Genomic DNA, 72,089 nt, shown 5'->3' on the forward strand with positions numbered 1-72,089 from the left:
AATGTCCAAGTTTCTGGAAAAATGTACAAGACAGAACGCTTGTAACTTTCAAATTCAAGAGGCGGAAGTTATTTTATAAAGAAATGTTTTGGAATGAACGCTTTGATAAGGTGGCATCCGCATGCCCTCCTGACCTAATTTAGCTTGAAGTTGGGTTTGGTCCTGACTCCTACCTCCTACCGTGGGATTGTGGCTGGACGTTCACCTTTTTGAGTCTGAGTGTCAGTTCTAACGTTTGAGCCTCATAAATCTAGGCTCTGATAGTCCAACAGTGTCATTATTAAGCTCCTGGAAGATAAGACATTCAACCCACATTTCTAATAGGTTTACTGTCTTTGGCATGGGGTTGCTGTCTGGGGGTGGTGTTCTGTTTCTATGACTTCTTTGGCTTCATTCAGATTGCTGTTGTGTAAAGGATCCTGGCTGTCCAGAGTATACTTAGCTCATTCGGCAGCAATACTTTCTTAACAGTATAGAGATAACCAATTATATAGTTTATATTGGAATTGAGGATTTTGCCTCCCTCAAGAATATTTTAATCTTAACTACTGTTTGAGGCTCCATTGCTTTTAGATAAATACAAAAATGTGTTTTCTCTTCCCTTATTCCAGTGAGCGGTTTTTCAAATGGACTGTAACCGAGGCTTTTTCTGTTTGCATTGGGAGCCATCTCAGGTTTATTTAAAAAACCTAATAAAAATGTGAGCTGCAAACAACTGGACCAAAGCAGAGGAATGAAAAGAAGTTGTCTGATGAGGATTTTGCAGAACAGAGGGACAAGGCTGTTGCTCACAGAAGGACTTAGTTTTTTTCTCAGGAGGGGAAGTTTACATCTGTCCACCCCAGCTAGTCACTCCAGAAGGTTCACAATACCCTTCGCCCTTCATACAGAGCGATCCCGCACATCTGAGGCAGAGACTCCTTCCACGTGACCTCCGTTAGATTGGGGTCCCTTTCTAGTAAGTTATTTTCTGACTCTGTGCGTTATAAAGCCATTTGAAGTTATTTTAAGCCAAAACAAGCAAAAATTTCATAAGATGATGTCTCCCTGAGCTTACCTGGTGATGTTTATTCTGCCAATTTCTAGACAGAAAAGCATCCCACCTATGTTAATTATTATGGTTGGTGTTCAGTCACTAAGTCACGTCTGACTCTTTGCCACCCCATGGACTGCAGTGCATCAGGCTTCACTGTCCTTCACTGTCTCCTGGAGTTTTCTCAAACTTATGTCCATTGAGTCAGTGTTAACTATATATTTTGGCAAAAGTCAAAAGGACCGTTTTCCCCCCTAAGGTTTATCCATGGCTTTTATTTACTTCAGTTAATATCGTCAGTTGAATAAATAAACTTTGGCTAGCAGCTGGGCTGGTGTTTTGCTTCTGTTTCTTGCGAGGGTTGAGAATCGTGGTCTTTTAACTTGCATTCACATCACCCGTGATTCCCTGGTACCCGAGCAGAAGGTATGCTCACCACAGTTGATCCGAGGAGTCTCTTCCTGACCATGCTTTCAGTGACATCATGTCAGGGCCTGAAACTAGCCTCGAGGGAGCATTTACACTCCAGAAATTGGCAAGCCCTACAAATCATGGCAGGCTTCCCTGGTGGCTCAGGGGTAAAGAATTCACCTGCAAAGCAGGAGACCTGGGTTCAATCCCTGGGCCAGGAAGATCCCCTGGAGAAGGGAATGGCAACCCACTCCAGTATTCTTGCCTGGAAAATCCCATGGACAGAGGAGCCTGATGGGTTACAGTTCATGGCGTTGCAAAGAGTCAGATATGACTTAGCAACTAAACAACAGCAACAAATCATGGCCTCCCCACCGCTCCCTGAGAGTCTGTTAAATATTTACAGCTGCCCCGTGCCTGCAGCCGTCACATCTCAGTGACTCAAGCCCTAGAAGACATGTTACAAGCGTTGGACAAAGAGTGATCATCTAGGAACGTGGTCTGGGGCTTCACCAACAGAGGAGAATGCTAGATGGTCCCACACCCGCTGCCTCTTCCATCAGTCAACCAGAAGGTGTATATGTGTGTGTGTGCACCTCTGTATGCATTCATGCATGTACCTGTGCGTGTGCACGTGTAAACACTCAAGGGAGCCTTTGTGTGTGACCGAGGGTCCAGGCAGCTCCTCCCTCCTGCATGGTTTCTCTTTCCTCCTCACCCTTCCTTTCCTACCTGCCTGTCAGGCCCGGCGGGGCATTCACTAGCCAGGCAAACAGGCAAACGGCTGCTCAGAGCTGACCACACTTTGGGGGAGTGAAGAGTGACCCCAGGGCAACATGAAGCTGGGGCCATGCCAATCACGTCCTTCCCCTTATCTCCTCCACCACTCCTGCCTGCCACCTAAACTTAACATTCTGGGCCCTTTAAACGGGAGAAGATGCCTTGGCTGGGGCATTAGTGGGGAATGATGGGGGAGGGGAAGCTGATGTGACCTATTTGCCAGGCAGTTGGGGTGGGAGTGGGGCAAGAGTCTGGACTGGCCATGGTGTCAGAGCCTTCTGGCTTCTCCAGAATCTTCCAGCTGGGCCTCGTCCTCCTCATCACTGAAAATTCAGACTGACCTGAGGATACTGAACCTTTGTGAGCCCTTGGCTCTTGCCTGACCTCTGCAGATACTGCTTAGGCTCTTCGGGGTAGAGGCCTGAGTCATCACCCAGAGTGAGAGCTGTGAGCAGGAGCCCCAGCCTCCACTTTGTGCCCTGAGGCTAGACTTCTCGATCCTTTCAAAGGCTTACTATTTGCCTGCATTGCTCTACAATCTTTATGTATCATAGAAGCCTTAAACCTCACAGGGATCCACCAGGGTCAGTCAATCAGTTCAGTCACTTAATCATGTCCGACTCTTTGTGACCCCATGGACTGCAGCACGCCAGGCTTCCTGTCCATCACCAGCTCCCAGAGTTCACTCAAACTCATGTCCCTTGAGTTGGTGATGCCATCCAACCATCTCACCCTCTGTCATCCCCTTCTCCTCCTGCCTTCAATCTTTCCCAGCATCAGGGTGTTTTGCAGTGAGTCAGTTCTTTGCATCCATCAGGCCAGCTCATATTCCCATTTCCCTGGTGGTAGGTAGCTCATATTCCCATTTCCCTGGTGGGTAAACAGATTTCAGGACGTGAAGTAACTTGTCCAAAATCTCACAGCCAGAAAGTGGGAGAAGCAGAACTGCAGGCCAGAGTGCCAGCCCTTCATCACCATTCAGTCTCTCAGGGGCCAGGGGCAGGTGTTCAGTTCAGTTGTGAGTTTCTTTGACTCTCTCCCCCACCGATGTAGAATCTCACATGTAACCGTAGGAGCACTGGCTTCCTGGGGCCAGGAGAGGAATCCATGACTTCAGGGGCCTTTAACTCTCCCTGCATTACCTGTGTGACTGCGCTGCAGTGGGGAGACCACCCCTTTCAGACTCTGCAGGCAGGACCCAAGGAGCGGGCTGGGGGTGAGGTGGTGGTCCATCCCCAAAGCTGCCCCTTGCTCTGCTCTGGGGGAAACCACAGCCCAGCGAGTAGAGATTGTGGACGGCTTGTGGACTTCACTCTCTGCCAGGCCAGCTGCAGCCCTTTGGAAGTACTTCCCTGTCCAAGAGGGCACCCCCAGGGCTCTGCTGGGCGTGGGGGTGCGTGCATGAGAACCTTGAAAGGCAGCGGGAGATCACCGCCATTGTCCCCCAGGAGTTGCTGCAGAAGGACAGGGCCCATCTGAGAAGAGATGCAGAAATGTCCCAGGTGCCTGGTGGGCGGGGCCGCATGAGGCCCCGGACAGGTGTCCTCGGTGGGCACCGTGTGGGCATCGGTGAAATGAACCAAAATCCCATGGCTGCCGGAGGCCGGGCGTTTGGTCCCTCCGCCCCCACCGTCCCCTCCCAGACCTCCCAGAACCATCGCAGGGCTAGAGGGAGACATTCTCCTAAAATGAAAGTGAAAGTCGCTCAGTCGTGTCCGACTCTTTGCTTGTAACTCCATGGACTATACAGTTCATGGAATTCTCTAGGCCAGAATACTGGACTGGGTAGCCTCTCCCTTCTCCAGGGGATCTTCCCAACCCAGGGATTGAACCCAGGTCTCCCGCATTGCAGGCGAATTCTTTACCAGCTGAGCCACCAGGGAAGCCCAAGAATACTGGAGTGGGTAGCCTATCCCTTCCCCAGCGGATCTTCCGAACCCAGGAATCCAGGTGCTTAAAACCTCCATCGATTGATGAACAGAGCAAGCAGGGATAAACAGCCCTGATGGTGGTGGGGGAGCACCTGCATGACTGGCTTCGACGGTCTCTTTTCCAATCTTGCCTCTTCTAACGAGTCTAACCTCAGCCCTGATCAAATAACGCCTTGGTTGTACTCCTTTCCTTAACTAGAATCACTTGTTCTGTTTGAGCATGCTTGTCATTTTGCTCCCTGCCTGTGAAAAGGAATATGCTCAAATTTTACAAGTTCATGAATTTCATATATTTTTGATTTTCAGCAGGCTCTCCAGGCTGATTCCACATCTCCCTCCTGGCGACAGTTGTTCCAAAGACAGCAGTTCTTATTTATTTATTTTTTAAATAAAACTCTTTATGATAGAACAAGGGCACTGACATGTCAGGGTTCATGAAGAGGTATGTTTTTGTCCCAACCTGTTTACTGTTAGCAGGTGTTAGATCAAGTCTGATCTTCAGCAGGCCATAAAACATTTGACTGTTGGTATTTTTTGTTGTTGCTTAGTTTGCTAAGTCACCTCCAACTCTTTTATGACCCCGGGGACTGTAACCCGTCAGGTTCCTCTGTCCATGAGATTCTCCACGCAAGAATGCTGGAGTGGGTTGCTATTTCCTTCTCCGGGGATCTTCCCGACCCAGGAATCAAACTGGGGTCTCCTGCATTGCAGGCAGATTCTTTACCACTGAGCCACCAGAAAAACTCCTATTGGTATTTAGATAATTACAAAAACATCCATTACAGATGCTGTATTTTCCTAACAGTTCACTTTCATCCCGGATAGAAGACTGTCAAGCTTTAAAATATTCTATAGCCTGGGTGACCTGGGTGAAAACAGGGAGGTTTCTTTTGTGTTACACAAAGTGTAGAAGACTCTTTTTCCCTTCACTTCCGAGGAAGAGGTTTTCTTGTACAGTAGAGCTCAGCCAAACCTGACATCTGCTCTCTGCCTCCGAGTTCTCAAAGGTGTGCTGAATAAATCTCAGCAACAAATCTCAGAATGGTCTTTACTTCTAGGTGTTGTGCGGATGACCCACAACAGTGTGTATAATGCCCTCTTCACACGTGAGCATGAGCCACATCCAGATGTGTGAGCCTTTCAAAGTCCCCAAGGGACACTTCCCAGGAGGAAGTGACAAGGTCAAGGTCAAAGTTACAGCCCTGACCTTGACCAAAGCCACCTCTTGGTCTGCTCTTTCATCTTTTAGATGTAGGAACTGCTACCCTCTCTCATGAGAAAATATCCCCTTGACCTTGTAATCAAAGATGCCTCAGCTGATGCTTTACTAAGTAATCCTACCTAGCCTGCATGAATCAGTCTTAAGATTGACTTGAAATTATCTCCACATAGAAAGACTAAGATAATCTTGTGCACCGGTTTCACTCAGCCCTCCAAATTCAGCCCATGGAATGGGCCTCCATTCTTCACTCCTCCCTCTTTCCTAGCCTTTTATCAGGTGACTTTGCATCTCTGCTTATCAAGAGGTAATGTGTATTTCCCTACCTCTGCACATGACCTAGTCTTATGTCTTGCAGTGACTCAACAAATGCAGCAGATGAGACCGTGGGGACAGGCATGACCCTGGGCCTCCAGAGACCCTGTGCACTTCTGTTTTCTCTCACGCGTCTCTAGGAGAACATGGCCAGGCTAGCCTGTCTGAGGATGAAAGATCATTTGAAGTAGACTCAAGATGTCCCAGCCCAAGACCATCACAGACCTGCCCGTCCCCAGCCACACTCCCCACCTATTGCAGGTGCGTGAGCATGGCAGCCAGTGACACCCAAGACCATTCGGCTGATTCAGAAATGACATTAATACATGGCTGTGGTTTTAAGGCATACAATTTGGGGGGCTTTTTGTTACTCATCAGTAACTAACTGATACACCTGGAGCACAACAAGTGTTTGCAAAAATAGATAATATTTTTAGATTTTTATTCAGCTCATCAAATAAGCCTGGCTCCATCACTGTGAGTCCCCATCACCTGGGTCTCCCGACTCTGGTCCCCATTTACTTCTGCTCCCTGTGCTAAGTACATGCATCGGTCGGCTTCATAAACGCTAGACATCATCCACTCTTCACATTTCAGTTTCCTATACAGAGTCCAAGAAAAGAAAAAGGAAAAACCAATCAAAGTGCTCCTTCCTAGTGGGAGAAAGAGGAGAGTATATTAAGTTCCTGGAAACACATTATGTCGACACAAAAGTACAAGATGAGTGGCGACTCGATTCCAGGCACTGCAATTTGGCATCAATTTGACCTCCCTCTATCTCTTTTAAGCAGGAACATCAGTCCTCATTCTCACAGTTGTCTCAGGCGAGCCCCTAAATGCTGAACACAGAGGAAAACACGGTAAATACATGGGGAACAGAATTGAATTAGATGGAGAGAAACTGTCTAATTTTGGGTTTGATTTCTACTAGTGCCGGGTATCTGCCGTTTGACCTTGGCCCAACAAATCATCCTCTGTAAATGTGTTTCTTCTTCCCCCAAATAGGAATAATTCTGTCTGCTCTAGCTATCTCATGCACCATTGCAAGAATGACATTAGATGGCACGTTGGAAAATGCTTTGCAAACTATCGAGAACTCCATAATATAATGGAGTATAGTGAGGCATTGTTGTGGTTGTTACTATTTCAGGTCCAGCAGGGGAGACTGGATCTGGGAAAAATGGCAGACAGCCCAGGGTGGCTGGGCGGGGAGGAGGACTTGTTTCTTTATCAGCAGATAAACGTAGGCAAAGCACTGTGACTCAGATCAGAGAAGAAACCTGGCAACAGACACAAAGAAAATAGTCTGGGGAAAGCTGATGAGCCCACAGTTGGAATTCTGCACTGGGGTTTAGAAACACCAGCACCAGGATGCTGAAAACGTTGGAAGGAGTCCAGGGAAAAGCCATGTGGGTCACTGCAGAATGGAAGATCCAAATTGGGAGGGAGTCGGCGTGTGAACTTTGGCTCCTAGAAAATAGCACTTGTCTTCCCAGCTTCCACCGGGATGTGTGCCTTTGTCTGAAGTGGGGGGAGATGGCGTACAGAGCCTTGCAAAGGGGTGTCCAAACTCCACCCTTAGTCTGGGCAGAGAAGACAGAGATGCTCCAGAGGAAGAGGAGTTGAACAAACTTTTCCATGTGGACCATACAGAGTTATACTAATTAGGGTGCTTTGGGCTGCAAATAACAGACAGCTAGCAAGGCTAAGGTCATTCATTACCCTTTAAAAAGGAGCCCCGAGATGAGCCAGTGCCAGGACTGATTACACCAGCAGCTCAGCAGAATCATCTAGGACTCAATTTACTCCCCCTTCTGTCTCTGTTGCCCCCAGTGCCTTGAAAGCGTGTTAGTCGCTCAGTCGTCTGTGATTCTTTGTGAGCCCCATGGACTGTAGCCTGCCAGGTTCCTCTGTCCATGGAATTGTCCAGGCAAGGACACTGGAGTGGGTTGCTATTCCCTTCTCCAGGGGATCTTCCCAACCCAGGGATCAAACCCATGTCCCCTGCAGTGCAGGCAGATTCTTCATGGTCTAAGCTACCAGGTGGCTTGGTTTGTCCTTTTAAACCAGCTTCCCATGTAGTCCAACGATTGTTGCTATGATTCCCATCATATCACACGGATGACAACATCTCTACTCCTTTGTAAGAGCAGGAAACAATTTCCCTGATATTTCCCAGCAGATTCCTCCCCTCCGTTGCCGTTGACCATGACTCCATCCCTTTGCTAAACCTATATCAGTCATCCACAAGGGGAGTAACATGGCATGACTGGCTTGGACCAATCAAGATTGTCCCAGGACCTAGAGTGAGCCTCGTCCACGGAAGCACAGGGACTTCTAATCCCAGAACACAGTTGGGATTCTGATGGCAGGCAAGGAGGGAAACTGCAAGAAAAGAGCTGGCTGGGTATCAACCAGGAACCACTGCATCTCTCTGGTCCTTGTGCTTCAAAGGTGATGTTCTTCAAAATGGCACACATCAGAGATAGGATGTTGTTGGCACCATGGTGACAGTGACATGATGACATATTGGGCAGTTACTCTGTACCACGTGGGGTGCTTAGCACTTTATAGGTGTCATCTCATTCACCATCTCAACAGCTGGAATGAAATCTCCCTCTAATGAAATTTTTGGAGGAAGAGGGGTGTACCTTGAGTAACTGAAACTCCTAGGAAGAGTCCAAGGTTAATTCTTCTTATATCAAATTACTCTCTCTAGATAAGAGTTTGTTGTGGTTCTGGTGAGTTTCTTCTGCTCTTTCTAGCAGCTGGCCTCACCTCTGACCTCAGTGATGTCTTCCCTGGACTGTTGTATTGGATGATGTTCTCAGTATACATGACCAGGGACCTAGGAGAGAGTCCAGTGATATAAAAAAACAGGCCAGAAGGGAAAACCCTTTGAAGTTCCATAATTTTGTTTTTGACTTTTGTTTTTGATTTTTTGAACCGAAGCAAATTTTTTTTAAAGCCACAACACAAAATTACTGTTAACAGTATGTTTGGTAAAAAACAGTGTCCTACTTTACAGCACAGGGAACTGTATTCAGTATCCCATGATAAACCATAATGCAAAAGAATATGAAAAAGAATGTATTTATATATGTATAACTGAATCACTTTGCTGTATGGTAGAAATTAACACAGCATTGTAAATCAACTATATTACAATAAAATAAATGCAAAAAATAAATTACAGAAAGTAAAAAAAAAAAAAAGCAAATTTGCCTCCCACACTAGACCCTGCCCCAGTCTTCCCCCCTCATTATTCCATTTCTTCTTTCCAATTTACTGGTGAATTATACTTTCTGGTGGCTCAGATGGTAAAGAATCCTGTAATGCAGAGGACCCAGGTTCAATCCCTGGGTCTGGAAGATCCCCTGGAATAGGGAATGGCAACTCACTCCAGTATTCTTGCCTGGAGAATTCCATGGACGGGGAGCCTGGAAGGCTATAGTCCATGGTGTCTAAAGAATCAGACTTGACTGAGTGACTAACACTATTATACGTCCATTGCATGCTGGCCCATGGAAATTCATGAAGTTTTCTTTGGTTTCTTCCCTCTCAGCATTTCCAGCATCCATCAGTGCCAATCCCTAAGCACCCGTTTTCACAGTATCTCCTCATTCCTGTCCATTCATTGCTTCTCCCTGGACCCATGATGCCAGCCTCCAGCGGCCTTCCTCACTCCACTGCCTTCTTGCTCTTCATCTCCATCCTCTTTAAAGGTATATTTTGCACAGATTACAACATGGACTGAGTTGTACCCCAAACCCATTCATTCATATGTTGAAGTCCTGACCCCCAGTACCTCTGAACGTGACTATATTTGGAGACAAGGCCTTTAAAGAAATGATTAAGTTAAAATGAGGTCATTGAGGTGGACCCTAATCCAGTATGACTGGTGTCCTTACAGGAAAAGGGGGTTTGGGTGTGGAGGTGTGCACCCAGGGGAGACCATGTGAAGAAACCTGAGAGAAGATGGCCCTCTGGGGTCAGAGAAGGACCCGGGGAGAAGCCACAGAAGAAACCAGCCCTGCTGCCAGGTTGATCTTGGACTTCCAGCCTCCAGAACTCCAGGTAAATTTCAGTTGTTCATGGCAAACAGATGGGGAAACAATGAAAACAGAGAGAAACTATTTTCTTGAGTTCCAAAAATCACTGCTGATGGTGACTGCAGCCATGAAGTTAAAAGACACTTGCTCCTTGGAAAAAAAGCTATGATCAACCTAGACAGCATATTAAAAAGCAGAGACATTACTTTGCCAACAAAGGTCCATCTAGTCAAAGCTATGGTTTTTCCAGTGGTCATGTATGGATGTGAGAACTGGACCATAAGAAAAGCTGAGCTCTGAAGAATTGATGCTTTTGAACTGTGGTGTTGGAGAAGACTCTTGAGAGTCCCTTGGACTGCAAGGAGATCCAACCTGTTCATCCTAAAGGAAATCAGTCCTGAATATTCATTGGAAGAACTGATGCTGAAGCCGAAACTCCAATCCTTTGGCCACCTGATGTGAAGAACTGACTCATTGGAAAAGACCGACCCTGATGCTGGGAAAGATTGAAGGCAGGAGGAGAAGAGGACGGCAAAGGATAAGATGGTTGGATGGCATTATTGACTCGATGGACATGAGTTTGAGCAAGCTCCTGGAGTTGATGATGGACAGGGAAACCTGGCGTGCTGCGGTCCATGGGATCACAAAGAGTCAGACACAACTGAGCAACTGAACTGAACTGAAATCACACATTCCGTCTTATGGTACTTTGCTGCAGAAGCTCTAGAAAACAAATACAGACAGCTCTGATCAAGTCAGTCATTTGTTCAAAACTTTTTGACAGTTTCTAGTTTCTTTGCATTAAGCAGACTTCCTTCCTGAGGCCTTTCTGGGACCTTAGGGTCTGAAATTGACCTGCCTTTACTGTCTTCACTGCTTATGCATTCACCTTCTTTGCTTCAGCTCAGAGTCAGCCCAGAACTCTGGGCTGATTTTCATGCAGTGAACATGTCCCGAGATCTCCTGCCTCTGTGGTCTGGCACACACGCTTGTTGTTCCCTTTATGGAAAACACGTTTGCATTCCCACGCTGTGCCCCTTCCATCTCTAAGTGCTGAAACCACGTCTATTACTCAAGTCTGACCTGAATACCGCCTTCTTTATAAAGTCATTTGCTCTCCCAAAGCCACAATTTGGTGGGACCATTCTTTCCCTTGCCTGCACTGCTTTGTAAAATCCTCATGACAGCCATCACATTCTGCCCCGTGTTCTACTTCTGTGTATTTTGGATCACCTTAATATGTGACTGTGAAATTCTTAAGCACAGCTTCTGCATGTTGCTCAGCCTTCCCTCTTCGCTCAAGGATAGGTAGACAAATAGCATATGTTCCTAAAGATGAGTGGGATAAGATAACATTGTTTATAATTTTTTTTGTTTTATTTATTTATTTTTTAAAATTATTCATTTATTTATGGCGTCCAGGATTCGCCATGGCACACAGGATAATCCGTTGCAGTGCACAGGCGCGTGGTTCTGCGGTGTGTGGGATCTTAGTTCCCCAATCAGGGATTGAATCTGTGTGCCCTGCCTTGCAAAGCAGGTTGTCAACCACTGCACTACCAGGGAAGTCCAGTTTTGCTCCATTTTGAAATGCTATTTATTACTGTTTTTAAAAAATCAGTTTGTTTATTTTAATTGGAGGCTAATTACTTTATAATATTGGAGTGATTTTTGCCATACATTGACATGAATCAGCCACAGGGGCACGTATGTTCCCCATCCTGAACCCCCTCCCACCTCCCCTCCCCTTCTCATCCCTCAGGGTCATCCCAGTGCACCAGCCCTGAGCGCCCTGCCTCATGCATCGAACCTGGACTGGCGATCTGTTTCACATATGGTAATATACATGTTTCAATGCTATTCTCTATTTTTTAAAAAAATATTTATTTAGTTGACTGCCCCAAGTCTTAGTGTGTGTGTGTTTGTTTTTCGGTTGTGACCCACAGGGTCTTTAGTTGTGGCATGAGAACTCTTAATTTGCAGCTTGTGGGAGCCAGTTCTCTGACTGGGGATCAAGCTCTGGCTCCCTGCACTGGGAGTGCAGAGTCTTAGCCCCTGGACCATCAAGGAGGTCCCTTGATTCTATTTTGTAATTAGGAGCCAAAATTTTAAAATAATCTCATTAGAAAAGCAAGAAACAGGAAAGATGAATTTGAATTGTGTCCCTTCTGGAATGACCCAGAGGAAGATGTGAAACTCTGGATGGAGAAACCCTGAATACACAATTTAACTACCTCACCTGCTATTGCAGCCATGTAGTAAAATACAGGCTACTTAGCACAGTGTTCTGCCTGAGTTTCCTGGAATGTTTTCTGCGAGAAAAACATTTGATCTCTGGAGACCATCTTACAGAGGCTTTGCCTCGGAAAGGTGGCTGGATGGGGGTGAGATTCTGTCTTTTTCCTCTGGAATTAACTTGCCTTTGAGATGCTTCGCAGCGTGTGAGAGCAACAGTATTCAGCAGGGAGCAGGCTGCTGAGTGCAAAGCACTTAAAACCTTCTGCTCTGCACACACATAGGAGCCATTAATAAATTGTACATGTGGGTTGGCCTGGACTCGCTGAAACGTGATCAGAGGAGAGTGATTTACACCAGCTCTCCCTTCCTATTAGCTTTCTGGGCTGTCATTAGAGTGAAGAACCCAATTAGAGGTTAAACAAAAAAAAAGTAAGAAAGAAAAGAGAAACAAAAATATCACTTCTCGTCCAAAATGCCTGCAAAATGAGGGGAAAAATGGTTTCTCTTCACTATTGCAAGAGAAAACCGAGAGATGAAACCCTTAAGGACGTGGAATCTAATGGGAAAATGGATGGATATTTTTTTTCCCTTAGTGAATCTCAAAAGAATACCATTGCCACCCTCCCCTTTTATTTCCCTTCCTTTCTCCCCTCGTCTGTCCCATTAGCGAGGCCTGCTGGCAGGCCCTGAGTAGGACCTGTGATGACCCGCAGGCCTCCCCGGAACGGTGGCACTCACACGCCCTGAACAGCCGGGCTCGAGGGGAAGGAGCTGTGCAGTAGTTTTTCTCCCTCACTGGGGAGTAACCTGTGCTGCTGGCCCTGGGGCCCCGAGACATGGCTCGGTGGAGGGGAGGAGGACTTCCGGCCCCTGAGACTCCCTGATGGAGCTGGCTTTCCAGGGTGCCCTTGAGTCCCAGCTGTCAGAGCCATGAGGTTTCAGGGAGGAGGGATGGCAAGCTGGAGACGAGGACGTGCCTCTGTGCTGAGAAGGGCTGGGGGAGGCTGGAAGGACCTCCGGCCACCCAGACACTCTTGACTCAGACGCTGAGTGTCTTATATCAGATAGCCCAGAGGCAGAGCCTGAGACAGGACGTCATTCAAGGGGTTCGTTGAGGTAGTGCTCTTGGTACAAGGGCAAGAGGGGTCAGGAGAGAGGAATTTGAGAGTGGGGATAGGGGAGCCAGGTGAGAATGTGGGCCCCACTGGAGACCAGCTTCAGCCTGATCCCACAGGGAACTCTGGAGCAGGCCTTGTACCACATGGTTGGTCCTTCTAGAGGCAAGAAGGCTGGCCCTGTATATCATGTTTGGTCATGGGGTAGGAGTGGGGCAGCTTCTACTGGGCAAGGGGAATGCTCAGGAGATGAGGCCAGTGGTGCATTATCAGCTGTGTTAGTCCATCCAGGCAGCTGGGACAAAACGCGTTGGTGCCTTAGTCCACGCAGGCTGCCAGACGAAGGACCAACATTTGAATGGGAACAGCAAAGTCTCTGATTAGGAGAGGCAGTGTCATTGTGGAAACGGAGCAGTGGGAAATGTAGGCTCAGCATTAGAAGTGGAAACAGGGTTGGCCAAAATGTTCATTCAAGTCATCTGTAACCTGTTACAGAAAAAGGATGAATTTTTTTGGCCAACCCAATATGACTGCAGAGGCGTCTGGATCACAAAGCCCCTACTTCTCCATGTCACCGGGGGAGGGGACAGGATGGGGGTACCCCCCTGAACTCTCCCCACTGCTGTGGCCTCCCTGCTTCCCTCTCAGTCCACACGTCCTGTATCCAGTCATCTCAGACCCCAAGGGCGGGACTGAAGCTGTTTGCAGAGCTCCTTTCTACCCATGCTTAAAGACCAACACACTTTCTGGAAGGCTCTGCACAGAGGAAAGTTTGTAAGAATCTGACCTCCTAGACTGCAGCCATTTCCGAGGTTCTGAAGGAGGTTCTTGGGAGGCAAGTGGGTTTTCCCATCCTCCTTGTGTGATGCTGGAGAAGGAGATGGCAACCCACTCCAGTACTCTTGCCTAGAAAATCCCACGGACAGTGCCGGGAGCCGGCACATGAGATCCCACCCATGACAAGGCCATGAGGGAGAAAACCTGACAGGCAAGGCGGATCAGGTTTCCAGGGGTTTCGAAAAGGCCAGCTCACGAGATCCCACCCATGACAAGGTCATGAGGGAGAAAACCTGATGGGCAAGGCGGATCAGGTTTTCAGGGATTCCAAAAAGCTGCCCCCCGGCGCTCACCTTAAAGATGATATCTGTCTTTCTGATGCTTGCTTCAATAGACTACTCCCTAATTTCTGTGACACAAGCAGAAGACCTTCCCTGATCTCTTTCCAAATAAGAATCAATTTAGAACTTTAATCAATAAGTTTCCCTGGTGGTGGTATTTTATGAGATTATCCAGGGTGAAAGGAGTGTTTTAATTTAAACTCCTTTGCTGATATTTTAGTTTGTTTGGCAAATGCATTTATGCCCTTGGTACTAATATGCATGATTGCTCATAATACCCTAATCATAAAACAGCATAAAGAACCTGATCATATAAAGGCCCTAATAGACATAGAGCCTTTTTGGGGGATGAAGGAGTACTATTAGAAAACATAAGAAGAATTATTCTTATATAATTTGAATAATTTAAATAATTATATAATTATTGGGTTAACATTTGCTTGCTGTGTTTTTACTCTTAATGTGCTAAGGTTGTGCAGTGGAAACCATTGTTAATATAGTTATAGATCTAGAAAAATAAGAGCTTAGCCCTAGTGTGGTAACAATGAGATGGTTGCTAATTGTCAGCCAGGAGTGCTAGGCAGAGGCTGCCTCACCAAAGCCGCAGAGTCAGTGTGGGGTAAACTTCTTAGATAAACTCAACTGACAACTTCTGCAGGATTCATTTTTGTGTTAACAAGGTTATACTTCTACTCTGTACTGTTGCCCTATGAGACTGCTACCTTTCAGTTAAGGTCACCATAGAAACAGAAAATAGATTTACATTCACCTGACTTGCATAAAATGTTAATAGGCCCCAAGGCCAGAAGATAATGTACAAGACCTTCATAAGCAAAGAAGTATGCAGAAAACACCCTGGTTTTGTGAAGGACAAGCTGTGTAATGTTAAACTATCTTCCTCTTAGAGATGCACTAACTTAGGGTATAAAAGCTATGGTAAAAAATAAAGCATTGCCAGACTCTGCTGCAGCCCCCGTCTGGTCACTCTCTCTCTTTCTCTCTCTCTCTCTCCCTCGCAGACTTGGCCCTATCAAGGCTGGTCTCACGTGTCTTCTCTCACCGATGCCATTCATCCCGAGGGTACCCCCTGGATCCTGCCGAGGCTGGACCCGGCAGGACAGAGGAACCTGGTATGTTACAGTCCATGGGGTTGCAAAGAGGCGAACACGACTGAGCGACTTCACTTTCATGTTGTGTGATGTTGAGGAGGGAGAAACTGCTTTCCTCTTTGGAGAATAAAAAGAAGCAGTGTTTCTTTCTGATTGAAGGCACTTTAGCCTTGAGGGGGTGGGGGTTGGTCGGTTCTCAAAGAGTAGAGACACTCGTGGGAGCACCTTCGTCTCTTCCTGTTTTGTGAAAAGGAGGCTGCAGAGGATTCGAGGAGCATGGGCTCCGGTGCTGGAAGGCAAGTTAGAGATGACTTTTAGATGGTATACAGGGTTGATTGCTCTATAAGCTGCTTTTAGGGCAACTTTATTTAAAAGAGATCAAGTATATGTGTGTTATGCGTTATGTATCATAACATCCCAACAAAAGTAACAAGAATGTCTTCATATCATTAAACACCCAGCAGGGCTGCTTTTTCCTGATTGGCTTGTTCATTTCTGTGGCTTTCCTCCATCTGTTTGTTAGAATCAGGATGCAAACACAGTCCTGGCAGGGTATTGGGTGACATCTCTCTTACATCTGCCTTCATTCACAGGTTTTTCCTGCACTTGCTGGCAGACATGTCTGGGTCTTTATCTTGAGGGTCTCCAGCAGCCTGGATTTAGCTGATTTTTTCTCCCTTGTGATATTTATCCTGTCCCTCTGTCCACTGTTTTTCCTATGAAGTGGTAGGCAGATGAATGATCAGATTTGAATTTGGTTTATTTGGCAAAGCTGCTCCTGGGGTGCTGGAGTGAGCTTCCTTCCAACTGTACTTAAGTTGCTCAGTTGTATGCAACTCTTTGCGACCCCATGGACTGTAGCCCACCAGGCTCTTCTGTCTATGGGGATTCTACAGGCAAGAATACTGGAGTGGGTGGCTATGCACTCCTCCAGGGGATCTTCCCAACCCAGGGATGGAACCCAGGTCTCCTGCATTTCAGGCAGATTCTTTACTGTCTGAGCCACCAGGTAAGTCCAAGAATACTGGAGTGAGTTGCCATGCCTGTCTCCAGAAGATCTTCCCAACCCAGGAATCAAACCAAGGTCTCCTGCATTGCAGGTGGATTCTTTACCAGCTGAGCTACGAGAGAAGCCCCACTTTCTTCCAATAGAGGTACACAGAGATCACCTGGCTCTCTCCGTGGTGCTGAGCACTGTGAATGAGCATGTCCTCCTTTGTTTTGTTTTAGAACTCCTTAAAAATATAAAAATCACTCTGAGCTGGTGGGCTGTGTGAACAATCCCTAACTGACCAAATATATTAATTCGTTAGAGATTACAAAATTGTGATGATCTCTCTTTAGTCTTCTTTTATTACTTGAATTATTTCTATAAAGAAAATTTCCCTCATCACCTATTTAATTATCTTCAGAGACAGTTCGTTTAGGAAAGGCCAGGATAAAGCCTTGTATTTTTTCTTTTTACTTCCTGATTTTAATATTAATATTAATGAGCTGCTTCCCAGACATTTCTCAAAGATAATCAAGTTTTTTTTCTTTTTAATATTATTATGATTTAAGGACTTGACCATTTTGACATATTTCAAACCAATGCATTTACATTTCTTATTGAGGATTGAATGTGCTATCTTTGACCATGCAGGTCCCTGAAATTTTGTTAATCAGTTTTATATATATATATATATAATTCTCATACCATAAAATCCACCCATTTGAAGGATAGAATTAAATGGTTTTTAGTATATTCACAGTTGCACAACCATCCTCTCAATCAAATTTAGAATATGTTCATCTTCCCCCAAAGATACCATGTACACATTAGGCATCACTCCCAATTTCCACCAACTTACCTCCTTCCTCTCCATACCGCACCCCCCACTCCCAAATCTAGGCAACCACTAATAAACTTTCTGCCTCCTATTAATCTTATTCTGGATAATCCATATATGTAGAATCCATATGGTATGTGGTCTTTTGTGCCTGGTTTCTCTCATTTAGCAAAATGTTTTCAAAGGTCATCCATGTTACAGCAGATACCAGTACTGAATTTCTTGGTCTTACTACTGAATAACACTCCATTTTGTGGGTGTACCTCAGATAGGCAGATGACACCATCCTTATGGCAGAAAGCCTCTTGATGAAGGTGAAAGAGGAGAGTGAAAAATCTGGCTTACAACTCAACATTCAAAAAACTAAGATCATGGCATCTGATCCCATCACTTAATGGCAAATAGATGGGGAAACAATGGAGACAGTGACACACTTTATTTTCTTGGGCTCCAAAATCACTGCAGATGGTGACTGCAGCCATGAAATTAAAAGACACTTGCTCCTTGGAAGAAAAACTATGACAAACCTAGAAAGCATATTAGAAAGCAGAGTCATTACTTTGCCAGCAAAGATCCATCTAGTCAAAGCTATGGTTTTTCCAGTGGTCATGTATAGATGTGTGAGCTGGACCATAAAGAAAGCTGAGCACCAAAGAATTGATGATTTTGAACTGTGGTGTTGGAGAAGACTCTTGAGGGTCCCCTGGACTGCAAGGAGATTAAACCAGTCCATCCTAAAGGAAAACAGTCCTGAATATTCATTGGAGGGACTACTGCTGACGCTGAAGCTCCAGTACTTTGGCCACCTGATGTGAAGAGCTGGCTCATTGGAAAAGACCTTAATGCTGGTAAAGATTGAAGTCAGGAGGAGAAGAGGACAACAGAAGATGAGATGGCTAGATGGCGTCACCGACTCAGTGGACATGAGTTTGAGCAAGCTCTGAGAGGTGGTGAAGGACAGGTGAGCCTAGGTGCTGCAGCCCACGGGGTGGCAAAGAGTCAGACACGACCAGTGACTGAACAACAACATGGGTGTACCACAGTTCAGTTTTCTGTCCACCGGGTGATGGACATTTGGGTTGTTTTCACTTGGATCCTAAGCTATTTTGGTAGATCCTAGCTTACCTTTGATAGTGTGGCTTTCCAGATAGGAAAAAATATTCAAACTCAGTTCATGTATTTCTGCTCTAGACATGCAAAAGCCTATTTTCCAAGAAATGTGTGTGTGTGTGTGTGTGTGTGTGTGTGTGTGTGTGTGTGTGTGCACGCGTGCGCGCGCACGCACGCATGCTCAGTCATGTCCAACTCTTTGCCACCCCATGGACTGTAGCGTGCCAGGCTCCTCTGTCCATTCAGTATCTATTCTTTGGAAAGACTGGTGCTGAAGCTGAAGATCCAATACTTGGGCCACCTGATTCAAAGAGCTGACTCCTTGGAAAAGACCCTGATGCTGAGAATGATTGAGGGCAAAAGGAGAAGAGGGTGGCAGAAGATGAGAAGGTTAGATAGCATCACTGACTCACTGGACATGAATTTGAGCAAACTTCAGGAGATAGCCAAGGACAAGGAAACCTGGCGTGCTGCAGTCCATGGGGGTGCAAAAAATCAGACAAGACTTGGCAACTGAACAACAACAAACATGTTTGTTTATTCAAGCACATATGCAACACTTTTTAAATTATAGAAGCTTTATAGTATATTTTAATATCTGATAAGTCCACCTTGCTTTCTCGCTCATTCCTGTGATTTTTTGAGGGTGTTATGCTTACTTGTTTGTTATCACAGATGATCTCTATAATCAACCCCTCTGATCCAGAGGGGGGAAAACATAATACATTTTAAAATTCAGATCACGTTAAATTCACACATGGGCTTGTTGAGAACTCATACTTTTTTGATACTAAATCTTCCAGCCCAAGAATGTAGAGTGCCTTCCCATTTGTTTTTCTATTTTTGTGTCTTTTCAGGAGTGTTTTACTCTTTTCCTCATTTGTGTTTCAGATACTTCTTCCTAAGATTTATGCCTGAAAGATATATGTCTTCTCTTTTCCACTATCTTTAAGTGTGATCTTTTATATCTTCGTAGTTTTTTGATTATTTTACATACTGGGTATTTATTTATTTACTTTTGTTAAAAAAAAATCACCACCTGACTAAATCTTTTATTATCATGGTAGCTTTCCTTTTGATTCATTTGGGTTTTCCAGATGTGCAATCGTGAAGTTATTTTTTTATATTAGCAAGTCTAAAAAGATGTTTGCTGTCTGCATGTCTGAGAAAGCATGCCTCTTTGGAACCACTGGATGGAATCAATGCAATTGCCATGCTGGCAATGGGCTGAGGAAAGTATCTGCAGGGGAAGACAGCAGAGCTTTTAACATGCTCAAACTGGCATCTCAAAGTTTTAAAGTTGCAGATGGCATTGCAAAAACGTGTAATTAACGGTCCCTGTCTCTCTCTGCTCTCTCTGAAGCTCTTCCTTCTCTGCCTCCTTGGCTCCATTTTCTTGTATATCAGCTCTTCCCAGTGCATATCCTGACACCTTCCTACCTTTTAAGGTTCTTCTTGGAGCTACTCTTTATTCTGTGGTTTGTGTCTCCTTCTCATTTTATCAGTTTTTTTGGTCTTAAAAATATTATATAAAAACATTTCACAGACTTCCCTGGTGGCACAGTGGATAGGAATCCGCCTGCCAATGCAGGGGACACAGGTTCGATCCCTGGTCTGGGAAGATTCCACATGCTGCGGAGCAACTAGTCCATGTGTCACAACTATTGAGCCCACAGGTTGCAACTCCTGGAATCCAAATGCCTAGAGCCTGTGCTCTGCAACAAGAGATGCCACCGCAATGAGAAGCCTGCCCACCACAACTAGAGAGTAGCTCCCACTCACCGCAACTAGAGAAATCGCAAGCACAGCAACGAAGACCCAGGGCAACCAAAAGTAAAGAAAGAAGATGCTAATTAAAAAAAAAAATCTCACTGTAAATGTTTACGATTTTGTTCTTCGAAGACTGAGTTTTGTGTCTAATGTGAAGCACACAGTACCTAGCCTAGTTCCTCCTGAGAGCCTAGATGATAAGGACACAGTAGTTCCTCAGTATGCACGGTGGGTGGTGAGGGGGATAGGAGAGGTGGTTTCAGGAGCCCCGAGGACACCGGCATTCCCTGATGCTCTAGTGCCTTGTGTAAAGTGGTCCAGCACCAAGAAGGCAGTTGGCTCTCCGTGTGCTTGGGTTTCGCATCTGCAGATTCAATGATGGGCTAAGGCCGACTCATGGTGAACATGTCCAGTTAGCAGGCTGCTCATAAGTGCTGGACGCTCCCTCATTCATTCAACAAATAGTTACTGAGTCCCAGGCACCATTCAAAATGTTGCGGATAAAGTCCATGACCTCTCAGTCCCCATCGAGCTTACTTTCTAGGACAAAAACAGAAAATAACGGAAAGAAATCAACAAGATGTATAGGATCTGTCTTAGCCTTTCTCCCTCAGAAAGTCAAGGGTGAGGGCAGAGTGGGCAGACTGCTCCTGTCAGGACTCTGGCTTTTACCTGGCACGCAACGGGAAGTCATTGGAGGGAGCTCTTGGGGCAGAGAAATGATATAATCTGACTTATGTCTTCACCAGATCATGACAGCCCTGCAAAGTCTGCCATTTAGACTCAAGAAGTGGGATAATTTCTACATGTAAAACTGAATCACTTTGCTGTACACCTGAATCATTGCAAATCAACTATATTTTGATTTTTTTTAAAAAAAGCAAAAAATAAAAAAGTTTTTTAAAAAAGAAATGGAGCTATTTCCCAATGATCACAGAGAGAAGGTGATGGGGCAGGATTTGCTCAGGCACTCTTATGTTGAAGTCTTCGCTTTATTTACTAGAGGTATTTCCTTCCGAATATACTAGTTGCAAAGCTTTTATTCTGTGTGTCTTTTTTAGGCCTACATTTCTGTTTAATGGAGAGTTGAGCTATGCTGGGTTTGTCTTCTGTCACTCATTCCAAAAATATCTATTCACTCCTTGCCGTGTTTGTGGCACCATAAATTGTACTATGGGAACTAAAAGATATGGAAGACAAGGTCCCCACTCTCAAGTTTATAGGGAGGCTATAAAAAGAAGAGAGAATTTGTATTTAGATTATTTAAATTGAATGATTTTTACCTTTTTTTCAGGAAGGGGAGGACTTCCTTGTTTTATATGCTCACCTAAAAGAGCATTGCTACTTGTCTTGAAAGAACAGCCTCATCTAAGAACTGGAAGCCAGCAAAAAATGGGATTCTCTCTTCAATTTTAGAGATCTTGACTTCCAGCCTGACTGTTCAGTTAGTGCATTAAAAGACGACTGTCTCTCTCCCCAACCCTAAGCCTGGCAAACCCAACCTGTGATCCGAAGATCCCGCTGTGCCTTTGCTATTTCTCGCCTCATTGCCAGGAATAAAGATTCAGCAGCAATTCCTGCTCAGCTGACAACCCCGCCAGTGGCACCTGAGGCAAAGTAAAGCCCAGCTCGGCAGTTCCGCCGCTGCTGAGCCTTGGGGCTTCCAGGTAGTCAGAGCCGCGGTTCCTGGGCTGCCTCCTCCTCCCACCCTCGCTGGGGATAGGGTGGGCTCTGTGCTGGTTGGCGGAACTTTCAGCATCAGACTCTGCCCTCTCGCTTTGATTCAGGCACGTGACAAGGCTAAATGACAAGGGTTGAGTCAAGGGACTGTCCTGTTTCACTTTGGCCACCAAATCAGTTATTTTCTGATATCAGTTATTTTCAGTTATTTGCTTCCCTGGTGGCTCAGATGGAAAAGCGTCTGCCTGTAACATGGGAGACCGGGGTTTGATCCCTGGGTTGGGAAGATCCCCTGGAGAAGGAAATGGCAACCCACTCTAGTACCCTTGCCTGGAAAATCCCATGGATGGAGGAGCCTGGTAGGCTACAGTCCATGGGGTCATAAAGAGTCGTACACTACTGAGCAACTTCACTTTCCTTTCCTTTCCTCAGTTATTTTCAGAACTCGAATCCATCAGTCAAACCCTTGGCCTTCTTGCTAGAGACTCAGGAAAGCATTATGTTTTAGGAGAACCAGCTCTGGGCACAGACTGAGAACTCCAGGATTTGGCAGCCACCTCTGTTGCAATCCATCTGTGGACTGGAGGAGAAAGAATTCATAAAGTCATCTAATTTTCTAAATGATCCGTATGAACTTTATTTGGGTCTTGCAGAGTCCTTCCCTGGTAGCTCAGCTGGGAAAGACTCCACCTGCAATCCAGGAGACCCTGGTTCGATTCCCGGATTGGAAAGATCCCCTGGAGAAGGGCGTGGCAACCCACTCTGCAAGCCACTCCAGTATTCTTGCCTGGAGAATCCCCATGGACAGAGGAGCCTGGTGGGCTACAGTCCATGGAGTTGCAAAGAGTCGGCCGTGACTGAGAGACCAAGTGTCGAGTCCACGATGGGAAGCCAGCAGAGCTGTAATGACTACAGCTGGGTAGTGAAGCTCTTAAAATATCCCGGTTTAGAAAGCCTGTCTGTGTTCAGGGAGGCCTGGTGTGCTGCAGTCCATGGAGTCGCAGAGTCGGACAGGACTGAGCGACTCAACAGCACCCACTTTCTGCTGGAGTTGCCTTCCCACTCTGTGTGAATATGAACAATCTTTCTAGCTCTGCAGATTAGAATAAATCCATGACTCATTCTGGAAATAAAGAACAACCTCCACCTTAACTAACTTGATCTCAGATAATGCTAACTTGACATTCTGTTAAGCCAGTGGATCCCCTTACCAGGTTCTTATAGCTATTCTTTAATGCTCTATAGCTCTGGAACTGTTATCTTTTGCTTATTATAGTTTCGTCTTACCTGGCGATGCCAACCATCCATCCACCCATTCATTCAAAAAATAAATGTTTATTTATTAAAAGCCTGTTAGATACCAGGTGCTATGAAACCCAGCATCAATCCTTCCCTTTTGGGAGGCTGATAGTTCATGGGCTTCACATTTTGCCTTTTGTTTTTCTCTTTGAGTGCTTTTGCTGTGAAAAATTTACAAAAGGGAACACTTCCAGAAAACTATGATTACTTTGGGTTCAATCCCTGGGTTGGGAAGATCCTCTGGAGAAGGAAAGGCAACCCACTCCAGTAATCTTGCCAGGGAAATCCTGTAGACAGAGGAGCCTGGAAGGCTGCAGTCCATGGGGTCAAAAAGAGTTGCATACAACTTAGCAACTAAACCACCACCACCATGGTTACTGCGCTGAACAAGTTTCCATATACTAGAAGGTCTTCAAGATTCATCATTAGAAATCATGATGATTAGGAAATCTTGATCTATTTGTATGGAAAAATTCACTTAGTAATGGAATGCGCCCCCCACCTCCCACACAAAGAATTGAAAAGTTAGAAACGATTTGAAGAAAAATTACTGTTCATTTCTTTCTTTAAAAATAAGCTGTTTGGGCAAGTTCCTTTGGGCTACAAAAATACACAATATTGGTGTCAGTTTCTGAAAGAAGACTCAGGGTATGCCTGTTATATAAGTTAGCTGCAAATTTCTCCCAAGAATAAAGTATTTGAAACAGGCAAAATTTAACCTGCCAAGTAGTTTTGCACTAATTATGAAAAAATTTTAAATCCTTTAAAAATCAGCAGTAATTGAATTTAAATATGGATCTACCAAAGAGTATACAAGCATAAAAATCTAGTTTCCCCTCCCAATTTATCACTTTACTTTGTCACTAAAAATGTATTTTTACTGGACTTCCCTGATGGTCCAGTGGTTAAGAATCTGCCTGTGAATGCAGGGGACACGGGTTGGATCCCTGGCCTAGGGAGATCCTGCATGCTACGGGGCAGCTAAGCCCATGTGCCACAAAGCCCATGTACCAAAGCCTGAGTTCCCTAGGGTCTGTGCTCCACAATAAGAGAAGCCACCATAGTGAGAAGCCCGCACACTGCAGCTAGAGAGTAGCCCCCACGCCCCACAGCTGGAGAAAGCCCGTGTGCCCAGCAAAGACCCAGTTCAGTCAGTCAGTTCAGTCGCTCAGTTGTGTCCGACTCTTTGCAACCCCATGAATCGCAGCACGACAGGCCTCCCTGTCCATCACCAACTCCCGGAGTTTACTCAAACTCATGCCCATCAAGTCAGTGATGTCATCCAGCCATCTCATCCTCTGTCCTCCCCTTCTCCTCCTGCCCCCAATCCCTCCCAGCATCAGGGTCTTTTCCAATGAGTCAACTCTTCGCATGAGGTGGCCAAAGTACTGGAGTTTCAGCTTCAGTATCAGTCCTTCCAATGAACACCCAGGACCGATCTCCTTGCAGTCCGAGGGACTCTCAAGAGTCTTCTCCAACACCATAGTTTAAAAGCATCAATTTTTTGGTGCTCAGCTTTCTTCACAGTCCAACTCTCTCATCCATACATGACCACTGGAAAAACCATAGCCTTGACCAGACGGACCTTTGTTGGCAAAGTAATGTCTCTGCTTTTTAATATGCTATCTAAGGTGGTCATCACTTTCCTTCCAAGGAGCAAGTGTCTTTTAATTTCATGGCTGCAGTCACCATCTGCAGTGATTTTGGAGCCTGAAAAAATAGTCTGACACTGTTTCCACAGTCTCCCCACCTATTTCCCATGAGGTGATGGGACCAGATGCGATGATCTTAGTTTTCTGAATGTTAAGCTTTAAACCAACTTTGTCACTCTCCAGTGCCCCCTAAATAAGCAAATAAATAAAGTTTTAAAATGTATTTTTACTGTTAATTCCCATTTTGGTTAAATTTTTGTGTGTGTGCAAAATGTGTAATAAAATGAAAGTGATATCGTATTAATAGATCATGGTATTAGAAGGACACTGAGGCTCAAAATAGAGTTCAGTGGTTCGTCTATTTACTACATCTGTTCCAATGAGAAGAGCCCTGGTTCTACCCTAAACTGTCAGGCACTTTCAGATTTCTTTGCTCCTATGTGTGCGATAGAAGAAAGAACAGAGTAGAATTACATGCAGGGAGAGGTAAAAATATCATATTTCACATCATACCATCTCTGAAATCAAGATGTTTCTGACATTTGACATGTCTTAGATTTGATGAAATGCAGTTACCAACGGACTGCGATGTAAGAGTCTTTTATTTTGCTTTTATTTTTTACCAAAATCATTTTGTACTGGGTGTAGCTGATTAACAATGCTGTGATGGTTTCGGGTGAACACCAAAGGGACTCAGCCACACATATACATGCAGCCAGGAGTCTTTATGTTGCTCCGTTGGCCTACTGTGGACACATTTGTTTCAATTTGCAAAATCCACTGTCCCTAGTGGAATGTGTGACACACACATAGCGGACAATCAGATATTTATTACTGAAGATGTATATTGAAGAAATAGAGCTGAAGAATACTGAAAGACCAGTAACTTTATGAAATAGCGCCAGCTAATTTAATCAGGGAAGATGAAGTGCCCCTTTCAAGATTAGATTATCTCATCCAGATATTTTTTATCCACGATTGCCTCTGCATTGAACAGTGAGTCAAAGGTATCCATGAAAATGTTTCCAAGCTCTTTTAACTCTGAACGTCTTGGAGCTACTGCTGTTGAGCTTTCAGAGGATTCCCAGGGGTGACAACTCCTGAGAAGCTCACTGATTCCGTGGATCACCGACAGTGAGAACATGCCTTGGATTCTCCCAAATCCAAGGGTGGAGATGAATCCCAGGGTTCTTCAGGTTGCTGCCCCCGACAAATATTCTTTGAGTGCCTTCCATGTGTACGGGGGACACAGTGGCAGGCAAGGCAGATGAAGTCTCTGGTCTGATGGAATAGACATTCTAGGCAATTGGCATACTGTACATAAAAGCCTAAGTGCAATGCCCAGAATTCAGTAGGTATGCCCATGAGTGTCAGTCTCCTTTCCTTCCAGGGAGAGTTCACCAGCAGACATAGCAGTGAGGCCCCGCATCTTCCCATCCAGACCCTCACTGGCTCTTCAATCCCCTGGTGTTGTTTTCTTGCAGCAAAACTTTTGCCTCGGTGCACTAGGAAAAACATGTGGTTGCTAAGAACGGGAGCATGGCTGGAAGGAGCTGCGGCAGACACCCGTGCATATTAGAGTCTAAGAAAGTGTTCCCAATCCTTTAAGAAAACCATTACTTGGCTCACTGCAAGCTAATTGCATTTGTTCAGTCATTGTGAAAATGGATGCAGCTGGGATGTGGAAGCTGAGAGATACCCCACTGTTAAATCAGAAATTAAGCCACAAGCTCAAGAGAGACTATGGCCTGGGATAAGGTTTTCACCAGGAAGTGGGAAATTGCTCAGTAAATTTCTCTTTTCTGCTTAAGTAACTCTTTTAATTAATTTTTACTGACCTATTCCTCCTTTAACACAAAAGGTGTGAGCATAGAAACTCAAGGGCTTGCTGACAGCACCTTCCAGAATCACGAAACTCTGGAAGCTTTGTCCTGTCTTTTGAAAGTCTGGAACAAAGTTTGGCTGCTTTGGGACCTGCAACTTTGATGGTGAGCTGCAATGGAGATGATTTTGTCTCATTATCTTCTTATTTCTATGTTGGTGTGAACTTACTTTTTAAATAAAATGCCGTGATGGGGCTTGTAACCCTAAATGAGAATCATATTGCAATGGGAAGAAGTATACAGCCTTATGACAAAACTATGTCTGAACTATTTAAAGATGAAAATTTAACACTCCCTCACATTTCTTCTATCACTTAAAGCTGTTCTTTCTACTGATTTGATTAAATGATCTCTTTAACTAGTAATTAAACACAGAGTGCAGTGTCATCTAATACCTGGCTTCCATGTGGCTGTTGTTATCATTGTTTATAGTCACTGAGTTGTCTCCAACTCTTCTGGGACCCCAGCCTGCAAGACTCCACTGTACATGGGATTTTCCAGGCAAGATACTGAAGTGGGTAGCCATCTCCTTCTCCAGGGGATCTTCCCGAGCCAGGGACTGAACCCGAGTCTCCTGCATTGGCAGGTGGACTCTTTACCACTGAGCTACCAGGGAAACACTTCCATGTGCTAGAAATTCCAATTGGTTTCACAATTTGGGGAGAAATGTTAATCATGATAGTGAGGGGAGTAAAATCTTCTGGAAAACTGTTATCCCCTAACCTTATCATCCATGTGGAAACTTATGGGTAGTCTGATGAAACATGTCCAATAGAAGATCTATATTATTAGCTGAAGTTGCCCAGTCTCTGGAGCACACAAGCATGTGGAGCTCCTTAGAGCTGGACAGGGTTCTTAGCATGTAGCTGGGAAGATGTAACAGTGAGAGTCAGACGTCTGGGAAGAGAACCCCCAGCCCAACGCGCCAGCTGGCTGGTCAACACGTTGGTTAGTCAACCATGGAGGTGAAGCAATTTACTCAAGCTTACACAGTTAGTCAGAACAGCACCAGATTGAAAACCTACGTCTCCCAAACTGGCCAAGTCTGCTACCACCTTTTTGAAGGAACGTTATAGTCACTCCTCTTAAATATCCTGCAAAACTAGTGATGAAAGAACCCTTGGAACTCTTATGAAACTCCTAGGTTTGTTTGCAGGACAGCTTTTGGGAATTGCACATTCCATCTCCAATGATTTGGTTTTCGGCTCCAAAGGGAAACCAAGGCAGATGCCAAGATTCTGATGTTAGGATTGGGGATAAATGGGTTCTCCCAGCTTCCTTACGGTGCCAGGGCCTTCCATCAAGAAAAAAATCTCTTTTCTATGATCACATCCAATGATAAACATGGGAGTGCAGAGACTTCAATATGATGTTTTCACTTCCTTTGTATATATACCCAGAAGAGGGATTGCTGGATCATATGGCAGTTCTAGTTTAAATTTTGAGAGCAATATGGATGGTCCTAGAGGGTATTATGCTGGGTGAAATAAACCAGACAGAGACAGACAACTACTGTATGATTTCACTTATGTGTGGAATATAAAATGCTGAACTCATGAAAACAGAATTGAATGGTGGCTACTAGAGGCTGGGGGATGAGAGAAATGGAGAGATATTGGTCCAAAAGTGCAAATTTCTGCTTAGAAGATGAATAAGCTCTGGGGATCTCATGTACCGCCTTGTGCTTATGGATGGCAATACTGTATCACATGCTTGAAAGTTACTGAGACAGTAGATCTTAAAAGTTCTCATCATAGGAAAAAAGAAATGGCAATTATGTGACATGATGGAGGTATTAGCTGATGCCATGGTAATGATCACATTGCAGTATCAGTGTGATACTGCATCACATTGTGTCAAATCAACACATTACACACCTGAAAATTACACAATGTTTTACATCAATTACATTTCAATAAAGTTGGGGAAATAGAAGGAAAAAAGGCTCTGTAACAACGCATAGTAGCATCTGAAAGTACTAAGACAGAGGCTGCTGTGTCTGGGGTAACTAACTGTCTTGGTTTGCCTAAGATTGAGGAGTTTCTCAGGAAACTGGCTCTTCCCAGTGCTAAAACTGGGAAGAGCCTGGAAGGAGATGCCTGGAAGGCAGATGCCCAGCGTGTCTGTGACAGAAAGGAAATGTATACCCTTCCTTGCTGGTATACACACATGCACACACACACACAGAATTCATAGATCTGAACTTGAAATATTAGCCATTTTATTAGCATCCTGGATACTCGATCAGAAAAAAAGATAAAAAGCCATGCCAGCAGTGCTTCCTCAAACCCAGTGAACATTCCTAAAACCTGTCAGACTTTCTGTAAGAAGTGTGGCAAGCCCAGTGCCACAGAGAGGCAGGGCAAGGCTTCTCTGTGCGCCCAGGGAAAGCGGTGTTACGACACGAGGTGGAGTATCTATGGCCGACAGACTAAGGCAGTTTTCCAGACTAGGGCTACAATTACCAAGAAGATTGTTCTGAGATTTGAATGCTTTGAGCCCAGCTGCAGCTCTCGGAGAATGCTGGCTATTGAGAGAGGCAAGCGTTTTGAACTGGGAAGAGATGAGAAGGATGGGATCAAGTGATCCAGTTCTCAGCTTCGCATCTTGTTTCCTCCCCAAGACAACAAAATCTTGAGATTATGCTTTTTATAAAAAAGATAAAAGGATGGTAAAGATATTTTCGCTGAAATCATATTCAAAGTTTGCAAATATATAACTGTCTGTTCTCTGTATTGTCAAGTGAAAATGATGATGGTTTTTGACTGCATATAACATACAGCACCAAAGTTTCTGAAAGTGAAAGTGAGTCACACATTCATGTCTGACTCTTTGAGATCCCATGGACTGTAGCCCATCAGGCTCCATTGTCCACGGAATTCTCCAGGCAAGACTGCTGGAGAGGGTTGCCATTTCCTTTTCCAGGGGATCTTCCAGACCCAGGGATCGAACCCCAGTCTTCTGCATTGCAGGCAGATTCTTTACCAACTGAGCTACTAGGGAAGCCCTACAGTTTCTGAAGTGAAATGGAAATCATATCATTATTTCTGCTTTTCAGAGTTTTAATGATTCAGTAAAGGGCAATGACAGATTCTCCAAGTCTCAGCACATTGAAAAATCCTTTCTTCCTGAGTAGCAAAGCCCATCTGTTTTTAAACTGTGAGGGAGCTGCTGACACTTTATTAAGCTGCTGTTTTGCTTAAATTGCAGTTATTTAAAGTGACACTTCCCTCCACTCCTGCTTCCCAAAGTGCAGTAACCATAACTACTTCTTATTTGGGAAATTGCATGTGGCTGTTCCTCCTTGATTAATACACAGAGTCAATATTTTTGCTTTATTTTAAAGCATCACAGCATGTGGTTGTTTTCTTGGATATTCAGTTTTTTTTTCTTTCTTTATTTTCCCCCTTCTCTCCTGCTATAAGAGTAGCAGTTCTTATACCGACTATTCTATTTCTAGCCAGAAGAAACCCCATGGGGTTTTTGTTTAAATATTTATTTATTTGGTTGCGTCGGCTCCTAATTCTGGCAGGTGGGATCTTGTTTGTATCATGTGGGATCTTTCATTGTGGCACATGGACCATGGCGTGTGGATCTTACAGGGATCGAACCCACAAACTTTGCTTTACAAGGCGAATTCTTAACCACTGGACCACCAGTTCCTAGTCGTGGCTCAGTCCTGTCTGACTCCTTGAAGCCCGACAGACTGTAGCCCGCCAGGCTCCTCTGTCCATGGGATTTTCCCAGGCAAGAATATTGGAGTGGGTTGCCATTTCCTCCATTAGGGGATCTTCTTGACCCAGGGATCAAAACCTCATCTCCTGAGTCTCCTGCATTGACGGGCAGACTCTTTACCACTGAGCCACCTAAAGTCCACTGGACCACCAGGGAAGTTTAGAAACCCATGTTTGAAGGAAATCTTTTTTTTTTGGTTATTTGAAAATTTCTGATCACAGCCTACAGCATCTGTGGACATATGTGTTGTTGCAAGTCTCAGAATGATACATAGCAAGGGAAACTGGATTTGATTTCTGGGCTTTTTAGTGAAGAATACTCCTTCCTGAAATTTCAGCTCCCTTCCCCCCCCTTTTTTTCTGACTTCATAGTTTTCCTGCAGGCCAGTCTACCTTGATCTGGGCTGTCACTTGAATCCTCTTCTTCCCTCCCTATGGAGACAAACATCTCTTACACAGCAAGGGATGCTTTAAATGTCACGATGGGTCTGAGCTTCTGAATCTCAAAGGAATATCCGTGAGGAACATTTTCCAAGGAATTATTGTATTCTAGACTTGGAGTCTCAGTTTGGTGTTCTCGGTACTTATTCATGTGTTTTTATTTTACATATTTTCTGGGTTGACTTCTAGCCACTATATTCAGAAGAAAAAAAAGAGATGTCAAGTACAGTGGAGTGGCTTGAGATAATCAGAGAGCTTTCTCTGCATCTCTGAATGTTTGAAGACTTTGCTTTTGTCTCTTTCTTGAGCTTTATTATTCCTTTTCATCTATCTACTAGTCAAAACCCCATTCATTGTGCTGGTCGGGGGGAATCTTAAGTGAAGAGGTGATTAGGGATGGTAAGGATAAGAGGATGAACAGGAAGGACGTGAAGGCAGAGCTCTGGGAATCTGGGCACGTGAAAGGTGAGACTTGGGGGCTGGGACAGAACCCAGGAAATCTCATGGTGCTGGGGACACAGATATCCAAGAGAAGGAAATTCTTGTTGCACAGAGTTAAATTCCCTGAGTGTGTTTGGGGTGTCAGAGTGCATGTGAGCTAGATATTAGAATTCAATAGCTCAAAAGAGCAGGCAAGACTGTCACCTGGAGAAACCAGGGGCCAGCAAAGTGAAAAGCCCCCAAAGTAACACAGCTTGTCGAGCTGAAAAGGCACACAGCCTGAAGGTTGAGAATTGTGTTTTATTTGGCAGACACAGCTGAGGACCTAAGACTGAGACACAGCATCTCAGACAGCCTCAGGGACTGCTCTCAAAGAGGCAAGGGGCAGGGGCAGGATACACAGGAGTTTTTGCAGCAAAGGTCAGGAAGTTGGAATGTCAAAGGATTACTGCTAAAGAAAATCAGATGTCTCTAGTTTAGGAGTTTAGGGCTTTTCTATGTATGGGAAGATGCAAGAGTCTGGGCTCCCTGAAATCATTCCTTTGATCCACATCTCAGTTACCCGGGCTCAGTATCCTGTGTTGTCTCATCCTGAGTCTTCTCAGGGTGCACCTTTTGGGACGGCTGCAGCTGTTGACTGCCAGATGGTGGACATTCTGTTTTCATCCTGAGTACCCTCTGTGCTCCCCATTGGGGAGGTTGTAGCGTGATGGCTTGATGATGACCAATGACCAGATAGAGTAGCCCCTGCCTCACACTAGATTCCAACTCCCAGACACAACCGTTTTCAACTCTTTTGCTAGTTTATTCTGATATTGCCCCCTGGGCCCTTGGGTGGTTCAGATGGTAAAGAATCTGCCTGCAATGCGTAAGACCCAGGTTCGATCCCTGGGTTGGGAAGATCCCCTGCAGAAGGAAAGGGCTACCCACTCTGGTATTCTTGCCTGGAGAATTCCATGCACAGAAGAACCTGGCAGGCTACACTACATGGGGTCACAAAGACTCAGACATGACTGAACAACTAACACTTTCACTCTGGGACTTCCCAGTTGGTGCTAATGGTAACAAATCTGCGTGCCGATGCAGGAGATGCAAGAGACGCAGGTTCCATCCCTGAGTAGGGAGGATCCCCTGGAGTAGGAAATGGCAACCCACTTCAGTATTCTTGCCTGGAGAATTCTATGGACTGAAGAGTCTACAGTCCGTGGGACCGCGAAGAGAAGGACACAACTGAGCAACGAACACTTACTTACTCATTACTACAATATGCTGATGCTATTATTGATTTTTCAGATTTGGATATCATTTAATTTTTTTTTTTTTTACTACAGAAAAAGAATTAGCTCTTATTTATGCCTTCTTGGTTAGCACTTGCCTTCCTTCTGTTATCTTTCAAACTCATCATGCAAATTTTTCTTTCTACTATCATATTTTTATTTTCCAAGAGATTAGTTTTGTGCTTTAGTTGTTTCTTTTTTAGTGATCTCCTGTTCTTGTTTAATGTATGTGCTGTCTTATAACTGTGAAGATATAATTTCTTTTTTTTTTTGCTTCTGTTTCTTCTGACTCTAAGTATTGTTTCTGTTTCCTCAGAGCCTCTTTTCCTTTTTCTTTTCTGTTCTTTTTACTTCCTTTTTTCCCTTTTCTTTTTGGTATGCAGAGCTTCTAATCAACCTTTTAATCCTCACTCATAATATGAACCTAGCCAAAAATTAGCAGGGTTTAGTAAAGCATTTTATATAAAAAACAGCTGATGTTTTCTTTGGAGCTGCTTGGTCTTCTAAAGGGGACATCTGGCACTTGCCTGTCTGAAGGGTAGACATTTACTAACAAACTCAAACTTAGATGCTGGAAGGGGCCAGGGCTCATCTTGTAGTTTCCAGAACTTGGCTGACTTTCTCAGTTTTTAGCCTGATCCTTGTCCAAGGTTGAGCTGGGTTTTGCTGAGTTCAGAGTCTGTTTAGTTCAATTTCTCCACAGAGTTTTCTGCTAGGGAATGAGAGAGGAACTGTTCCCAGCCTTTTCTCATTCAGCCTTTCAGCCAGTTCTGATAGGTTCTATGTGCCCACCTGCTCTCAGAGGTACCAGATCTTTGCAGCATGAATTTGCCTGCTTAGGATTTTGCCGCTGTTAGCTTAGATTTTAGCTTTCTCTGGACTAAATGTTAACTGCTAACATTTTATTACTGCACCCCTCTCCCATTCCATCTGTCCTTTGGATTTCTGCCTTCTTTTTTACCACTATTACTTTAGGGGAATCTTCAGGAAGGAGGGTGATAAATGTTTATGTCAAAAGCATTGTGTTTAACTAGAAACTCTCTTTAGGAAATATCTCTTTGTCAACTGATTCACTTTGCTGTACGCCTGAAACCAATACATCATTGTAAGCCAACACTTCTCCAGTAAAAATGCTTAAAAATAATAAAATTAAATTAAAGGAAAAAAAATACATTTTGTCCCTCTCTGTGCCACATTCTGGATAATTTGTTTAGCTCTTGAGCTTTCAGTTGGCTAATTCGCATTTCCTTTTGTAATCTGCTATGTAAACTGACCTCTGAGTTTTTTTATTTCAATGGATGTATTTTTCTCCTCTAGATGTCCTATTTTAACTGTTGGAGAAATGTGCCTCTCCCTGCCCCCAATGTTTTCTTGTTCTTTCATTACGATTATTTTCTTTGATCTTTCTGCTATTCTTTTAAACAGCCGTGCTTGTAATTTTTTCAAGATTTTTCTAACCTCTCAAGCCAGCTGCTTCTGTTTTCTTTCTTTTTTTCTTCTGTTTTTGTGATTGTTGAATCCTGTGAACCGTATGGTGAACTGTTTCCTCTTCTGTTTTTTAATTTTGGGTAATGAGCTCATTTTTAGTGTAGATTTCTTTCTTTCTGTGGGAAGCCCATGTGCCCTGAGTGACAGCAGGGTCCCTGCAGAGGGTTTTTGCATCTGCTTCTGCTGGGAACCACAGGGGTTTCACAAGTGATTGCCAGGAAATTTTGTTGTTGTTTTTTGTTCAGATTTCCATTTGAATTATTTGGACGGTATAAATTCAGACTCCACAGCTATGCTGTGTACAAAGTTAGTGTTTTGATTTCTCACTGGAGATGTTAAAATTGTTTTTCACCGAGATGCCCAGGCAGAGAGAAGCTTCCTTATCACTTTCTGGGGCCAGTAGGAAGATAATCTGTTTTGCTGTTTGTCCTGGTTATTCAGCTACAAGCTGCCAACTTTGACCCCTTCTCCTTCTAGACTCTATTTTTGGATGGGTTGGGATTCTGCAAATCACATTTCCCTTTTCCCATCTTCCTCTCTTTCAGCTGTTGCCAATGAGGGGCTCAGAATGGGAGAGGGAGACTGAGGGAGAGAGAAGAGACTTCTTGTCTGCTCACTACTCTTGAAGCATCACCTTGGCGATGGTTCATCAACCCACTGATGACAGTGGTTCTAGTTTCTATTTTCTTCTCACACCACCAGTGTCTGCCTCACCCCTAGAGACACCAATTCCAGCTGGGCTGCACTCCTTAGAGCTCTGAATCTTATGTCCACAAGGTACCACCTCCAAAGTTCTATGTCCTAATAACCCCACTCCTGGGCAAGAACACTTGAGTCCAGATCAATAACCATGTGTTCAACAGCTTCTAAGATGACACCTAATTATCTCTGTCTCCTAGTCTTCACACCCTTCTATAATTCCCACACCTTGAGCACAAGCTGGACCTAATAAGCAGAATGTAGCAAAAATGGTGGGATGTCACTTCTGTATTGGTTATGGAAAGATGCTGGTTTTCATCTTTCCTAACCTCTCTCACTGTTTTGCTTGCTATTTCTGATGGAAGCTTGTTGCCATAGGAATACCCAGTGGTTAGGATCCGAGAGAGGCCTCCAGCCAATATCCAACAATCAACTGAGGCCTTCAGGCCAACATTTTATGTTGTTGTTTTTCAGTTGCTAAGTCATATTTGACTCTGTGCCACCCCATGGAGTGCAGCACGCCAGGCTTCCTTGTCCTTCACCATCACCTGGAGTTTGCTCAAACTCATCTATTGATTTGGTGATACCATCTAACCATCTCATCCTCTGTCATCCACTTCTCCTGCCTTCTGTCTTTCTCAGCATCGAGGTCTTTTCCAACAAGTCAGTTCTTCGCATAAGGTGGCCAAAGGATTGGAGCTTTAGCTTCAGCATCAGTCCTTTCAATGAATACTCAAGGTTGATTTTCTTTAGGATGGACTGGTTTGATCTCCTTGCAGTCCAAGGGACTCTCAAGATTCCTTCAGCACCACAGTTCGAAAGCATCAATTCTTTGGCTCAGCCTTCTTTATGGTCCAGCTCTCACATCTGTACATGACTACTGGAAAAACTATAGCTTTGACTATACAGACCTTTGTCACCAAAGTTATATCTCTGCTTTTTAATACACTATTTAGGTTTGTCAGAGCTTAAAATATACTTGCTCTTTGGAAGGAAAGCTGTAACAGCTCGTGAGGAAGGGAGTATTGCAAACAGCTGCAAGAGTGAGCTTGGAAGCAAACCCATTCCCTGTCGATACCCCCATTTCAGCCTGTTGAGGGACCCTGATTCAGAGGGCTCAGCTAAGCCACATCCAGCCACCTAACCTACAGAAACTGTTAGAAAATAAATATTTGCTGTTTTAAACTGGAAGATTTGAAGTAATTTGTTACACAGCCATAGATAACTAGTCTACTTCCAATAATGGAATGACATCTTGATGGAGGCAAAGGTCTCCAAAGGTGCTGGGTTGACATAGGGCTAGCAATTTTAGCTACTTCTAGCTCTTGGGGGGTCTGAGATCCATCTATCCTACATAGGAGAATTTTCTATCATCTCTCCCTACATAGGCGTTAAAACTCCAGTAGGGTCTTTGTCCAAATCTGTATCAACTCTCTGGGTGAGCTACCTATTAGTTTCTAGCAGCACCAGAAAATTTTCCTTACATTTGAACTTCACTCTGGATTTTTACAACATCTTATAATGTTTATCAAGGATTTCTCTGTGTTTGAGGAAGAAATGGACATGCCCAGTTCTTGGTCTTCCCAGGTGGCTCAGTAGTAAAGGATCTTCCTGCCAATGCTGGAGGTTCAGCTGACATGGGTTTGATCCCTGGGTTGGGAAGATCCCTTGCAGAAGAAAATGGCAATCCACTCCAGTATTCTGGCTGACAAAATCCCGTGGACAGAGGAGCCTGGCAGACTATATAGTCCATGGGGTCCCAAAGGGTTGGACACGACTGAGCAAGTGAGCCTGGAGTTCTCTCCAATGCCAGAAGCTCAAGGTCAAGCAGAAGACTCTGGATATTTGTACATAAAATCGGGAAGTCTCTGGGTTTTAATTCTCAGTATTTAAGCAGATTGATCTTTACCAGTTGTTAAAACACAAACTCTAGTTCATAAAATGAATGCTCTCCCAGGATGAATGCCATTAGGGCAATCTGGTAGCTTAGTTGCTTCCTCCCTGATGACTTATGACTTGAAACAGCTAGGAAAATAGGGTAACAAAACAAATACTTGAAGGCCAAGGATAAAAAATGTTAACAATTAGTAACAGCTAGAAGCAAAGTTAATTCTCAGTGGGCCCATAATGCCAGCTATTTAATGCAAATTAACAAATGGCATTTTAATGTAAAGGACTTGAAAGCTAATATTCTAATTTTCCGAGTAAGATCAATAATGCAACAAACAATAATGTTTTGGAGGAAGGAATTGGGAACTAGAGCAATAACTTTATTTCAGAGATAAGTGAAATCCTGTGTGAAGTTTGTATTTGGGGATCCCAAATTAGAACAAATTAGACTTAGGTGCCATGTACACTGGAAGGAAGAGCTCATAAAAATGAAAAGTGCAGGCAATAGCTGATCACAAAATGATGAAACTGGTCTTGTGCTGAATGCTAAGCTACTTCAGTTGTGTCTGGCTCTCTGATACCCCATGGACTGTAGCCCGCCAGGCTTCTCTGTCTGTGGGATTCTCCAGGCCAGAATACAGGAGTGGGTGGCCATGCCTTCCTCAGGGGATCTTCTTGACTCGAGACTGAACTCATGTCTCTTGAATCTCCTGCATTGGCAGGCAGATTCTTTACCACTAATGAAAATGAAGCAATCTTTTATTTCCTTGAAGGATTATGAAAGATAATTCTGAATTAAAATGGTGTTGTTTTGGGAATTCCATAGTGGTCCAGTGGTTAAAACTTGGCTCTTTCACTGCAGTGACCTCGAGTTCAGTCCTAGGTCAGGAACCTAGCTTCTGCATGTGGCAAGTAAGACTCACTGCAATGAAAATAAATAAATGAATATTAAGAAAAAATCACTGACTCAATGGACATCAGTTTGAGCAACCTCCAGAAGATAGTGAAGGACAGGGAAACCTGGTGTGCTGCATTCCATGGGGTCACAAACAGTCAGACATGACTTAGTGACTAAACAACAAAAAAGAAATTGCTGATTGGGAAGCTAAATTCCTGCTAGCCGCGAGATACAGACAAAAGAAAAAATTTTTTAAATAAAAAATAAATAAAAGGATGTTGTTTTGAATTCTTAGGTCTTGTGCTTTGGATAGAAGTTTAATAAATGAATAGTGAAACAACATTCCAATTTCTGATACCAGGTTGCTCTGGATGAAGCATTTCGACTTGAATTATAAAAACACACCCCTGTGTTCAGACTACAGTCTCACTATGGCCAAGAGAGACATTATTTTTCATGCCTGGTTTGTACAAGACACTGAAAGAAACCACTCAAAGCTGAAAACTTCCACGTGCATAGTATTTTGCAGTAGACAAATATTTCCCACACTTTCTCTTATTTGATACAAGCAAGCTTGTATGGTAGGTATTCTTAGCTTCATGCAACAGATGAGAGAATTGAGAAATTATGATTTTCCCAGGGTCATGTAATTTGCAAATGCAGACTTTCTTCCTGGATCTCAAGTCTGTCGCTGTGTTCACAGTGATGCTATTCCCACTCACACTCAGCCCCTTCACATGTGTCTGCATTTCTATGTCTTTAATGCCTGGCAAAGCCAAATGAACAGCCTCTATTATCATTCTGCGGTGCTTTGTTATTTTATTTTGTGTTTTTTGTATTTTACTGAAGTATAGTCGATTTACAATGTTGTGTCAATTTCAGGAGTACAGCAAAGTTAGTATCTCTGAATTGGCAATATGTTAATATAGAAGACAATATTTTTTATAAGAAATACAACATCCTCTCACTCCAAATTACCTGATTTGGAATTGGCACTGCCCCGGATGAATAAATGTAGCTTGCGTGTAAGCACAGAACACTTATCAGCAAGTAGACCGGTTCCCTCAATTAATCTAGAAGGACACAGGTCATAAGGTAGTTCTAATCATGGTTAAATATTCATTGAGCAATTTGTGCCTAGAAGCCATGGTGTAAATTATAAAGTCCTGTTTCAGGGACAGCTATTAGTGATCATCACATTCAGGTCCTCTCCTCTCAATCCACCTCCTTCCTTCCTAAATGCTTCTTCTGCAGAGGAACAAACAGTGGGGTCATTTCTAACCATTTTCACTAAACCCCCTGTCTGTTTTTTCCCTTTCTTTATTTTCCTGCCTCTTGACTTAGCAGAATTCTTTTTCTGGTTAAGCCACACGCGCAATACCCTCACTGCCTCTTAAGAATAAAGCTGCTCTCCACTGGCTACACGTGAATTGGGAGAAGCGCTTATCGGGGAAAGTACCAGGTGAGCTGAGAGCACAGGCTGTCGTGGTTCAGTCGCTCAGTCGTGTCCGACTCTTTGTGACCCCATGGTCTGCAGCACACCAGGCTTCCCTGTCCTTCACTGTCTTCCGGAGTTTGCTCAAACTTATGTCCCTTGAGTCGGTGATGCCATCCCACCATCTCCTCCTCTGGCGCCCTCTTCTTTTGCCTTCAATCCTTCCCAGCATCAGGGTCTTTCCCAACGAGTCGGCTCTTCCCATCAGAGAGCACAGGAGAGGAGCATTAAAGCGGCTCTGGGTAGGGAGTGGGGGTGTGACTCGAGGGGGCTTGTCGGGAGAGAGGGCATCAGGGAAGAGGTTTCCAGGCGGCCTGATTTTTAGACCAAGAATCGGAAAGGTGGGTGTGTGGGGGGTTGTGGAGGGGTATGAATTAGCCAGTGTGTTGGCGGCAGAGAGCTATGTTTAGGACCCTTGAGATGAAGCAGGCAGTGAATCTCCCCATTGGCTGCGTGTTGGAATGCCGTGGTGTAGCAGTGAGGCTGTGTACCAAGTAACCACGCAACCACAGCGGTGCTCGGCAATTCGTGTTTGTTGCCTCTCACCTGAGGCAGTTGGAGGAGCAACTCTGTGAGATGTGATTTAGTAAAACTAATCATCTTTTTGGGTTTCCCAGGTGGCTTGGCTGTAAAGAATCTGGCAGCAATACAGTAGCCACAGGAGACCTGGGTTCGATCCCTGGGTGAGGAAGATCCCCTGGAGGAGGTCAGGGAAGCCCACTCCAGCATTCATGCCTGGTGTATCCCATGGGCAGGGGAGTCTGGTGGGCTAGAGTCCATAGAGTTGCAAAGAGTCAGATATGACTGAAGTGACTTAGCACGCATGCACGCAGTCATCTTCTCACAGGCCCACGCATACAGCCAGGGAACGCAGGTAGGCAGGAAGCACAGTAGAGGGGATGGCCGGCTCTGGACTGACACACTCGGGTCAAACCCTGGCTCCCACATTCGAGACACCTTCTCCTGGGCAGCATTCCTGCACACTTCATCTGCAACATGGGAACGGCCATTAGGCTCGATTTGTAGAATTGTTCTGAAGGTTGGATTGAGATAACGCATGAAAAAAGCTGGGCCCAGGGCCTGGCCCATAGCTGGCGCTCACTGAGTCGTAATCTGTAGTATATGCAGATCGGAGAGTGACACTCTTCATTGATTTTATTAAGTTTTTCTCTGTAAGTTCTTTAGAGAAATGGTCATTTAGAACCACAGCAATAACATTAACATTGTGCATTAAAATTCATAAAGCGGCTTCATACGCCTTCTTTGATCAACATAATAATCTGGGTGGTAAATAAGGATGAGGAAATTGAGGTTCAGAAATGTTAAAAGTTACGCACAAGGTTATTCAGCTAATATAGCTCCCAGATGGAATCCATCTCCTGGCTGGATTACAATCGTGCTCCAGATGTTCACACTGGAATTTTCGAGAGTGAGACTCCGGAAATGCACATGCTGACTTCCGCTCCAAAATTCGCCATAGAGTAGTGTGGGGTGTAGGATGAGATAAGCTGGGCTCACCTCCCAACTGCACCCCAAGAATGTCGGAGGTTCAAAGGGCACAGTACATGGAAAGTCATTTTCTATGCTGTAATGTTGCACATATATTTGTTGTAAAAATGTAGTACTATTTCATCAAGTTGAATATTAGCCAACCAGCATGACGTGCCTTGTGTGTTAGCTGCTCAGTCCTGTCCGGCTCTTAAAGGCCCCATGAACTGCAGTCCTCCAGGCTCTCCTGTCCATGGGAATTTTCAGGCAAGAATACTGGTGTGGGTTGCCATTTCCTTCTCCAGGGGATCTTCCTTGTCCCAGGAATTGAACCCATGTCTCCTGCATTGCAGGCAGATTCTTCACCACTGAGCCACCTGGGATATGGCTTACATTGTAACTTTTAACATCTTAAAATTTTGCCAAGAAAATGTGAAGTTTCCTATGAAAAGAAAGGTAGACATTTTTAATGACATAGGTCAATGAGCTTTGGAAAGGAGTAGTTTTTCTGGCTCAAGTGTCCTTGCTTAACTATGACAGGTGTTTACCACAGTAATTACGCTTCATTCCACTTTAGGTTGAAGTCAGGGTAGGGTTGGTTAAAGACTCACATGTTAATAGAAGATTAATTTTCTTTCCCGAATTACTGAAAGAGAGGAGAGAGGTAGACAGCATGCGTGTCCCTTCCACATCTCCGTGTTCTAACCTCCCTGCTCACGGAAGCCCCCGTCCTGCCAGCCCTGTCTTGCCTCCTCTATTCACCAGAGTCGGTGGAAATTTTTTCTTCCTAAAAATGACTGTAATTTCCTGGTAGAACAGCACTTGTGGCAACTACCTGCTAACACCAGGCCATCAGCATGCACTGCTTTTGTACGTAATGACAGTCACAGCAGCCGACTTGTACTGAGCACTTACTCTGCGCCAAGTATTGTCCTAAGCACCTTACTCGAAGTAGTTCATTTAATCCTCAAAACACTCTGTGAATTGGGCAATAATTTGAAAATATAAATGGAAATGTTTTCACTTCCCAACAATATTTCCTAGGTCCTTAGGCCTTACTATGTTCTTTTAGGGTGCTGCGGGCATGTGATGAGTTGAATCTTGAATGTGTGGATGCAGGATAAGTGTTCATTAAAACATTTTCCAGAAGAAGGAAATGTTTCCCATTGTCACCATTTCTTTTCCAACATAAAATTTTATTATAAAAAAATTGCCAAATATACAGAAAGTGGGGGAAATAGCACAAGAGGAGCTAAATCCTAAGCTCAAAAATTGCAAATATATATGTATTTGTGTGTATATATATATATACATATACATATGGGGTTCTCAGGTGGCTCAGTGGTAAAGAATCTCCCTGCAATACAGGAGATGTGGGTTCAATCCTTGGGTCAGGAAAATTCCCTGGAGAAGGAAATAGCAACACACTCCAGTATTTTTGCCCGGGAAATCCCATGGACAGAGAAGCCTGGCAGGCTACAGTCCATGGGATCACAGTCAGACACGACTTAGTGACTAAACGACAACAGTACATATGTACATGTGGTTATTACTGAATCATTTGAAAGCTAGTTGCCAATATCTTGACATTTCATCACTAATTATTGAATACTACAGCATGCATCTCCTTAAAATGACAGCACTCTCTTACATAACCACAATACTGTTATCACTCCCAAGAAAACTGACAACCACATTGCATGTGGCTTGTCTTTTCTCTTCATCTCTATTTGACCAATAAAAAGACGATAGAGAAAAGCATTTTCTTTTCTTTTCTTTTTTTTTCTTTTTAACAAATCCACACTTTTATTTATTTTCAAGCAGTTTAAATCCTCGAAGGGTACAGCATCACACGGATTCTGTGTCCGATGGCCTTAGCAGGAAGGTTACTTTGGAATTTGGCACAAACCATGCCACTGTTTCCATGAGCTTGAGTTATCTTTCCCAGATTACCCTGATTTTGTTAGGTTTTCCACCAGGAGTTACTGTGTTATTCTTTGCTTTGTGCACATAAGCACATCTCTTGCCTAGACAGAATTCAGTTTCATCTTGAGCATATACACCTTCAATTTTCAGGAGAGCAGTGTCTTCTCTTTGGTTCCGTAGACCCCGTTTATAGCCAGCAAAAATGGCCTTGGACCACAGACTTCCAGGCATATTTGTCGTTTTAGAAGTCCCGTTCCCAGCAGGCCTCCACAGGGTCCAAGATGGCTGAAAGAGACGAGAAAAACATTTTCAATTTGCATTCCAACAACCTAGTATTCCGTATTGTCTGTGAATGTTACAGCCTTTCCTCTCACTTGGAAAGCATTTGATACTTGGATGAGGAGAAAGACTGGTTGTTAATACGTTGAAAATTATAAATAAATAACTAATGAGAACCTGCTGCAGAGCCCATGTAACTCTCCTCCTATACATATAGCATGTATAGCTCTGTGGTGGCCTAAATGGGAAGGACATCCACAAAAGAGGGGCCTATACAGCTGATTCACTTTGCTGTACAGTGGAAATTAACACAACGTCACATAGCAACTATACTCCAATACCCCAATAAAAATTGATTAAAAAAATAAAATATATTGCATGACCAATACATATACAAAAAAATGGAATTCACTCTCCTAATAAGGTAAATTTTCTTGGGCTCCAAAATCACTGCAGATGGTGACTCCAGCCATGAAATATGCTTGCTCCTTAGAAGAAAAGCTATGACAAACCTAGACAACATATTAAAAAGCAAAGACATTACTTTACTGACAAAGGTCCATCTAGTCAAAGCTACAGTTTTTCCAGCCATCATGTACAGATATGAGAGTTGGATCATAAAGAAGGCTGAGTGCCAAAGAATTGATGCTTTCGAAATGTGGTGTTGGAGTAGACTCTTGACAGTTCCTTGAACTGCAAGGAGATCAAACCAGTCAATCCTAAAGGAAATCAGTCCTGGGTATTCATTGGAAGGACTGATACTGAAGCTGACGCTCCAATTCTTTGGCCACCTGATGTGAAGAACTGACTCATTGGAAAAAACCCTGATGCTGGGAAAGATTGAAGGCAGGAGGAGAAGGGGATGACAGAGGATGAGATGGTTGGGTGGCATCACCGACTCAAAGGACATGAGTTTGAGCAAGCTCTGGGAGCTGGTAACAGACGGGGAAGCCTGGCATGCTATAGTCCATGGGGTCACAAAGAGTCGGACATGACTGAGCAACTGAACTGAATAAGGTAAATATGGGCATGTCCATGGTTATGACTGGGAAATTTAGACTGAATATTACAAATATTGGCTTCTATGGATAAGAACTCTTATTCCCCCCACTCCAAAAGTCCAGGTAAACTTAAGGCTAATCAATAACTTATAGGCGCAGCCGCTAATTGAGGAATTTACCAGTTTGTGTGTGTGCGTGCTAAGTCACTTTAAGTCACGTCCGACTCTGTGATCCTACGGACTGTTGCCTGCCAGGCTCCTCTGTCCATGGGATTCTCCAGGCAAAGATACTGGAGTGGGTTGCCATGCCCTCCTCCAGGGGATCTTCTCCACCCAGTGATCTAACCCGCGTCTCTTAAGTCTACTGCATTGGCAGGCGGGTTCTTTACCACTATAACCACCTGGGAAGCCCATTTACCAGGTTAATGAATACAAAACCCCCACCAGGCCAAAATCTAACAGTTCACAAATGGAACTTCAACCTCCATTTTCAAGACTATGAACCGGCTGAGGATCCAATTACAAAGGCGAGCTAGTGACAGATTATAGCTTTATTTTTCTATCTATGAAATAAATCACTCTTTTTGCTGACCACAGAAAAACGGCAACTTTAAGAATCTTAAAAATATAGCATGTAAATTTGCCACATGTTTATTTCCCGCAAGACTTCTCATGTGGATACAGTTTTCTAGTAACCTAGAGTTTTATTCAAGTACTTGATGAAGTTGCCTGACAATTTTGCTTTGAACGACAGGGCATTTTTTGTTACTTTGGCAATAATGATTAATACTAGCTTGTCTCTGACAGAGGTAATATGTGCTTGTTTGGTTTCAGGCATGGAACTGTGTTTGGCCTTTCCTAGTTCTTGTGGGTTGAGGAAAATGTTCTGTGATATTTTACATGAGAATAAGCAACAAATAGTCAATAATCATGTTGATATTGGGGGAAGTATTAGTTTTTGCTTTTGTGGAGCAGCTACTGTTGACAGCAGAATTGTTCCAAAAGGAAATAGTGGTGTTTGCCAAGGTGTCCCTATAAGGAGTGAATGTTAGGGAGTAGCTACTGTTTTTTGTTTTTGTTTTTTTTTCTTTGCAACCCCATGGATGGTAGCCTACCAGGGTCTGCGGTCCATGGGATTTTCCAGGCAAGAATACTGGAGTGGGCTGCCATTTCCTTCTCCAGCTACTGTGTTTTAAGTGTACTTAAAATATCTGATATGAAACCTGTGTTTTAAATGTACTTAAAATATCTGATATGAAACCAGGCTTATATGAGTTGAATTATGCTCCCACCCTGCAATGATATGTTAAAGCCCTAAGCCCCAATACCTTAGAATATGGTCATTTTTGAAAATTGGGGCTTTACAAAGGTAATCAAATGAAAATAAGGCCTTTCACATATACGCATTACCAAGTCTGAAATCTGGAGAAGGAAATGGCAACCCACTCCAGTATTCTTGCCTGGAAAATCCCATGAATGGAAGAGCCTGGTAGGCTACAGTCCATGGGGTTGCAAAGAGTCGGACACGACTGAACGACTTCACTTTCACTTTCATGTCTGAAATAGTTAGTGGGAATCTGTTGTATAGCACAAAAGGCTCAGCTCAGTGCTCTGTGGTGACCTAGAGGAGTGGGGAGAGGTGGGTGGGAGGGAGATCCAAGAGAGAAGAGATACAGGCGTATATGTAGCTGGTTGCATTTCGTTGTTCAGCAGAAACTAACAGAACGCTGTAAGGTGAGTATACCCCCCCCCCCCGAAAAAAAATGAGGTCATTAGGTTGGACTCTAATAAATTATAACTGGTGTATTTATAATAAGAGACACTTAGTACACAGAGGCCCACGCAGGGAAAATATCAAGTGCAGATAAAGGCAGAGATGGGGTGATGCTTCTATAAGCCAAGAAACACTGAAGATGGCCAGCAAACCACCAGAAGCCAGGAGCAAGGTCAAGGCTTGGACCAGGTCCTCCCTCACAATCTCAGCCTGGCTGACACCTTGACCTTGGACTTCTAGCCTCCAGAGCTCTGAAACAATAAATCTGTTGTTCAAGCCACCTAGTCTATGGTACTCTGTTAGCAGCCCCAGGAGACTAATACCTAGGCTGAGATTTTGAGCAGATGTTTGGGGTTTTGAGGGGGGTGGAGTTTCTGCACTGACTGGGTTATAACCAAAGTTAGTGTAAAATTTCCCTCACAGAACTTGGTAGTATTAAGTTGGGGTATTCCGTACATTTTCTTGAGAATTTGGAGTTAAATTGATTGGCTATTTTACTTTACAGTGAATCATGTGGGTTGTATTAATAACTTATAACTTGTGACGCACTAACTGTGCTCCATCATGCAGTCATGTCCAACTCTTTGTAGCCCGCCAGGCTATTCTGTCCATGGGATTTTCCAGGCAAGAATACTGGAGAGGGTTGCCTTTCCCTTCTCCAGGGGATCTTCCCAAGCCAGGGATTGAACCCACATCTCCTGTGACTCCTGCATTGGCAGCTGGATTCTTCACCACTGAGCCACGTGGGAAGTCTCATGTGGATATCCACATAAAAATTTAATTAGAAAATATCAGACCTTCCAATGTATATTATGGGTTGATTTCTTTTAAGGATTGACTGGTTTGATTTCCTTGCCGTCCAAGGGACTCTCAAGAGTCTTCTCCAACACCACAATTCAAAAGCATCAATTCTTTGACACTCAGCCTTTTTATGATCCAACTTTCACGTCCGTACATGATGCCTAGAAAAACTATAGCTTGACTATACAGACCTTTGTCAGCAAAGAGATCTATCTGCTTTTTAATATGCTGTCTAGGTTTGTCACAGCTTTTCTTCCAAGGAGCAGGTGTCTTTTAATTTCGTGGCTGCAGTCACTGTCCTCAGCATGTAATATATAATATACATACTCACACCCTTCTACAGATACACATGTGTGTATGTGCGTGTCCTAGGTTCTGCTTCTTTGATTGAACCGTGACAGATGTCCATAGCATTTGGATCCCCATAGCATTGAATAGCCAGACTTTCTTCTATTTTGTTTGACCCCTCTCCCATTAGTCACTGAATGCCGTGCAGACACTTGCCTCTGGTTGTCACCCACAGCGCCCCGCACCTGTTCCCTGTTTACATTGGTACTGCTGTAGTCTCCACTGATTTGCAAACCTGAGTACATTCTGAGGATGTAAATAACTTATGAATGCAAGCTGTGTCTAAAAAACACTTCCCCAAGTGTATAAGAATAGATTTATATCCACATTGGACCTGGCAAATATCTGCATTAAAAAGAAGGCTTGCTTTCTCTCTTCATTCCTTGGATGTCTCTTAATCCATTTTTTTTTTTTTTTAGGTGAGATATCTTATCCTCAGGCTGGTACAACAGAATCCTTTAGACTTTTAGTCTTTTTAAGCATTTAGAATCCTTTTAGTCTTAAGCAATAAACTGTGTATTTCTCATGGTTCCAGAGGCTGGGACGTCTAAGATCAAGGTTCCAGCATGGTTGGTTCCTGCTGAAAACCTACTTTCTGACTTGTAGACAACTACCCTCTTTAAGTCCATAGCACAAGGTGAGAAGCATACAATTAACCTGTGAGGACTTCTGCGGAAGGACCTACATGGATACTCATGGTGGGGTGTGTCTGACCATTGAGAGATCCTCTCTGCACAGTAGACCTGTACTGGGAGGGACAGACTCAGGAGTAACTCTGTAGTTCCTCTACAAGCCCTGAGGCCAATGTAAGTGTCACACATAATGGGGATCCCAACGTGTAATAATTGAAAGTTTCCTCCAAGAGGAGGAGGCCAAAGAGGCCAGAGACACTGGCAGACAACGTGCTAATGATTCAGAGTAAAACATGGCAACCTTTCAAAGAATGAGAACCATATTCTCTGCTTGCGGGGGTGTGTGTGCTAAGTCGCTACAGTCATGCCAGATTTTTTGCAACTCTACTGACAATAGCCCGCCAGGTTCCTCTTCTGGGGGATTCTCCAGGCAAGAATACTGGAGTGGATTGCCATGCCCTACTCCAGGGGATCTTCCCAATCCAGGGATCAAACCCAAGTCTCTTAGGTCTCCTGCATTGGCAGGAGGGTTCTTTACCACTAGTGCTACTGGGAAACCCTCTGCTAGTGCAGGTGGCTTTAAAGAGTGATGTCCTTTCACATTCTAGTACATTATATTCTTCGTCCTAGACCAAGGTTCAGCAATACACTGAGAACACAGACCAAGTCGGTAGACTGGCTCTTTATTCCAGCTGCAGGAAAAGCATCTAAGCACTGACACGCTGGGATGAATTGCTTCGGGCACACATCTGCCTGGCTTCCAATGATGCTCTCTTTTGCTGGAACTGCCCACACCCATAATGGCATTCCAGAACTCCCCAGCAACAGGTATGGACACATGACCCAAGCAGGGCTAATAAGATTCTTTTTCCTTAGAGTTTGGATTTTACTAGAATGGTGTTATGGACTGAATTGTGTCCCCGTAAAATGCATAATGGAGAAGGAAATGGCAACCCACTCCAGTATTCTTGCCTGGAGAACCTCATGGACAGAGGAGCCTGGTGGGCTACAGTCCACGGGGTTGCAAAGAGTCAGACACGACTGAGCAACTAACACTTTCACTTTCAAAATGCTTAAGACCCTGATGCTGGAAGGATTGAAGGCAAAAGGAAAAGGGGGCAACAGAGGGTAAGATGGTTAGATAGCATTATTAACTCAATGGACATGAATTTGGGCACACTCCAGGAGATAGTGAAGGGTGGATGAGTCCGTGTGCTGCAATCCATGGGGTCACAAAGAGTTGGACATGACTTAGTGAACAATAAAAAAAAAAATGCACATGTTGAAGCCCTAATCCCTAATATGACAGTATTCGGAGACGGAGCATTTATGACAGTAATGAAGGTTAAATGAGGTCTTGAGGGTGGGGCCCTAATCCAGTAGAACTGGAGTCCTTATAAGAAAAGGGAGAGACTCCAGATATTTCTCTCCTTCTGCACACAGACACAGAGAAAAGGCCACGTGAGTGAGAAATGCCATCTGCAAGCCAAAGAGAGGAAGGTCACACTAGAAACCAACATCTTGATCTTCAGCTTCTAGACTCCATGGCTATGAGAAGATAAATATCTAGTGCTTAAACCATCTAGTCTGTGGTATTTCATTATGACAACCTGAGCAGACTAATACAAACGGTAACATATGGGTATCGTATATCAGAATTATTTGGGATGCAAGTGGCTGGAATCTAGCCCAACTGACTTAAGCAGAAGGGAATTTATTGACTTTACAACTGAAAAGTATAAAGGTAAAATTCAATCAAGGCTAGTTTCATCTGGGAGCCTGAACATTTTAACAGTACCCAGATTATGGCTACATTACTTGACTCTCTCCTCTGGGTGGTGCAATCTCAGATTATTGCATCAAAAAAGCTAAGCAACTCCAGTTTACAGCTCCCAAGTTCAAGTCCATGAGGAAGAGTGTAATATTCTCTTCCTTCAGTCTCAGCAAGTGGCTTTGCATTTCATTCACTTTGCTTGAATTGCATGCATGTAGCTGAGCCAATTCTCAGCTGGGAAAATGTGATGCTCTGACTATGATTAACGTGAAGCCAGGTGTGGAGTCAAGGATTTAGAATAAGAGGGGAAACAAAAGGCAGCTCCAGGCTACCAAATGCCCTCTACCTGGGGCCATGGCCGTGTTCACAATGCAGACAGAAGCACAGAAAGCTCCGATCAAAACGAGAGAAGCGAGTGACATACACATGCAGAAGAGAGAGGGTCAGAAAACAGAGGGGCAGCTCCTGGCTCCTGGTTTTCCAGGGTTTGCTTTCATCTCTTTCCGAGGCAAATCCATTCTTTCTTAGGGTCGATGAGACCCGATTGTGGCTTGATAGTATGTTCCCTTTTTTTCCTCTAAGGGAAACTTGCATTTAATACCCGTGTCTGAATATTTGTGTTCCCCCAAATTCATGTATTGAAATCCTAACCCAGAAGTTGATGGTATTAGGAGGTGGGGGCTTTGGGGAAGTGATTATTAGGCCATAAGGGTGGAGCCTTTATGAGTGGGATTAGTGCCCTGATAACAGAGACTCCTCAGAGCCGTTCCTTGCCCTCCCACCATCTGAGAACAGAGAGGGAAGCAGGTCCTCCCCAGACTCTGCATCTGCTGGTAATTTGATCTTGGACTTCCAGTTTCCAGAGCTGTGAGAAGAAAATGTCTACTGTTTACTAGTCACCCAGTCTATCATATGTTGTTACAGCAGCCCAAATGGACAAACATTGGTATGCCTTATTGGAAGCCAAAGACATTAACTAATCCAAAGAACTCACCAAGCTAACCACTCAGTGATGGGAAAACAAGCAGAATGTTTTCCTGCTGAAGGAGCAGTCTGCATTGGAAGGGAAAGCAAGCAAACTATGAGCCAGAGTCTGAGACAGAAGAGAGGACATTTATTGCTTTGGCCCCCAGCCTTCTCACCTTGTCTTGTGGGAACCTTTGCCCCATTCTCTGATGATGCATTTTTGAGGCATGCTGATTCCATGTGTGAGTCAATCAGCATAGGATCAGCGCATCCCATTCTTCTGACAAGGGTGACTGGCTTCCTGCTGGTCACAAGGCACAAATGCCACCCAGCCCAGCTAAGAGTATTCAGTTCCCAGGCTTTTGTTGTTCTCGGGGAGGTATACTGCCTTTTCCTGTTGGCGTGAAACGAGAAAGGCTGGTGGGGCTGGAACAGTAGTAGATCTCCTATGAGCACATAGGGCCTGTGCATGAACTGAACATCAAGGAAGAAAAGCTGAAATATCTAGAGACAGAGCTCTATCCCAGTGAAATACTTTGATTTCAGCCTGGATCAAACCATACCTGAAGCAAGAGCTCCCTCTGGATTTCTTCAGTTTTAAGAACTAAAGTCCTTTTCCTTTTCATAAGCTGACTTGAGTTAGAGGTTTTATCACTTGCAGCAGAAAGAATCATAACTAACATAGCTTTGGAAATGTTGGCTTTGAGGAAAGATGTTAGGCAATCTATAAGATGAATAGGCTAAGTTACAGACATAGACAGCCTCTAAAACTCCAGTAGGTATGCTTTCTCTTTTCTTTGAAATCATAGAACACTTTGTTTCTACAACATATATGGCATTTATCACACATTGCCTTGCGTTGCAATTACAGCTCTTGTATGGTGGGTACAAATTTCACCATCATAAAAACTCTGGTGTACAGACATGAAACTTTCTTTATTGTTTTATAATTGAGCTTAATTTAGCTCACAAGCCCTCATTTCTGCTAATAGCTGAGAACTTAATCTTGCCAATTCCCGGTAATTTTTCAGCCTTGGTTGAAAATTCAGTGTCTTGGGAGAGAAATACATATTGATTCAGGCTTACTAATCCCTTAACCCCACCCTTTTCCTTTGGGGGTGATCTGTGTCCTAGCAAGTATGGCCAGGAGGCAAAGGTCTGGTCCGGGAGCCAAACTCTGACCACAGCGGGACTCTCTGAACACAGGAGACGCTCTCTGAACACAGAGGGCCCTCTGTGATTGATCCCGCGGAGCCAGGTTGTCATCACTGCCGTCTCTGTTCACACTCAGGTCTTAGCTCAGCTTCTAAAAAGGCAGCCTCACTCTCCATCAAGCCCCCAGCTCAGGTTGCCCACCAGGTTCCTGATCTCAGAGCACAGTCGCCCACCAACATTGCACACTCACTCTCAAGAGTCAGCTGTTCTGGCACCCCCACTCCAACTTCAGGGGCTCCCTTTTCTGCACCCCAAGAAGCACCTCTTGCAGTCTGAGACATTTGAGGAGTCGGCTCCCTTCTAGATGCTCAGACAAGCCTGGGCTGCTCTTGGGTCGTGACCCTCCTGGGGAGGGGGGAGACTGGTCTCAAGAGGGGCTGAACCTCTCTCTCCCCACCCCTGTCTTGCTGTCCACATCCTGTGCTGAGGACCAGCTCTCTACTCTGGGCACCCCAGGTAGGGCTGCTACATCAACAATGATGATAACCCTTTTTCTTTCACCTGCCTGGATATTACAGTGGAAAACTGTGATTTCTGAGAACATACTTCTGCTCTGGTTTCCCAGAAGCTCACCCCAGAGCTCCCCAAAGTGGAGTCTGGTGACTTCACCTGCTGGCTCTTGGGGCCAGCTCTTCCCTGCGACTTCATGGTCTGGTGCTAGTGGGGGAAGGGCCAGGAGAAAGCTATGAAGCAGCGTTACTGGGTAGGAAAAGCACCCGAGGGCTACTTCACAACAGGATCTGGCTCAGCGAGCACCAGGTGCCCGGACTGGCTCCGTGTGGGGGACGGTCACTGGGCACCACCCTTGCTGGCACCCTGACACCCTTCCAAGGGCCAAGCTCCACCCGCTGTACAGAGAAGCAGAACCAGTAGAAGGATCTTGTCCGGCCGTGCACATGTGCTTTTTCTTTAGACAGTTGGCTCCGGTGTGATGACTCCGTTTTCAGCCTCTCGAAGTTGGCTCTAATATTATCTATTAGCAGCTTCCTGCTCAAGGGACCCCTGCATTTTTAGCCTCTCCAAGCTGGCTTTAGTATCATCTATTAGCAGCTTCCTGCTCAAGGGGCCAACCTAGAGTTCCCTTGGAGGTTGGGTTAGGTGGGGTCGCCTCTGTGGCATATTGAGTCATCCTCAGAGCTGTAGACTGAATTGTGTCGGTCTCCCGCCCCCCCTCCCATAGCCATGTTGAAGTTCTGGCCCCTGGTCCCTACCGATGTGACCTTGTTGGACACAGAGTCCTGGCAGATGTAAGCAGTTAATGGTCTAGGGGAGATGAAGTTGGGTTAGGGTGGCCCCTAAATTCAATGACTGCTGTCAACCCGGGGACTGATGTCCTTACGGGAAACAGAGGGGGAGTTCAGGGACACAGGCTTGCAGGGACGAGGCCACGAGAGGATGGAGGCAGACTGGAGTGCTGTGTCTCCAAGCCAGGGCGTGTCTACAGCCAAGGGCTGCCGGCACCAGAACCTAGGAGGAAGCTAGGATGGACTGACCAGGAGAACCTTGGGTGGGAGCCCGGTCCTGCCAATACCTTGATCTCCAGCTTCTAACCTCCAGAGTCGTGAGACAGTAAGTTTCTGCTGTCGAAACCACTCCGTCTGTGCTACGTCGCTACAGCAGCCCTGGGAGGGGAATTCACCCAGGAGCCTCCCTCCTGAGCCTCTGCCCTCAGGTTGGATATCCTAAAGGCTCGTGATTTACAGGAATCCGGGGGGCTAAACAGAAGGGACCCCACTTAGGTGCCTTTATTGCCCTGGTTCCCCTGCTGCTCTGAGTCTGGGCCGCGAGTGGCTCAGGGATGCTCTCCTTTGGGGATTGCCCCCCAGGGACTGGAAGTGGCCACACCCAGGAGGCTTGGGACCAGCCCTGGTGGGGAGGGCAGCACAGAGCTGCCTGGCGACCTGGGGATAAAAGCCGCTCTCCTTGTCCAGAATGTAGAACTGGCTCTGGGATGCTATTCATGCCCCGGAGCTCTACATGGGGTCAGGCTGAAGGGCTCCCCAGAGGAAACCACACCCTTGTCTACCTCCCTCACTCCTTCTTTAGGGGGTGGTGCTCCATTCTTCAGGACTGGCTCCCAGTCTCAGGCTTGGCTTCCCTGGGAGCTGACCCGAGACCCAAGATCACACCTCTTGGAGGACCATGACATTCTCTGCTGGTTAAGGCTCAGATGAAAGTAAGGATCCTCACGATTGGCATAGAGGCTACCTAGAGAGTTCCTTTCAACACAGCTTCCTGGTCTTGACTCTGGAGATTCTGACAACACCTCTCAGGTGAAGCCTGAGAACTGGCTTTTATAACAAGCTCCTGGGTGCTGCTGCCAGTCAAGAACCACTAGATTGAGACCCACCAGCCTAGGATCTCCATGCATCTGGACAAGGCTGACGGCCGAGAGGGCAAGAAAGCCAGGAGAGGTTGGCAGAAATTAATCTTCACATGGGATTTTTGAGGTAGGGCAAAAAGACAGGCTGTGTGATGAGCTGAGCATTGAAAAAAAAATCTAGCATTTTTTTTTTTTAATTCTGTTTTTTGGCCGTACCATGAGACATGTAGGATCTTAGGTCCCCGATCAGGGGTCGAACCCACATCCCTTGCATTGGAAATACAGATTCTTAATCACTGAACTGCCAAGGATGGCCCCTAGTGTTTCTGAAGGTTGGTTTCCCCGCCTAGCCTCCTGGCCTGTGTCTCAGCTCAGAGGAGTGAGCTGTGGGCAGAAGCCCCCAGAGCTGTTTACAGGTAGGTTTCTACAGGACCGAGGGACCAAAGCCATTCTCTTGTGCAGAAGGGACAAACCTTGACTCAGAGAAGAGGAAGGGGTCATTCTTGTGTGTGTACGTGTGAGTGTGAGAGAGAGAGTGTGTCTCTGTGTGTGTGTGTGTGTGTGATACATGTGGAATCACGGCTGCCTGTATGCTTTCCACTTCTCCTGATCAGGACAGAGCCAGCAGCAGCAGCAACAGCTCCCAACACAAAGGCTGGGGATGGGGCACCCGACACACACACGATCATAATTTCTAGTTGAATGGAAATTCCTCCTTCTGTGCAGTAACCTAGTTTTCTGGGCTAGTCCTTGCCTCCCCATCTGAGGTCCTGGCAGTGTGGGATTTGCCATTTCCAGCCTTGCTCTCAAAGTCCAGTGTTTCCTCTCCTGCCTTTTGCATGTCAGTTTCACAGATGCAGCCTCTCTGCTTTTACCTCTCTGATCACTTGTTTCATGGCTGCAGATACTCTATATCCCTCGCAGGCGGGGGACTGGGATTCTTTGTTCACAGACAGACCTGGGTCCGGAGCCATCACCCCTCTGCAGTCTACACATGGTTTGTGCTGCGCCCATCGGCCAGGCCAGCAGGTGGCAGGGTGTCCATCCTTCTCGTTTTATACCGGATCCCGGGAAAGCAGCAAGGGCGGACCCCTCCCGTGTGTCTTCTTCCCTCTCGGAGTCACAAAGAGATGCTTCAGGTTCAGGAGTTGAGCTCATCCCGCTCCTGTTTCTGGTGAATTCTCATCACTGTCTGAGATGCTGCTCCGTCATCACCAGCCCCCTCTGCAATTTCTTGCCTCCACAGGTACCTACTCTGCAGGTGCTCATACCTGCCCTGGATGATAATGGCGCCCCACCTGGACCCCTTCCAGGGTGGTGGACCTGCCCGTCCCCACCGCACTGCCATGAGTGCGGGCTGCTAACAGCTCCAGCTGCCCCATCTCTGGATGGTGATACTTGGCTTTTACTGGAAGAGGTCTTCTGGCTCAGAGTTCACCCACCTCCAGGATAGGGGAACATAGTCAAAGGCTGTCTGCTAAAGGGTGCAAAAGGCCAGCTGCTTGCCTCCAGAGGGGGTCAGTCCTAGAATGCGCTGTATGCTCCACAACTCCAGGGGATCCTTCTAGGCTTTCTCTTAGCCCACATCCTCTCTGAGCTTCTTCCCCTGCCCTAGCCTGCTCCCCCCAATGCCCACACCCCTGTGACTTGCTTTGTTGCAATGCTACTTTATTGCAGAGATCTGGAACCAAGGCTACAGTATCTGTGAGTGTGTCTATACTAATAAGGGTGCCTATTAGCCTTCCTTTGGGATCATGACACTTTTATTACTGTTATTTTTTAACTGAAGCATAGTTGATTTAGAGTAACCTCAAGGCTATATATTGTCATCCTGTTTATTCAACTTATATGCAGAGTACATCACGAGAAACGCTGGGCTGGAAGAAGCACAAGCTGGAATCAAGATTGCCGGGAGAAATATCAATCACCTCAGATATGCAGATGACACCACCCTTATGGCAGAGAGTGAAGAGGAACAAAAATGCCTCTTGATGAAAGTGAAAGAGGAGAGTGAAAAAGTCGGCTTAAAGCTCAACATTCAGAAAACTAAGATCATGGCATCTGGTCCCACCACTTCATGGGAAATAGATGGGGAGACTGTGGAAACAGTGTCAGACTTTATTTTTGGGGGGCTACAAAATCACTGCAGATGGTGATTACAGCCATGAAATTAAAAGACACTTACTCCTTGGAAGGAAAGTTATGACCAACTTAGATAGCATATTAAACAGAGACATTACTTTGCCAACAAAGGTCCGTCTGGTCAAGTCTATGGTTTTTCCAGTGGTCATGTATGGATGTGAGAGTTGGACTGTGAAGAAAGCTGAGCACCAAAAAATTGATGCTTTTGAACTGTGGTGTTGGAGAAGACTCTTGAGAGTCCCTTGGACTGCAAGGAGATCCAACCAGCCCATCCTGAAGGAGATCAGTCCTGGGTGTTCATTGGAAGGACTGATGCTGAAGCTGAAACTCCAATACTTTGGCCACCTCATGCAAAGAGTTGACTCATTGGAAAAGACCCTGATGCTGGGAGGGATTGGGGGCAGGAGGAGAAGGGGGCGACAGAGGAGAGATGGCTGGATGGCATCACTGACTCGATGGGCATGAGTTTGAGTAAACTCCAGGAGCTGGTGATGGACAGGGAGGCCTGGCATGCTGCGGTTCGTGGGGTCGCAAAGAGTCGGACACGACTAAGCGACTGAACTGAACTGATGCTTCCAGTGTGCAGCATAATGGTTCAGTACTTTTATAGTTTGCGCTCCATTAAAAGTTATTATAAGACATTGACTATAACTCTTTGTGTTGTGTATGTCCTTTTGCTTATCTATTTTGTACATAGTAGTTGTATCTCTTAATCCCACACTCCTAGCATGCCTCTCCCCTCTTCCTTCTCTCCATTGGCAACCACTAGTTTATTCTCTATGTCTGCACGTCTGGTTCTGTTTTGCTATGTGTATATATGATATACATATATATATATTCCACATATAAGTGATAACATGTAATATTTATCTTTCTCTATTTATTTCACTAAACAAGATATTCTCTAGGTCCATCCACATTGCTGCAAATGACAGCATTTTATTCTTTTATATGGATGAGTAATCCATTATACACGTATACCCCATCTTTATCCATTCATCTCTTAATGGACATGGGTTGCTTCCATATCTTGGATATTGTAAACATCGCTACTAAGAACATTGGGGTGCATGTGTCTTTTTTGAATTAATGTTTTCATTTTCTTCAGATATATACCCAGGAGAAGAATTGCTGATCATATGGTAGTTCTGGTTCTAGTGTTTTGAACAATCTACATACTGTTTTCTATAGCAGTTATACCAAGTTCCATCACCACCAAGAGTGTACATAAAGTTCCCTTTTCTCCAAATTCTCTCCAAAAATTGTAGACTTTCTGATGGCCCTTCTGACAGGTGTGAAGTGATACCTACCTGTGGTTTGATTTACATTTCTCTAATAATTAGTATTGTTGAGCATCTTGTCATGTGCCTGTTAGCCACCTATATATTTTCTTGTGAAAATATCCTTTTAGGTCTTCTGCTCGCTTTTGATAGGGTTGTTTGCTGTTGTTTCTTTCTTTCTCTCTTTTTGATTTTGTGCTATCTGACCTGTTTATGTATTTGGGGTATTAACCCCTTGTCAGTTATAGCATCCGCATATATTTTCTCCCATTCTATAGGTTGTTTCATTAGTGGTTTCCTTTGCTGTGCAGAAGCTTATAAATTTAATTAGGCCCCACTTGTTTATTTTTGTTTTTATTTCTTTTGCCTTCGGAGAGAGATCCAAGAGAAAATTACTGCTCCGATTTTTGTCAAAGAGTGTTCTGACTGTGTTCTCTGCTAGGGGTTTTATGGCTTCAGGTCTTACACTCAGGTTTTTAGTCCATTTTGAGTTTAGTTTTGTGCATGGTGTGAGGAAAAGTTTTGTTCTCATTGTTTTACACGTAGCTGTCCGGTTTTCAAGCCCCGCTTATGGAAGAGACTGTCTTTTCTCCGTCATACATTTTGCCCTCTTGGTCATAGATTAGTTCCCCATAGATGCTGGGTTTACTTACAGGCTCTGTATTCTGTTTCACTGATCTATGTGTCGGTGTGGCAATTCAGCTCTTTTGTTTCCTTATGAATTTTAGAATTGTTCAGTTCTGTGAAAAGTGTTATGAGTATTTTGATAAGAATTGCATTAAATCTGTAGATTTGGGTATTATGGCCATTTTAACAATATTAATTCTTTTAATTCAAAGGTATGGGATATCTTTACATTTCTTTGTATCATCTTCAGTTTCCCTCATTGATATTTATAATTTTCAGAGTATAGGTCTTTTACCTCAGATTATCCCTAGGTATTTTGTTCTTTTTGATGTGATTTTAAGCAGGATATTTTTTATGTTCTCTTTCTAATATTTTATTACTAATGTATAGACAAGCAACTGATTTCTGTATATTAATCTTGTATCCTGCAACTTTGCTGAATTCATTTATTTGTTCTAATACTTTTCGTGTGGAGGCTTTAGGGTTTTCCACATAAAGTATCATCTGAAAACAATGACAGTTTTTCTTCTCTTCCGGTTTGGATGCCTTTTATTTCTTTTTCTTGTCTGATTGCCATGGGTAAGACTTCCAATATTGTGTTCAAGAGAAGTGACAAAGGTTAGCCCCAAGCTGGCTCTGTTCCTTCTAAGTGTGTGTTTTCCCCTACACTGGGTCCCTTGCCTAGTGAAAGTCGCTCAGTCGTGTCTGACTCTTTGTGACCACATGGACTATACAGTGCATGGAATTCTCCAGGCCAAAATACTGGAGTGGGTATCCCTTCTCCAGGGGATCTTCCCAACCTGGGAATCAAACCCAGGTCTCCCGCATTGCAGGCGCATTCTTTACCAGCTGAGCCACTGGGGAAGCCCCCTTGCCCTAAAGGTAGGAAATAATGAAGCAAGTGGGGCCCGTGTGGGCTCTTGGCTCGTATCAGCGGCAGAGGCCCAGGGCGCTGCCTGTTCAGGCCACAGCTCTGCTCAGACGCAGCGTTGGCTGCCAGGCCCCTTTGCTGCTCACAGCCCATCAGCCGCCAGCCTCTGCCACCACACCCTGTTGTGGAATCACTCTGCAGGTCAGATGGGCCCCTTGTGGCTTCTCAGCATGTATCAGAGGGTGAGCTGTGCAGAGCAGATGCCATCAGAGGTCTGGGTGGTTTCAGAGGCACTGCTTAAGTAAATGCCAACAATGGTCTCCACGGCCCCATGCCGTGGAGATCTACCCTAGGACTGGGTCATCTCTGCACTCCACAGTCGGATCTTTCCCCTGAATCTGGCTACCCCAGATTCAGTGCTGCACTGGGATATGGAGTGGTGAGGGCTGGAGCATTCTCTCAGTTAGGGCTGGGGTGCATGGTGAGGGGGTTGCAGGAAAGCCGGCAGCTGCTAGAGCAGACCTCTCTCTGCCTAGCTGTGGGGGCAACCCGTGTGCATGTCTTTCTTTGAGTGATGTCCAGGCTCCCTACAGCCCTTATAATAGTCGCAGCAGTCCTCCAATCAGCCAAGGGGACTTCTCTCTCCACACAGGACGCCAGGACTGCAGAGTCCAATGTGTGGTTCAAACAGCTTACTCCTCAGGTTGAATCTCCACAGATATGTGGTTTAGTCGCTAAGTCATATCCAACTCTTGTGACCCCACGGACTGTAGCCCACCAGGCTCCTCTGTCCATAGGATTTTCCAGGCAAGAATACAGGCGTGGGTTGCCATTTCCTTCTCCAGGGGATCTCCCTGACCCAGAGATAGAACCCAGGTCTCCAGCACTGCAGGTGGATTCTTTACCATCTGAGCCACCAGGGGAAACTTACGAGCTTCCTTTTCCTCCCCATTTCCTCCCGGGGAAACAGGTCCCAACTTAACTACTTCTCTTCCCTTCGTACCTGTTTATGCGTGTATCTTTCTTGCAATGCTGGTTGTACAGGAGTCTTTCTGTCAGTCTCCAGTTTGCTTTCAGTGAGAATTGCTCCACATGTGCATGTATTATTGATATATTCACGGGAGGAAGTGAGTCCTACAACCTCTTACTCCACTATCTTGATGCAAACCTCTGCACTCTTCTGCTTTCTCACTCTCCTTCTTGAAAGTGAAGTGAAGTGAAGTGAAATGAAGGTGCTCAGTTGTGTCTGACTCTTTGCGACGCCATGGGCTATATAGCCTACCAGTCTCCTCCGCCCATGGGGTTTTCCAAGCAAGAGTACTGGAGTGAGCTGCCATTTCCTTCTCTGGGGTAGCCCTCCCTCAAAGCATCGTGTCCATCTGGCTCTTGTCTCAGGTACTTCTAGGGGCCCAAATTTAGAGGATGTCTACCTGGAATGTGTAGTGTTGTGTGTGGGGTGTGTGTGTGTGTGTGTGTGTGTGTGTGTGTGTGTAGCTGACTTGAAGCGTGTTCCTCCATGAACTCACACCCTTCCCTCCATCCCCACACAGCACTGTCCACAGAGAGATCTGTTCCTCACCTCATCTCCTTCCTCGTGGTGTATGCATGTTCTGCAGGGTGTACCACCAGGTTTTATCTGGCCACTCCCTGCTGAGAAGGCCTTGATTGCCTGTTCCTCCTCGTGGCCACAGGCGAGACCTCAGTAGATCCCCGTGTACATGGTCCCTGGGACCGGTGTGACCATTTCTCTGAATAGACAGTTGTGAGTGAATTCTGAGCCTCGGGCACACACAGACTTAGCTTCGTGGAGTCCTACATACAACCGTCCTGGGGTTTCCCTAGGTCCGTAGAAGCTGGATATGCCCAGCAGCAACAACACACACGTGCTCCTGTCTCCCAAAATCTCCAATACTGGGTGGGGTCTTCCCTTCCACTTTGCCATTCTGATGGCTTTCCATCACTAATTCTGTTTTCCTCTCCATTGCTAACAGCTTTCAGCACCTCTGCACCTGCTTTTTGGGTGTTGGTGCTCCCTGGGGTCTGCCCAACCACCCCATCCACCCCTTCAGCTCTTTTCAACCCTTACTATCTTTGTTTTTTAATTTAAAGGGCTTTGTTGTTGTATACAGTTAAACTGTCTTCTCTAAGTGGGCCATCTGTCTCTTTCCCTTGTTTATGACAGTCTTCACTGAGCAGAAATCCTTAAATGCAACTGCCTTATGCTCTCATTGTCACATGGAGATTTTGATGAAAATGACTCATTTATTTTTCACTTGCCCTTTATTGCAGTTCCCCAACCAGGATGGAGACATGAGTCCACAGGGACCTGGGTTAAGGGACACTTCGAGTTACAGAGACCATTTTCACACAGAATTATGCTCGCTTTCCATTCTGACCCATAAATCCAGCCTTTCTACCTTGGCCCTCTCTTCCATGAACTTGAGTTATTTTTACAGAGTTTTTGGTTCCCCTGGTGGACCACTCCCTGGACCCTAGAAGTGCCACAAAGCCCTTGAGCTGCATAGAAAACATGTTAGCACGCCAACCTGGTCCCCATACTGCAATGTAAATAACGCGAGTTTGATTCTTCTGCAGACCCTCCAGAGAGGAATTGTTCATCTTTGTGCATCTCAGTTGGCCCCCAGTCATACATTGTTGCTCTTAGAACAAGCAAGCAATATTATAGCAAATGCCCAGGTGGATACAAAATGCTGCACTGTGTGGGCTGAGAAGGAAGCTGTCATAGTTAGTGGGGGCCTTTGGGGGCTCCTGGTATGATCTTAGGGGACAATTGGGCACACTGGTGGACTGATGCTATGAGGGAGGAGAAGTGAAGGACTGTCCATGGTCTCCAACGTAAGTGATGACCAGGGGCAAATAGAGTGGGCTCTAGGGGAGTGAGCCCAGGACCTGCAGCCTCCTTTTAAACTCTGAGCATGGAACAGGTCTTCTAAGCCCTAAACCTCTGAGGTTCCCTAGTGGCTCAGTGGTAAAGAATCTGCCTGCCAAGATGCAAGAAACAGGTTCGATCCCTGGGTTGGGAAGATCTCCTGGAGAAGGGAAAGACTACCCACTTCAGTATTCTTGCCTGGGAAATCCCACAGACAGAGGAGCCTGGTGGGCTGCAGTCCAGAGGGCTGCGAAGAGTCAGACATGACTGAGCATGAGTGCGTGCCTGCAAATCATACTTTGCTAATCTCAAATTTTTTTCCTGGTTCAGTGTTGGAATTTTTTTTTTTTTAAGTCGTTGGAAAACTTTTGAGTATACTGGGAACAAGTTGAGCATGCAAATCTACATTTTCAATTGTAAATTGTATGAAATTTGGACACAAATCAAGTATTCCCAATGAAAATTTAGCATACAAATTGAGATGTATTGTGAGTGTATAATACACATTGGATTTGAAAGATTTGATAAAGATATCTTAATAATTTGTACTGATTTCATATTGAAATCATATTTTGTATATAACGGATTAAAATGTGTTATTAACATTAGTTCCACCTGTTTCATTTTACCTTTATTGGTGTGCTTACAAAATAAACTAAAATTATATGTATGGTTATGTTATATTTCTATTAGGAAACATTGCTCTAGATGGCGTGTTATCCAGACTCTTCTCTCAAATATATTGTACCTAAAGAAAGAACCAAACTTTAGACTTCTTTGACTTCTGGTTTTCTCTAAGGTTAAAACTTTTAAAATGAACAATAAGCATGTGGTGGTGGTGGTTTAGTCACTAAGCTGTGTCTGACTTTTACGACCCCATGAGCTGTACCCTGACAGTCTCCTCTGTCCATGGGATTCTCCAGGCGAGAATACTGGAGTAGGTTGCCATTTCTTTCTTCAGGGGATCTTCCTGATCCAGGAATTGAACCTGGGTCTCCTGCACTGCAGGCAAATTCTTTACTGACTGAGCTACAAGGGAAGCCCAATAAAAATGGGTGACATAGAAAAAAAAAAATCTTTGAATCTACCTTTACTTTAAATACACTAAGACTAGTAAAGGATAGTATACTGACAGAACTTTTTTTTTCCCCCCAAAACACACTGTTTTTTCCTTCTATTTTTTTAGCTTGTTGCAGACTGACTTGATAGTGATTCTCCTCTCAGGGTTATTCTTAGCAAAGTAAGTCACAGATATACGAACCCAGGGCTTCTTAAGGAAAGAGTCCTCTGCAAAACCCAGGTGCATGCGTGCCTGCTCAGTCACTTCAGTCTTATCTGACTCTTTGTGACCCCATGGACTCTAGCCCTCCAGGCTCCTCTGTCCGTGGGATTCTCCAGGCAAGAATACTGGAATGGGTGCCTTCGAAACCCAGGAGTTCGGCTAAAATGCAACTCCTGGATCCTGGATCTCCTGATGGGGATGACGTGGAGATCTGCACTTTTAACAAACATTTCCTGATGATCTGAGTACAATTAGATTAAAATTGATGCTCTGCTGTGTTCCAGCTTCATTCTTGTATCATGCATTATCTCACTTAATTCCACAACTGCCCTGTGTGGAAAGTATTTGTAACCATATTTTACAGGCTTGACAATGAAGATTCATGATCATGAACTGTCTCAATTCCTAAGTGCTTATAAGAGTTGAAACAAGCTTTTCAAGTCTGTGTCTGTCCATTTGAAATGCCGTCAGCCTGAAGAACAAAATCTACAAGAGTGCTGGGAAGGAGAGAAGAAGCATTTGGCTCTTTGAAGGCAATAAGGAATTTCAGGTGGAAAACTGGATATTAAGGGCTGTTTTGTTTCTCTCAAGTGAAATACTGAGGATTTCTGTAGTGAGAGCCTTGCTGATAATCTGTATCTTTCAGGAGGGGCTTGGCTAGCTGCTGTGACAAACATCCCCCAGCGAACTGAAATCATAAAGCTTTACTCTGCTACATACCTGTTGTGGGTCTGCAAAGAGGTTCTACTCAACATAGTCATTCTGGGAGCTGGCCCCACAGCATTGCTGCTCTAGAAAGGTGCTATTAGCTGCGAGAGCAAAGCAGCCAGGAGGGTCTTAAGGTGACATGTGTCACTTCTATTCAGAACCTTTGATCAGAGCCAGTCACCCAGCCCACCCATGTACACGCAGGAGCCAGGAAGCACATCTTCCTTGCTTCCAGAAGCGTTACTGACCAGTTATGACCACCCTAGAGCCCCTATTCAGGTAGGGACTAGGATGAGGCAATGAGACTGAATCATTACTACTTTAATATTTTGTTCATCATGAGTTCTTTTTTTCTCATTCATTTTTATTTTCTAAAAGATTGCATTGACATTATTTATTTTAATGACTGACTTTTTTGTACCCCTTTAAGTTTTATAGAAAGCCCCATCTTTGATACAAAGAAAGGATAAAGAATATGAGAATTTAGACTGAAATTTTGTCTGTACATTACAGACCAAGGGAAAAGCAATGCGTGTGTGTGTGCTAAGTTGCCTCGGTCATGTCTGACTCTTTCTGACTGTAACCCTCCAGTCTCCTCTGTCCATGGGATTCTCCTGGCAAGAATACTGGAGTGGGTTGCCATTTCCTCCTCCGGGGTATCTTTACAACCCAGAGATTGAACCTGAGTCTCTTACGTCTCCTGCATTGGCAGGTGGGACTTTTTTTTTTTAAATCACTAGTGCCACTTGGGAAGCCCAGGGAAAAGCAATATTTATTGCTAAATTTTTAATCAAGCAATATTTAGAGGTAAGAATATAGCTGACATCTATATTCATCTACTTAAATACTGGTGGAAAAAGAAAATAGTGAGAAAGAAACATGAAGGTCAGGTGTAAATTGAGGTTCTCGAGTCCAGGCTACTCAGATTCCCTCCTTTGTCCACATAGTCTGGAAAACCTCTTGTATTCAACGTGCCCAGAGACCTTTCAAGTACATTAGGAAGACAATTAAAACCCTCATCCCAGAACCACAACGTTTTCAATGATTGGGCTAAGGTTAATCAGTGTGAGTTGAATAAAACAGCTTGTTCAAGTAAAATCAATTGAAATCTTGATGAGCAAAAATGGAAATTTGGCTGCCGGTCTTCCTTTCCTGAGAAATACTATCATGTTAGGTTTTAAAAATACTATTAGAATCCCACCGATGCTTCTGTAAGGTGCCAGAGAAATTGATCTTGATGAAGACCCAGGATATTTTCCATCTATGGAACTATAATCATCTAGCAATTTAACTTATATTGACACTTGTTGTGCTTTTTCTTTTAACCAATGTCTTCCCAGTTCTGTCCCTCCGTGGATTTCATGTGGGTGTGAATCTATAAAATTGACCCAGATTCTCTCTCAGCAGTAGAATTGATCTCCTTTTCCCCTACGTGCCTTGTAAAATACATTTGTGAACTTTCTGAAGAAATTGAAAGGAGGACTTCTTCAAAGACCCGAACTATTTGCTGAATGTGTTTCTACTTTGAACATCAGTAGAAGGAACACCTAAATGTGAGGTGAAAGCGAGAGAATCCTCCTGACCATGACATTGCTTTAATCTTCTGTATTTTATATTCTGCAGAAAAACCCCTTTATCCCTAGAGCCATCCACAATGGATAGGATCACTCCATAATTGTCTATGAAAATGAGAAAAGCCCAGGTTTTTGAGAAACTTTCTCTAGGAGATTCTTCATGAACAATATGTCATTCTCTGGAGAATGGTCTTTGTTATCTGAAATCAAATTTTCTTTTTTAAAATTTCTTTGGCTGCACTTCATCTTAGTTGTGGCAAAAGAGCTCTTAGCTTCAGCACAGGGGATCTAGCTCCTTGACCAGGGATTGAACTTGGGCCCCCTGCATTTGGACTGCAAAGTCTTAACCACTGGACCACTGGGGAAGTCCCACTAGGTGCCAGGTCCCTGAATGACTGCATTGAGTAGAACCTCATTGCAGACCCGCAATGGACATGTAGGATTAAGAACTTGAACTTCTTAGGAACTCACTCCCACATTCCCTTCTGCATTTTCAGAAAATTGACTTGACAGACAAGCTTTCCTACAGCTAGAAGCCAATTAGGGCTACATTAGTAACTCACAGCCAGTGGGCTAGCTTTTCCCCATTGCCTTCCTGGAGATAATTAGGATCCTGGAAAGATTCATTAATATCTGTTCCCTAGGATGGCACAGTGGTAAAGAATCCACTTGCCAATACAGGATGCATAAGAGATGAGGATTCAATCCCTGGATCAGGAAGATCCCCTGGAGTAGGAAATGGCTACTCACTCCCCTTGCTTGGAAAATTCCATGGACAGAAGGAGCCTGGTGGGCTGCAGTCCATGGGGCTGCAAAGAGTTGGATGAGACTGAGCGACTGAACACCCACAGGATCAAATGCACCAAAAAGGAGCCCTATGGGCTGCTGGGGAAAGACTCACTAGAATTGTGATGAGGAGTGTTGTTGTAGAAGGATGCTCCTTCTGGGTGAAGAAAGATCATAAAAGAAGAGGTTTTCTAGTTGACCAGTTATCAGAAAATGTGTCACTATCCCCTGGACAGAATTTTGAAGGATGCGCAGGAGTCCTTTACAAGAAAGGATCCTCTTTCTGAACTCTGAGAGTCCACTAGTAGCAACCTGGCATTTCACAGCCAAGGTTTCTCTGTGACCTTCAGATGACTTGCCCAGGGCCACCATCCTCTCTTGTCTTTAAACAGAGATGGAAGTACCTGGAAGTTTAGGGGGCGCCCACCCCCCCAAAAGGATGGCTCCTAGTACAAAAGCCAGCCTCCTTTGCTTACCAGTGGGACAAACACTGAGGCACAACATACACTTCAGAGCCCCTTTGGAATCAGGCAGAGTCTGGGGCTTCACCCAAAATTGCATCTTTGCCTGCCTGCTGGAGAAAACTCTCAAGAGAACTTTGGACAGCAAAGAGATCCAACTAGTCAATCCTAAAGGAAATCAATCCTGAATTGTCTTTGGAAGGACTGATGCTGAAGCTGAAGTTCCAGTCCCTGGGCCACTTGATGTGAAGAGCCAACTCATTGGAAAAGACCCTGAAGCTGGGAAAGATTGAAGGCAAAAGGAGAAGGGGGTGACGGAGGATGAGATGGTTGGATGGCATCACTGACTCAATGGACATGAATCTGAGCATAGTCCAGGAAATGGTGAAGGACGGGGAAGCCTGGTGAGCTGCAGTCCATGGGGTTGCAGAGAGTTGGACATAACTGACTGAGCAGCAACTGGCTTCTGAGGTTCCTGATTGGCTCCGCCCACCTCGAGGGGCATCTGGCCTCAATGAACAGCCTGCGCCCGAATCCTTGCTCAGTGCGTCCTGGGAGGACCAGCCTTCGAGAGTGTCTATCAGAACAAGGCCTCAGCAGCTGCATGTTTCAGAAATCGAAAATATCAGATCAAATGAACTTGTACTGTGTGTGAAAATAATTCATGAACCATGAAGTGCTTTACTGTATTGGTGATTATATTATATTCTCAATTTACAATTGTCTTCCAAAACAGTCTTGGAGGAAAACGTTGTCAGCATTGTTACCCTGTTGGCTCACTGTGTGAATGTCTAGAGAAGGGTTAAATCTGCGTGAGAAACCCGCCCTCTTCTCTCTTTGATTCACAGTTTTTGCTTGGCCCATTGGAGCTTTTCTAGGGCTTATATTTTAGTATTTCGCTTACGATTGCAGAGTTATTTATTTCATAAACCCACCTCTTAAACCCAATAAAACACCATTTCTTCAAAGGAGCTGTTTTCATTCTGTGAATATGAAAAAAAATAAAGGTGATAAATCATGAACATCTCATATCAGAGAGTTACTTTATCTTTTTGGCACTGGCCCTGAGAGAGCAGGGGCCAGAATCAGATAGAGCCTCTTTGCTCTTTCTGGAGTCTTCCACCACGCCTGTTAACATGCGGGCTGCTATCAGATGTGGTTAGAAGCCAGCTACAGGCTCGATTTACTGCTCTCCTTCGGCGTGGTCCATTTGTCCCAGGATCAATAAGCCATAAAAAATAGATCCTCGGCCAATTTGACAGCCTCTGCTCTGGAGATGCAAAGTCAATGGGAAAATCTACAACAAGATGCTTCTCCTTTTATTCTGTTTATTTGGAAAAATAATCTCAGGATCAGCGATCTATTTTAGAGGAAGGTCAATAGAAAATCAGGCCATTTATATTAATAAAATTTCCCTGAGTTTAAAATAACAATCTTTCTAATCTTTCCTCCTTTCTCCTTCCTTCCCTTCCTCCCTCCCTCTTATCTTGAATTAGACTATAGCTTCATAATTTGTGAAGGTTAGTGTGATTTCAAGAGTGAATTTACAGAAATTAAAAAAATCAATTTGGCAGCACAACCCTATAAATTTTACATAGAAGCTGTTCTGTATCACTGCCTATCTCCTGGGAGGCAAGAGTGCTAATGGCTCAGGTTTTCAGGAGATGACCAGTGCTGGCTTTTCAATTGCCAACAATCTGACTTTGAGCAAATTGAATCCTCTGAGTCACATTTTTTTTTCAGATGCAAATAGAAGCATAGCTTGTCTGTGGTGGAAAGAGATGCCATTCTAGCCCAGAATCCACTTAACAGGAGCTTAATAAGTGATGGGCATGGTTACCATCAAGATTAGGCCGACTTGCATGAACAAAAAAGATAAGACTGTGAAAAGGAAAGAAAAAGGAAACTGGGAAGGGGGAAGGGTTTGTCTTTTTCTTTTAAATACAGTCCTGGAATAGGCACCGAAATGTTTTCTTTGAGCTGTTTTTCAGTTGCTCAGTTGTGTCCAACTCTTTGCGACCCCATGGACTGCAGTACGCCAGATTTTCCTGGAGTTTGTTCAAATTCATGTCCATTGAGTTGGTGATGCCATCCAACCATCTTATCTTCTGCTGCCCTCTTTTCCTCCTGCGCTCAATCTTTCCCAACATCAAGGTCTCTTCCAATGAGTCGGTTGTTTGCATCAGGTGGCCAAAGTGTTAGAACTTCAGCTTTAGCCTCAGTCCTTCCAATGAATACCTGGGGTTGATTTCCTTTCGGATTGAGTCTGAGTCTGTAGAAGGAATGAATTATCTGTGTGGATGGGGGTGGGTGGGAGGGGTGGGAGTGACCAGCTAGAGCCAGATCAGAAGGTCATGATTACTCTGGTAGCCTCCATCTGGAAGCTGTCTTGGGTCAAAAGTTCTGGGGGTGTTGGGGAAATCCCCTCTTGTGAACATGGTCTTCCCTTTGGCAATGCCCAGATGAATTGGACCAGAGGGTCTGAGTTAATATGAGTAGCAAGCATCTAATCTCAAACACAGCTTTCTCCCCAGTTCAGTTCCTTCGCCTCAGCCTTCTTAGTATAACCCTCTTGTTCAGGGAACTATTGTCCCAGCAAAAAACAGAGTCAATCAGTGCTCATTGTGATCTCAGAGAGACAGTAGTGAGTGGTGGCTTGCAGTGGGGTCTCAGTTCTCTGTCCAGGAGTTGAATCTGGGCAGTCTGGATGAAAGTCAGGAATCTTAGCCACTAGTCCACCAGGGGCTAGAGGCTACAAGCAAATTTCTCCAGGCTCTTGTCGCCATTAAAAAATGCATTTCTCTAGGAGGCAAAATCTGTAAAAAAAAAACAAAAAACGGTGCAAAGTTTATTACTAGAGACACAGCGCAGGTGGGAGAGGAAGGATTTGCTTATTTAAGATGGAAGCAAGGCAGAAACGCACGCCTGGAGAGAAATGGTGTGGGCGACCCCCCTCATGAGGAGGGGTGCGGCAAAGAGGCAGTTAAATCAGTTGCATACAGCAGTTCTTTTGGGTCTTTTTTACCTTTGGCCAAATATCTGTTTTTTTGGTTTTTTTCCCCCACGTCTGACTTGCCCTACGACCTTCCCCAACACGCATGCACAAACTTTTATTTCAAGATGGATTCCAGCCCAGAGTACTATGGGGGAGCCTTGGCGTCGCATATTATGGGATGTTGCCCTCTCCTTTTTGACCCCCAAGGAGCCTTTCTGCTCATGTGTCTCCCTTGCCCCACGGATGGGAAATGTGTGACCTCTTGATCGTTTACTCAAATAGGGTTTACCCCCTCTCTGTCCCTGCCAAAGCTACTATCATAAATTGTCCTCAGGAGACAAAGTCCAGCTCTTTATCCTGTTCCTGCTGTTATTTCCATCTCAAAGTGCAAACAGGAGGCTGGTTGTAAAAGCCTAGGCTGCAGCCCATCTATCTCCTGCCTCAGTTGGAGCATGTTAGGCAGACGGTCTTCTGGAAGTTAAGGATTCTTTGTTGCTGTGTTGCTGTTTCTTTCTTTATTTTCAGTGATTTAGTTCTATCCTGCCTGCAACCAGAGATTGGTACCTGAACATGCAGATGATGTTATGTGGTCCTGTCTGGGGATTTAGGGTGAGTTTTGATGTCTTGAGCTGGAAGCAAGAGTAAAGACCTGGGGAGATGAAAGGATACAACTGAAGGAGCTTTGTTCCCTGTACGGAAGCTGCATTGAAATGAAAACTCAAGCACAAACTTCATTAACGCGCGCATGTTCTGATTCTCATAGTGGTTGTCAGACCTGAGTTTTTGGCAGCGTAAATTTCTTAGCAGATTTCTCTCTCTTTAACCCTGCCTAACACACCCTGCCTTGTTTGCCTTTTATAAAAATCAGAGGCTTTCCAGAAGGGGTGCCCTGGAAACTCATATGTCCTCATTCCTTTGGGAGAAATTTTCAAATCCTAAAATACCTAGGAGGGAGAAAGGCATGACTTGAAAATTAGTCACCAAGAAAATGGTAAAAATTCACCATTAGAAAACTAGAGAGTCTGACTTTTGAAGCCTCTCTCTTTCCTAGATTCACCTTTAAAAAAAGAGAGGATAAAACCTGGTACTTTGAATCTACAAACTAAATTGAGAGGGAAATCCTAGAGCCTTAACACATCGCCTCATCACAAGTAAGAAAACGTTTTGAATAAACATAGGAATTGCAGCTCTGGATAACTGCAATTCTGGAAAGATTGATTACTATCACCACCAGGCAATTATTAACATTCCTCAAGCTGATCTATTTCATGAAATTAAAAGTGATTTTAGGAAGGTAGAACTGCTTACTTCACAAAGGTTGGAAAATTTTGCCACTTAATTTCTCATTAACTTAGAGTGAAAAGGTAATAAACCCAGGAGATCTAAGTCTTAACCCAGAAGTGATTTTAGCTGATATTAAAAAAGCAGCCTTAAGAAAACCACACTTATTTAACTTTCTACTCTGTCACAGATGTTGGCAAAGTATACTCTGGAGTTGTAACATGTGTATATTGATTTTTGAACCTGTGTTGGATTGTTTCCTGGGCAGAGAACTTGTATTCAGCTGAAGAATTCAGCCTTTGAATTCTGAAACTTTCTAACCAACATCCAGGAAATGTCAGTGGTGAAGGTAATGGGCCATACAAATAAAATCCTCACTGTGGTGGCTGATGGTTCAGTCACTAAGTCGTGTTGTGTCCCAGGCAAGAATACTGGAGTGGGGGGCCAGTTCCTTCTCTAGGGGATCTTCCTGACCCAGGGATTGAACCCAGGTTTCCTGAATTGCAGGCAGATTCTTTACTGACTGAGCCAAAAGGAACACACCTGCAAATCTGGCGTCATGAGTTTATTTTGTATTAGATGCTCAGATTCTCCATGTGGCAGGGCTCTGCTAACTAGTTCCGTCCAACAAGAGTGGACATCTTCTTTCTACCATTTGAAACTCCTATGTTAATTTCCTATAAGTGTTCTTTGTACCACAAACTTGGTGACTTAAAATAATGCAGATTTTTTTCTCTGGTGGGTCTAAAGGCCAGAAGACTGAAATCAACGTGTTGGCAGGACCACGAGCCATCTGGACTCTGAGATGATCGGCTTCTTTGCCTTTTTCAGCTTCCAGTGGCCACAGAGAGTCCCTCTGCTTGTGGCCTCCTGACACCTTCCTTTATCTTAAAAATGCATCACTTCAGTCCCTACTACTGTCAATTTCTCTCTGCCTTTCTCTTATAAGGAGCACACTCAGCTAATCTGATAAAATCCCCATCTCGAGATCCTTAACGTAATCCCCTTTGCCACAGAAGGTAACATCTGCAGGATCCAGGATTAGAAGTTGTATACCTTCCGGGACCATTTTTCAGCCTACTACATTTTAGGATGCAAATTATTAAATTTGACCAGCATCACCACTGTATCCTTTTTATAGGTATGGCTTAATGGAGAAGAGGGTGATAGAGGATTAGATGGTTGAATGGTGTCACGAATTCAATGGACATGAACTTGAGCAAACTCTGGGAGATAGAAAAGGACAGGGAAGTCTGGTGTGCTGCAGTCTATGGGGTCACAAAGAGTCAGACGAGACTTGGTGACTGAACAACAGCAGCCCCGGTAAAGAATCTGCCTGCTGATGCAGGAGCCACAGGAGACGTAGGTTCCATCCCTGGGTCGGGAAAATCCCCTGGAGGAGGAGATGGCAAACCACTCCAGTATTCTTGCCCATGGACAGAAGAGCCTGGTGGTCTATAGTCCATGGGGTCACAAAGAGTTGGACACTCTAAGTGACTGAACACACATGCTTGTAGAGCATTTTACACTTTATTTAATTAAATCTTCTAAACTAAGAAAATAATATGCTTGTGACTGAAAACAAACAAACAAATGAAAACCAAGCAGTACAAAATATCTACAATGAAATGTGAGCGAGGTTGTGTTTGGTGGCCAGATGGTTACTTTATTCTAGCCTCAGACCCTTCCCCGGAGTTAATCATAGTTACCTGTTCCCTGGTGTCCTTCCAGAAAGTTTCCATATGTGTATTATATGCTT

The 72,089-nt window shown here is 44.6% G+C and overlaps 2 pseudogenes; one reads left to right on the forward strand and one right to left on the reverse strand.

Annotated features, from left to right (window-relative positions):
- The first annotated feature begins 5,887 nt into the window (after positions 1 to 5,887).
- On the forward strand, positions 5,888 to 29,219 carry LOC136146396 (large ribosomal subunit protein eL42-like; annotated as a pseudogene).
- A 12,974-nt stretch (positions 29,220 to 42,193) lies between these two features.
- On the reverse strand, positions 42,194 to 42,610 carry LOC136146588 (large ribosomal subunit protein eL33 pseudogene; annotated as a pseudogene).
- Positions 42,611 to 72,089: the final 29,479 nt, after the last annotated feature.

This window comes from Muntiacus reevesi, chromosome 14 (assembly GCF_963930625.1).
Source record: "Muntiacus reevesi chromosome 14, mMunRee1.1, whole genome shotgun sequence".
Taxonomy (NCBI): Eukaryota; Metazoa; Chordata; class Mammalia; order Artiodactyla; family Cervidae; genus Muntiacus; species Muntiacus reevesi.